Source organism: Micromys minutus (assembly GCF_963924665.1).
Source record: "Micromys minutus genome assembly, chromosome: 22".
NCBI lineage: Eukaryota > Metazoa > Chordata > Mammalia > Rodentia > Muridae > Micromys > Micromys minutus.
In genome coordinates, this window is record NC_137957.1 from 34,036,686 (window position 1) to 34,108,774 (window position 72,089).

Below are 72,089 nucleotides of genomic sequence, written 5' to 3' on the forward strand. Positions count from 1 at the left end.
TGATAAGTTGACCACTTGGCAGTGATAGACCATGCATCCAAGAATATTTGAGCAGCAAAAACTTGTTTTGAATGATGAAAAAAATACACATTGATATTTGGATAAAGAAGGGGTCATAGAGAATTGGCAGGGAATTTGTGGAAGGCAGGTGTGTTAAAATTATACAAAAAAACCTGCATGACTCTCAAAAAACTAATAAACTATATTTTAATTGCTGGGATACTGATTATTATGAAGGAAGAGATTGAAAGGATAAGGAAGGGATAGATTTAGTTCAAGAGAGGGAGGGATGACAAGAGAGAAGGAGACAGATGCAAGAATAATAAACATGTTTGACAAAGATATAAGTAAAGTTTTCTATGTACCTAAAATTACATACACAGAATCACACACACACACACACACACACACACACACACACACACACACACACACACTAACGCACATATCATGGTGTGCCACTACAAAAAGCTCTAGACCATAATTTTTGAGAGATGAGGAATCAGTCTTTCTCTAGGAATACTTCCTCACACTGGATTATCTAATACTAAGTGGCCAACCTTAAAAACATGAATATAAGTAACACTAAATGGACTCAGTAGGGTGTGTGTGTGTGTGTGTGTGTGTGTGTGTGTGTGTGTGTGTGTGTGTGTGTTCAGATGTATGTACTTAATCAAAAAGAAGCCACGCATATTTTTTAGGAAAATCTGGAAAGATACACAGGTATACTAAAAATTAGTGAGGTATGTGGTATCTCATCTATGAACTATTAAGTCATTTTCTATCATGAAGACAAGCTTAATTTTCTGATAAGCAAAAAGAAATTGTTTTTGTTCCTTGTAAGACAAGGGTGTTGGCTTTGAATTTGTAATACTGTTATGTTCATGTTCTCACTCATTATCACCTTTAGAAAATGCTATTAATCATGCAAAAAATCCTCAGAAGTTTTCAAAAAATTAAGAAAGTAGAGAGTAGTAATCACACCTGACAAATGTGTGTTTTCCACAGGAACTCATGAGAAACCACTAGATGCAGCAACTATGGAAGAATGTCTTTTTTGTTGACTCACTGGCTCATCCTCAGCAAAGTTTGTTATGCAATCCACACCCTCCTACCTAGAAGTGGTGCTGTCTTAAATAAGTTGGATTCTCCCATATCAATTATAAATCTGAAGACTGTCACAGACATAATTTTAGGCTAGTCAGATCTGGGCAGTTTCTCAGTTGTGACTATCTCAGATGACGGTAGGTAGTTGAAAGCTAACACTCACTAGGGCAATACTTCCCAAGGATGAGGCACATTAGAACAATCCTCTATAATTTTTTGTATTTCATTTTTATGTATTGCTCATTTTATTGTTTATATCTCAAATGTTATTCCCTTTCTCCCGCTGCCTTCTAAGTGCTTATTTTTATGCCTACAGACTGGTGTAGCTCTTTGCCCTCATTAGAGAAACTTCTTTTTGCAACAGGGATTAATACAGACCCACGCCTAGTAGAAATGAGCAGAAATGATGGTGAGGGGTTTAGCCCTAAGCTTGGCATCTACATATGTATCACACTCCAACCCACTCCCAAAGCTGAAGTGAGTCACCTATTTCTATCAAATTATCTATAGAGGTACTCTCAAGCTTAAGAAGTTATTGATTCTCAAACATTGGGCATTTTGATAGTTTGGGTGAAAATGTAATATCCGCATAGCCATGGAATGGAATGGCTTCAGAATGCCAGGAGCTGTACACACGTGGAAATGTCCCCAAGGAAGGTTTAGAAATTATATAAGCAAGGTTCGGTATGCTTAGTATCGTTTGCACTTAAACATAAATATTCATGTATATACATATCAAATGGTTTAATGCACACACACACACACACACACACACACACACACACACACATATATATATATATATATATATATATATATATATATATATAACACATTAGTCAGACATATATTTCTATGAAAGGAGGAATTGGTTTTACTTTTGATTCTGAGGGAAATTTTAACACAGTTGGTAAATCAGTGTTTTGAACTTGAGGTCTTACGTCCGAAAGTACAACTTTCACATTCTGTCAGCTTTTAACCATTTACTTACATTTATTCAGTTTTCAAAAGATTTCAAAAGACACATTATTTTTGAAATTTTATTTTTGCTCTCTCTAGTGTTGTTATCACAGCACTTTTAATATGTTCCATATCCCATATTTCATTTTTTTAAATGTGGAGGAATGCAGGTAGCTGCCAGCCAATCAAGGCTGTAAAATGAGTTAATGGTCTGTTTTATCTTTTTTCTTTTTTCAGTTTTACTTGGTTATTTTATTTATTGACATTTCAAATATCATCTCCCTTCCCAGTTTCCCGCCCCTCCCCCGCCTCTATGAGAGTGTCCCCCCACCTGTCCACCCACTCCTGCTTCAGTGTCCTAGCATTCCCCTACCCTGGGTCATTGAGCCTCCACAGGACCAACGCTCCCCTCCTAATGATGCCCGATCCTCTGCTACATATGCAGCTAGAGCCATGGGTCTATCCATGTGTACTCTTTGGTTGGTGGTTTAGTCCCTGGGAGCTCTGGCGGTCTGATTGGTTGAGGTTGTTCTTCCTGTGGGGTGGCAAACACTTTCAGCTCCCTCCGTCCTTGCGCTAACTTCTCCATTGGCATCCCCACACTCAGTCAGATGTTTGGCTGCGTGCATCCACATCTGTATTAGTCAGGCTCTGGCAGAGGCTCTCAGCGGACAGCGATTCTAGGCTCTTGTCAGCAAGCAGTTCTTTGCATTAGCAATAGAATCTAGGTTTGGTGTTTGCAGATGACATGGATCCCTAGGTGGGGCAGTCTCTGGATGGCTTTTCCCTCAGGCTCTGAAGCACTCTTTGTCCCTGCATTTCCTTTCCACAGGAGAATTTCTGGAGTAACATTTCTGATTTGGGTGGGTGGGCCTATCTCTCAACTGAAGGCCATGTCAATCCACTGGATATGGTCTCTATAGGTTCTCTCTCTCCTTTGTTGGTATCTTGCCTAATGTCCTCCCTTTTGGGCCCTGGGAACCTCTTGGGTCCCTGGAATCTGGAACTTTCTAGTGGCTACCCTAGTTCTCCATCCCCCACTGACACTCTCTTCCTTTCAAATTTCTGACCTTCTGTACTTCTCCCCCATCTCTTCCCAAACCTTATCCTCCCTCCTTTTTAAAATCCCCCTCCATCTCTTCTTCCAAGATCCCTCCCTCCCTCTACTTCCCATGACTATTTTGTTCCCCCTTCTAAGTAGGACTGAAGCATCCACACCTTGGTCTTCCTTCTTCTTCAGTTTCATGTGATCTGTGAGTTGTTTCTTGGGTATCCTGAGATTTTTACTTAATATCCACTTATCAGTGAGTACACACCATGTGTGTTTTTTTGTGACTGTGTTACCCAAATCAGTATAGTATTTTCCAAAATATATAAAGACCTCAAGAAGGACTCCAGAGAACCAAATAACCCAGATGTTCCTCAGTAAAGGAAAGGATATAGAAAATGTGGTACGTCTACAATGGAATACTACCCAGCTTTTAAAAACAATGACTTCATGGAATTCATGGGCAAATGGATGGAACTTGAAAATATCATCCTGAGTTGATTGTCTTAACAATGATAGATGCCGTTAAAAAACTGAAGAAACGTGTATTGCTATTGTATACAGTTATTTGCAAATGATGATTATAAGAAATATTTTTCACAAGACCAGATATTTTCAAACATATTTAATACTTTTTTGTGCTCTTAAATGAATCAGGTGGGAACCATACACCAGTAAAAATAAAGACTAGTGAAGTTTAATTGTCTACTTCTTAGCAACATATCTAAAGTATTCATTTCAAATGTTTTATTTCTGACATATTTAACTTGACATGAACACCTACACTTTTTGAATTGCATGAGATTTGACAACTACTTCAAATACATAGTTATTTAGTTTACTGTCTATATACTTTGTTAACTTATACCTAATCACACTAACTTAAATTATTGAACTCTCATTTTATCTTCATACCCTTAGTTATTTTTATATAATCATGCCACATTTTTAATACATCTGAAATATACTGAGTTTGTTTCTGAAGTGAGATAGGCTTTACTTGGCTATAGAAAGCATCCCAATTCTGATGTTTGCCTAACATTCTGACATTAGATAAAACTTCCAATGGGCAAACGAGGTAGACACATGTACGCTTGAGGAGTTTTGCTGAGGTTGATAGGGTTTCCATCCAGTCGAATATCCTCTAATGCCTTACGAACATAAGTTAAATTTTTAACATTACAGAAGGTGTCCTCATGCATCTCCAGAATGTCATTGTTCTAAAAAAGAAAAAAAGTAGAAAGAAAAATATAATACCCTGAAGGTGTTGAGTACATAGTACAGTTTGAGTCACATCTTTTATTTCTTTTATTTATTCCACCAGTCAAAACTGGTGATTCTATCATTATAATATACCAGGCACTGTTTGTGGCATAAGTATATAATTAAATAACAAAGCAGACATGTTTTTTTTTTTTATCAGTATGTGGAACATAATGGGATATATGTTAATGAAATATAAGCAGGTGAGGAGGATTATTGGAAGAAAGAAGTGTTTCTAAGAATGATGAATACTTTGATGACAATATCATACAAGAATGCATGGGCATAGAGAGAGTCAAGGGAAAAGCATCCTGGGAAGAAATCAAGCAACTCCAAAGTCCATAGCATCTCTGTGATGCTGCTTCTGTATATTTAGAATTCAAGTCAACTTTGCTGAAGTTAACTGAACAAGAGAGGAAGCAGATTTTTCTTTTCCTAGTACTGGGTAGTTACTGACTTACCTCTGTGTCCATTATATTCTCCATTCTGAGTTCACATATGTGAAATTACTAAATGTTATTTTTTAAGGAAGTGTGTGTTTCTAAAATAAATTGACTACTGGAGGAGAGAGGAGGTGACCATTGAAAATTGGCTTAAATGGTAGTAGTGAGGGTTGGTCACTTAGTATCGTGTGTTAAAAGTTATATGGGCTATAGTATGATGTTTTCTTCTTTTCTATTATCTCTGAATATTTCATTAAATGTTTATATTCTTTCTTATCCACTCATTTGTTAATGCAAGAGTGAATCGTTACCCAATACAACAATGGCTTTATGGCTCTTGTGAAAACTAGTTTAATAAATATTTGTGTGCAAGTTTTATGTGGAGAAAAATAATTTTTTATTTTATGCATATATGTATATACCAAATTGGTGAAGTATAACTCTCTCTTTTGAATTTAGAGGAATTCTTGAAGTATTCTCAAAAGCAGTTACAACATTTTATACTCCGAATAACAGAAAACACATTTTCAGAAAACCTGAAACATAGTTGTGGATGTATTAGTTCATTGTATGTTTGTTCATTGCCAGTTTGCAGAGGTACAGTTGATATCGAACTATTATAATGTATTGTAGATTATGGATTCCAAGATATTATAGAATAGCACAGAGATATGTTGGTCTTATAGCCTAGCCTGCTACACTGTTGAACTCCAATACTATGCTAAGGGCTTAGTTACTTCCTTACAATTTGCTACATGCAAAACTTGCAGATGAATTTAAGAAGCATGTGCATCTCAATATACAGTTTTCCAATCCATAGTATTAAGTTATTTTTACATTTTCTAGACATTAGTACTATTTACATCTGTGTTGCATCCTTGATTGTACAATGTTTACTTATCTTTTGTTAAATTATTTTTTGTATTTAAAAATAGGTGTCATTTTTTAAAAGAGAAAGGATTTGCTTGTATGTGATAGTGTGCATTAAATTTTCCAGCCTGAGTAGGCAAAGAATAGAGTCTCTCTAACATGTTTCAGATTGTATCTCTGATATGTAGGGAATTCCAAGGTAGCTACAGCTACATACAAAGACTCTGTTCAAAAGTCTAGATAGATAGATAGACAGACAGATGGATAGATAGATAGATAGATAGATAGATAGATAGATAGATAGATAGATAGATAGATAGATACATAGACAGATATTAATTTGATGAATGACAAACAGATGATAGATAAAATATTTTCTCAATATAGTTCTCAGATTGATTTTTTGTAATCAATCAAGTATAATTCACATTTTTAAATGATCTTGCAGCTTGTCACATTGCTTAATTCCATCATAAGTTCATACATCTTTTAATGGATTCTTTCATATTTTCTGTGTATAAGATGTCATCTAAAAAGTAGAAAACCTACTTCCTTTACCATGTATGTGTAATTATTGATTTCATTGTAATAAGGTACTAATATTAAAGAATCTCCTTTATTTTGCTTGTGAGCTTAGAAATAATGTAGTAGAGTATGTTTGTGTGGGTTTGGAATGATTGGGTTGATGAATGTCCTTCTATTCCTGTTTTTTTTTTTCTTTAGAGAATTTGTAAGAAAGGGGTATTGAATTTTGTTAAATGCATGATTTTTTGTATCTATTTAGACAATAAAGCATATTTATTTTATATTTTGTTACTATGGCATATTTATGTCATTTCACTGATAATGGTTAAATTACTCTTTTATTTTTGAAATAACAACTTCTTGCTAATGGTATATCACTATTTTTACATGTCAGTGGATTTGGAATGTTGTTTGCCATCTTGGATTATGCTTATGAATGCATTTATCTGTAGCTTTCTTTTCTGTTGATAGATTTGTCTGTGTCTAGTTCTGTTACTGAGATAATATTAACTTTTGTCATGAAATAATACGCTTCCTTTCCATTATTTAGAATTATTTAGAATTCTTTGTATAGGATTAAAATGTATGAAAGAAATAATACTGGCTAGAGAAATTCAGGAGACAAGTGTGCCATATTTCAGATATATACAGAAATACAACACAAGTATACAAATATAAACATTAGTAGGAATAAGAAAAATGGAGATGTAAATAGTAATATAATGTTCAGAGAAAAATCATTGAAACCAGAAATTACTTCTTGCTTGTACTTTAGCAAATAATGGTTTTTTTTATATTAATATTTTTCACCAAATATTAGAATATACCAGAGAAGGCTGATCATAACTATAAAACAAGTTACAGCCATGTGGGTCTGAAGTAAATTATCTAACATTGTTTCAATAACTAAAATTGTTTCACAGAGCACAGTGTAACCCTATAGATGGCAATAAAATTTACTGAGAAATTCTTAAGTCAAAACATTTGTGAAAATGTGTTTTTCTTCATTCACCCCCAAAATAAGATTCTGCTTAATGGAAGTAGAAATAGCTTTCAAGTATTTTTTGTTGTTTTGTTTTTGATTTTCATAAGAAGAAGATAAAAGGGAAAAAAACTGAATGCTCTGTTACTGAACAAATGGAGACTTGTCATTTCGTTAGGACATGTGCCTACCTTTGGACTGAACTTACTTCATTATAAAACATGATATCAAAAAATGAGCCTGAAAAGAATTTTTTTTTTTCCTGGAAACTATAAAGCAAGCTAGATTTTTGCCTTCCTTTTATGGATCTCTGTATTTCTTCACTGGATGAGACTTTCAACTTAAAGAAAAGTATTTGTTAGCTAAATGTTATTTCTAAAAGAATAAAAGTAACAACCGAAGCCACCATGAATTTAATAGAATACATAGGACTGTGAAGACGCAAACACTTTATTAGAATGACTGGCAAAGAAATTAAAGCAGGGAAATCAGTGCCCATGTCAATAGGTCATGATGGATGAATCCTCACGTTTTTGGGTTCAGTTTACCATGAGACACCTACCTGGAGGTGCAGAGCCTGCAGACCTTCCGGGAGAGGTAGAGGGATGTGGTCCAAACTGTTATCCGCGATATAGAGATGATGGAGATCATACATATCCTGAAAATAACCATATAGAAAACTGACTTTCTTCTCTATGCAGTGAATTTAAGCTAGTATGGCACCTGTCAGGACCTTGGGTTTTAAATTGCTAGACTCTTCAGTCAATTTTGAAATAAAATTTGGCTGTAAGCGTTTTAATGGGAATGAAAATTATAGCTTAATTGTATAAAAAGTGTTATGTTCAATATAATTTCTCAGCTTACAAGAGGCAGCTGTTTTCTATTGAATATGTTTTGAAATTAGATATCAAAGGAGGTGTGTGTGGGGGGGGGTGGGTGTGTGTGGGGGTGTGTGAGTGTGTGAGTGTGTGTGTGTGTCTGTACGCATTCTTTTATAGGTTTGGAAAAATGAAAATTTCATTTAGCTAATGACTAAATGCTTAGTAAAGAAAATTGTAGTATGGCAAGACAGAAAACTTTTAGACAATAGCTGGTATATGCCTGCCAAGCACCCCAGTGAAGTAGCAACACATCTCCACTCATGCCATCTCATTTCAACCCTTGCCAGTGTGGAGGATAAGATTCCCTAAATTCAGCTACCATTGACTTCAGAACTCTTCAGAAGATCACACTTTTCACCATCAGCTCCCTGAGTACAATAATATTCCCTTCAAAGACCATGTAAATCTTACCATTCAATTTATATCTACAGGAGAAATTCAAATAGAGTGAGAGATGCTTAAGAAAAATGAATGAAGGAGCTGAAAGCACTTGCAACCCAATAAGAACAACAACAATATCAACCAACCAGATACCCCAGACCTCTCAGGGACTAAGCCACCTCCCAAAGATTACACATGGAGAGACCCAAGGCTCCAGCCACATATATAGCAGAGGATGGCCTTGTTGGACGTCAAGGAGAGATAGGGCGTGGGCTTTGTCCTGTGAAGGCTCAATGCCCCAGTGTAGGGGAATGCCAGGGTGGGGAGGTGGAAGACAGTAGGTGGGACGGTGGGGGAACACTCTCATAAAGTCAGGGGAGGCAAGAGGGGATAGGAAAATTCCGGGGGGAAACCAGGAAAGGGGATAATAATTGATATGTAAGTAAATACAATATCTAATGAAAAAAGAAAAAAGAAATCTAGGTAGCTGTTATTTTTGAAATACATCTGTTGTTCTAAGCAGAGCTTAAAAATCCAAACTTGTTTTCCTCACTTAGAAAAAAAAAATTCCAAAGGATATCTCAATCTAAACTCTTCTGTCCTAATACCTCATTCCTCCCTTCCCAATTACCCAACAACCCGATATCTATCTTCCCTTGAGTGGATCTTTAAGGAAAGTACGATTTTCTCTTTTTTCTTGCCAGAGCTTTTCTCAAACATGTGTCTAAGTGCCACTAGCTTCTAATTCCTGCTTTCCATTCATGGGGCTTGACAACTCTCAGAATGAATCAGAATATACCATACTTTCAATTTCCATAGAGAATGCAGAGAACTTTAGAAGGTAGAGTTGCCATTCCATGAAATAGTTTTGCAGATGAGCAAAGGCTAGACCATGACGGACGAGAAAGTGAAAAATGAAAGGTACTATATTCATGTAGCATCAAAAACTTACTTTAAATGCTTCTTGCTTAATACCTTTCCTTCCTAGTCTATTGTTACTGATATCAATAAATGTCAAAGTGTTTGGCAATTCTGGTAGCTGCTTTATGTTATTGTCACGCAGAACCAGTTCTTGGAGGCGAGGCAGCTTTCGGAATGCATCTTCATCAATCTCTGATATTAAATTTGATGTCAGATCAATTCTTTTTAGATCACCTAGAAGAAAAAAATAGTAATAGCTAAATATTCTTGAATATGGTTGACTCAGAAAATGAGTAAATATATATCACAAAAAATATGAATATTAATTTGTATTATATCAGTAATAAAATAATTATTTTATGAAAGTACTTTTTAAATTAAATCTGAGTTCATATTCCTAGAAGAAATTCTCATTTTACTAAATTAATGGTCATATTATATTTTCAATAGTTATTATTCCCTTTACATTTTTTGATAATGTTTGTCTGGATTTTTCTCTTTAAAGTGTTTTTCTCAGAAAAAAAATTTGCTACCTTTTTTTTCTGATAGTCCATGGTACAGACATTTAAAAATATTTATATTGTTAAAGTGCTTTATCAAGAACACCACTAAAATTCTTCTAAGAAAGCAACTATTCTAAATTAGAATTTCAGTTCATATTCTTTAATCCTAAATCAATTATGCTTCAAATGGAAGCTTATCAAAGAAGCCCAGACACTTGCTAGTTTAATACCATTGCAGTACACACAAAATTGCAATGTGAAAATTAGTTGTAGCTTATGAAATATGCTATTTATCATTATACTTAGTTAAAATAGCTTGAAAATAACAGTTATGTGATTTTATTCATTTTTGACTATGTGTTCTTCCATCTTACCATTATTAAAACATAATTTCCAGTATTTAAGCAAAAAAGTAACTAATTTTAGAGCTTTATAAAATCAAAACTTCATTCTAAATATCAACATTTTATATGATAAAAATTTAGGGATATCTACAAGGAAAGATAAATATGTATATTCGTACTTAAGCTTGCAAAGTCATTTTTGTTGATCTTTTTAATTCTGTTAAAGCGTGAATAGAAATATGTAGTCTTCTTGGGCAGTGGAGGAATCGCATCAAGTTCATGGTCATCACAGTAGACAGTGGTACTTATACAAGTACACAGAAGGCAAGTTGGAAAGTCTGAAACACATAAATAAATACTTATATGTCATTAAAAATTTCTAAGAAGAACATGGTTATGATTGCTCAATGTACAAGATTAAAATATCTCTCAGGCCTTCCTGATGTATTTCACACACTTTCTTTTTTTCAATTTTATTGGATATTCTCTGTATTTACATTTCAAATGTTATACCCACCCACCCACACTCCTCTCCCTCCTTCCCCTCAACTTGCTTCCATGAAGGTGCTTCCTCTCCCAAAGACCCTCTCCACTTCATTGCCTTGGCTGTTTGAAGATGTTGTTCTTCCCATGAGGCTGCAAACCTTTCAGTTTTTTCAGTCCTTTCTCTGGCTCTTTCACTGGGGTCCCTGTGTTCATTCTAATGTTTATCTGCAAGCATCTTCTTCTGTATCTATATGACTCTGGGAGAGTCTCTGAGAAGACATTCATATCTGGTTGCTGCCAGTAAATACATTTTGGCATCAGCAATAGTACTTGAGTTTGGTGGCTGCATATGGCATGGTTCTCCAGGAGAGGCAGTCTCTGTAAATCTTTTCTTTAATTCCAGCTTCTCTATTTGACCTTGTATTTTTTCCCCTGTTTTGTTCTTTCTTACAAGAAGGACTGAGGCATCCACATTCTGGCATTCCTTCTTTTTGAGCTTTATAAATTCTGTGGATGGTTTCTTGGGTATTCCAAGCTCTTTTGGGGGGGGGGTAGTATTGACTTATAATTACATACCATGAGTACTCTTATGTGACTGGGTTACATCACTCTGGATGATAGCTTTATGTTTCATCCATTTGCCTAGCAATTTCATGAAGTTTTTGTTTTTAGTAGTTGAATAGTACTCCATTGTGTATATGTACCACAATTTCTGTATCCATTCATCTACTTACTGAAGGACATCTGGGTTCTGTCTAGCTTCTGGCTATTACAAATAAGGCTGCTATGAACATTGTTGAGCATGTGTCTTTGTTAGATGTTGCAGCTACTTTTTGGTATATCCCCAGTGGTGGTATAGCTGGGTTCTCAGGTAGTACTATGTCCAATTTTCTGAGGAATCGCCAGACTGATTTCCAGAGAGGTTGTACCAGATTACAATCCCACCAACAATGGAGGAGTATTCCTTTTTCTCCACATCCTCTTCTGCATCTGCTGTCACCTGAGCTTTTGCTCTTAGCCATTATGAATGGTGTGAGGTAGAATCTCAGTGTTGTTTTGATTTGCATTTTCCTGATTACTAGGGTTGTTGAGAACTTCTTCAGTTGTTTCTCAGCCATCTAATATTCCTCAGTTGAGAAGTCCCTGTGTAGCTCTGTACCTCATTTATTTGATACTCTAAAGTCATGGTAACAAGGGGAAGGTGAAGGAGAGGTGGGAGTTGGAGAAAGGAGGATAACATTTGAAATGTAAATACAGAGAATATCAATTTAAAAAAGAACTCTGTGGTAGTTTGCCTGTGGTAATGGTGTGAGCAACCACTAAACAGAGTCTTTACTTCACTATATGCTTAGGATTTACCTAGAAAATAATAAGCTTTAATAGAAACAGAGAAACAATGATCTGGAAAAAAGTATTAAAACAACAGGGCATTCATCGAGCCATATTGTGGACACCAAATGGAGGAAGAGTCTAAATGGAAAGGACAATTAATAGCTTCATTTGTTAAATAAATAAGACTTAAAAAGCTTCTTGAATTTTGTATTGCAGGTGTATTCAGACTTTGTAAAGTCTGTAGACTGGTAGTAATAGATGAAAAATTATAGTCTGTGGCAGCCAAACTAAAGCAAAAGAAAAGAAGAAAATTGTATAGAGGTTGTTTTTGAAAGAAAAGGTGAAAAAAGATGGTCTTAAATAAGATGTACTTGTGTGTCTTGGGAGAGGTTGTGCTCTAATTCAATTTCTGCAGCTATGATAAAACAAACTGACAATGAAGGATTTAAGGAATCAAAGGAGCAGGAGTATTTACAATTCTAGATTACAGTCTGTCACTACAGGGAAGTCACAGTAGCAGGAACTTGGATCAGCTTGTCACGTTGCATCTGCAGGCAAGAGCAAAAAGGCATAAATTCATGTTTGGTGCTTACTTTGCCTTCTGTACTCCTATCCAGGTCAAGATCCCAAACTGGGCAGCATTGATGTCAGTCATTTTCATACTTTATCTTCTACAGTTATTTAAGGTAATCAAAACAAATCTCCACAGAAACACTCATGGGCCAATCCTGATCTAGAGAATCCCTCACTGAGACTCTTCCTAATCACAGTGGTGCAAGTTGGAATAAGATACACCTCAGTCCAGATAAGGAAAGGCCAGATGGTGAAGCGAAGGTAGAAGTAATTGAACCTGGTTGCACAGTAAAAAGTACCAATTCCTCACAAGTGGGAAGACATGCAGTCTCTCAGTTATACTAGCAATATTTGAGTGGAATTAATGATTGTTACTATAGGTGAGTTGTGAATCTCCTATAGCTGGGTGACTGTGTTTCTCTGTAAAGTAAGAGATTGGATGATGAAGTTCTTGGGTAATAAAAGAGATGTGGATGAAAACAGTGAGGTGCGAGGTGAATAGAGGACATGAAGTAGCTTCAGTGTAGATTTAGATTAAGGAGATACATGATCGGACAGTGGAGAGGTAGGCGGGGAAAAGGTAGGAAAACGGAAAAGGGCAGGGACTGTGGAGGAGATCAAGATAGAGCTAAAGCAGACAGATCCTGGTGGCTGTAATCTGACAGAGGTAGCTATGAGTATTTTAAGGTTCCTACAATTTTGAGTCCCCTCTTTCAAGATCCTTTCTGAGAACCTGGGTGTAGTGAGCAGCGGTGTAAATGTCCCATCTATGGCTGAGCACTCACAGGTACTTATGATCATCATGCTGTGCAAAAATGAGTCTGTGTTGCCATGACCCACTCTAATAAGACACATCTCTGGCAAAAATTGGGAATCGCAACAACCTATGAATAAAACCTGATGGGCAACATGTCTACTACTTAGCAGTACAATACCCGTAAGTTCTCCCTTAGGACTCATGACCTCTTTTGTCATTTGGGATGCAGACTCCTCGGGGAATGAGTTAAAACTTGATAGTTTTGAGAGATGGAAAAGCGTATTTGGTTATATGTCACTATTAACTTATCTGACCTTCGTTGGTGTGTGGACCCAGAAGTCCTGGGAATTCTGGCTCCTGTGGGGAAGAGCCGTCGATCAGCCTGGGAGTAGATTCTTCATCCTTGTCCTCATCCTGGTTGTCCTCTAGCTGTGGGCTTGGGGTGAGGAGCTCTCTGATCCCAGAAAGTCTCTCTGTCACTTTCTCAGCCTGGAAACAAACAATTTCACAGTAACCTCAATCACCCTCTGTGCCCATGGTACAAATGTAAAATGTGTCAGGCTGTGCCACAAGATGTCAGTACTGTTCTTACAATCAACACAGGCTGCCTCGCCCACCAATGCTTCTCAGAAACAATTATTGTTTTCAAAAGTTTGTTTCTCAATCTTAGAAACTGGTTTCAGTGCCCCCGACCACTTTTGTGGCTATGTCTTTGAGCCTCATACATTTTATTTTTTTCATTTGAAAGGTTTAAAATTATCCTAACAGGGCAAAAATTTTTAAAGACTCAATAAAAACACAATGAAATGATTAAAATATCTCACTTATTTTTAATGATGCAGACTTATACAAACATAGTTCTTAGATTCACTTTAATCAAAAGTATACAAAACAACATTCAAAAGTCTCCCCTTCAGTCCTGAGCCCAGTTCACTCTCATCATCCCTTGAAGATAAGGATTGAGATACTGACAAGTATTTTATTTTCCCCCTTCTTAATTGGTTAGATTATTTATTTACATCTCAAATGTTATTCCCTTTTCCATTTTCCCCTCTGGAAACCCTCTATTACATCCCCCATCCCCCTGCTTCTGTAAGAGTGCTCCCTTACCCATTCACCCACTTCTGCCTCACCACTGTAGCATTCTCCTACACTGGGCCATGGAACCTTCACAGGACCAAGGGCCTTCCTTCCCATTGATGCTAAACAATGCCATCCTCTGCTATATGTGCGCTGGGGCCATGGTTCCCTCCATGTGTCCTCTTTGGTTGGAGGTTTAGTCCTTGGGAGCTCTGGTGGTCTGATTGGTTGAAATTGCTGTTTTTCCTATGAGGTTGCTAACACTTTTCTTCCTTCAGATTTTTATTTCTGAAAATCAAATCTCTTCCCCACAATTATTTTGTGGCCTTTTATTGAAAATTAATCTTCCTACCGAGGTAAAGCCTACAGTAGCATAAAACATTGCAGTTTGATTATAGATACCATTTAGTGTAGATATTTCCAAGTGGATACAAAATACTGCTACAACATCTGAGTATATTAAAGTTGACATTTTTTTGAGACCTTTGGCAATAGGGGACACTTAAAAATGGTAAAAAAAATTTCGTACTTTTCAAAATAGGTTTTCAAATTTTACTTTCTGTTTGCCCTACATCTTTTGTGGTATAAGTTACTGCTTTTAAAATATTTAGAAATCCACCATTTCCAGTTCCATTCCCTTATGCTAGCGAGTATTCCTCTCTATTTCTCAAGAAGTGTGTTCTTCTCCATGACCCTGTAAGCCTCAGACAGAGATCTGTTGAAAACATTTGGAGCAGCAACACGCTGACTCCACTCCTCTCCTGTGCTGCTCTCCTGAGATCACCAGCAATCCCACATGCCTGACTGATCATAACAGTGTGCAAACACATGCATTTATTTGCACCCATTGAAAAAGCAAAAGACACACCAATTTCAAAATCAGCAAATTAGTAAATTGTCTTATAATAACCATGTGATTTTTTAAGATGAACATATTTTCACACTTTTGATGCATTTGAGTATGTTTCATTGCTAATGAAAACAGTATTAATTTAAGGAATGTTTTCCTATCTTGGCAGCTGTCTACTGTACATGCGCGCCCATTGGTTTATCCCATACTCAGGCTTATTTGATAGTAAACACTGAATTATTCCTCTGCCATTGTGCTTGTAGGCAGAAGCATAATAAGCAACTGGTACAATCTATGGAGTATATTCTTTAAAAATCCTTGTCTAAGATGCATTTAATTCAAATATGCTCATAACCCTAAGGATTTTGTGCAAAGACTGTGAATGTGTGGATGCCTGCTTTCAAACGAAAATTCTAAGAGTAGATGGCTTGATATTGCAGAAGACATTCAGAGATGCTAAAAAAAAAAAAAAAAAAAAAAAAAAAAAAAACCCTGGCAGAAATCTCCAGCTGAGAAGCTGGGGTGCATCTACAGAAAGACACATGGTTTCCATCGGTGTGGTCACAGTGAGGCAGCTGCAGTGGAATGGCTTTGCAGAGACAAAAAGTGGGCTCCATCGAGAGAGGAAATTGAGACAGATGTTTCATGGAATGGAGGGGCCTCCTAAAGGGAGGAACACATTCCAGACACATTGCCTTGAATTTTTAACTCTGTAGGAAAATGCTTGTCCATCTCCCCCAACCCCCAGATAATTGTTTTTCCACTGATCTGATGTAAACTGTAAGGTCTCATTTGTCATTCAATGTAATGAGGCCAAACAGCTTTTGCTGCTTTATTCCTGCTTGCTTGCAAATACAAAGAGCAACCTCTAAAGCAAGGAGAGGCAGGGCATTTTCATTTCAGCAAAATTGCAGAACCCTAACCCCATTACACTGTGCCTGGAGAGTCTTTTGCAGGGTAGACACATTTATTCTGATAATTAAATAAAAGTTTTTGAACTCCCATCTTTTCCCCTTTTCTAGTAATCTTCAAGCTTCAATGTGAACTTTGAAGCAATTCATTTTCAAAAGAATTGTGAACGTCTGTCTGTCAGAATGATGGACTTATTTCTTTATGCTTCCGAAACCTAAATGTGGATATAAGCATAACTCTTCCCCTACCAAATACTCTTTAGCTATATTGGTTTCACTCTAAGGAAAGTACAATCGAGTATTTCATGTGAATATCCACTGATTATTTCATACCCATTCCTTATTACTTTTGCATTATCTCTTAATTCAGATTTGCTGTCTGTGACTTCATAACATGTGCATTATGACTTTCCAGCCTTTACAGATATCCCACAGCATAATCCCTGCACTTAAGATAATAACCTAGGGACAGGTAGCAACACAAACTCTATCAGATTTTTTTGTTGTTGTTGCTTTAATTTTGGCTTTGCAGTAACTTGTATATCTCTGGTACCTTGATTCCTAACCTTGAACTACAATATGTGTCATGGTAGACTGTGTTTAGGGGTATAGTTAATTTCTACAAAAGAATAGACACCGGAAATGACAGCTCGGATACAGCATCATGGGTTTGGGAGAACTCAGCAGCTGTTGCCATGGGAGACGGGAGGAAAGTTCCAAATAAGTAAGGATATCCTCAGGGTTCTTCACTGCCATTGCTTTGCACAGCTGGGACCCCAGATGTTCATCTTAGGGTACAGAGCTGTCACAGGCCAATGGACAATGAGACAGGAATATGAGTCTCTAAGTGTCTGCTCCCTGAAGGAAACTTCTTAAAAAAAGAAAAGCTAAATGCAATTCCATATTTTTATGTCACAGAGTACTGGGGTTTGTACAAAATCTTCATATTGATATAAATAATCTTAGAAAATATTTAAGGTTTGCAAGTCTGGTCATGGGTACTACCGTTTCTATACAGAAAAATTTCCTCATAAAAGTTATGTTGTGCTACTTTAAGTGACAATCTTTTGTTTAAAGTATTTTGACCAAGTATAGGTTTACCTTGAGAAACCCCACCTCACTGATCCATGTAATTATATTAGTATTTGTAAAACTGTGTGATGTAATTTGGCTTAGTTACGGGGAGATAATATGAAAAATGAATGTGCTTTGAAACAGAAGCCACATTTCTTCTAGATTGTTTTCCTGGATAGAATCCCTCCAATATGGACGGCTTTCTTTTAAAACACCACAAAAAATAAAGGAAAAGTAAACATACAACTTCCATATGGGTGGGGTGCTGGAAGGATGGAGGGAGGGGAGACTGGAACAGCGATGTAATACATGAGAGAGTTACAAGAGAAAACAGAATAAAAAGTAAAAGAATAAACCTGAAAAGATGTAATGAATAAATAGAAGAAAGTCTTGCCCTGCACCCCTACTACATATTACTGAGAAAAATGAAGAGACGGGAGGACATGAAAATATCAAAAGGATGGTACAGGACAAAGCCCTAAGGAAGTGTCATACAGCAGAAACCAATATAAATATATTTCAGGGACAGTATATTACCTGTGATATGAAAGAAAAAATGCCATGAAACTAGGGCTTAAAGAATTTAGTGGTAGGAAGGTAAGGTATTAGTAGATGGGTTAATGCAAACCAAGGATGTAAGAAAAGCCTTATGAAAAAAATTGGACATAGTACTACCTGAAGACCCAGCTCTACCATTCCTGGGCATATATCCAAAAGATGCTCAAACATATATCAAGGACACATGCTCCACCATGTTCATAGTAGCCTTATTTATAATAGCCAGAAGCTAGAAAGAAACAAGATGTCTTTAAACAGAGGAATGGATACAGAAATTGTTGTATATTTACACAGTGGAGTACTACTCATTTATTAAAAACAATGACTTCATGAAATTTGTAGGCAAATGGATGGAACTTGAAGCAATCATCCTGAGTGAGGTAAATCAGTCACAAAAGAACACATATGGTATACACTGACTGATAAGCAGATACTAGCCCTAAAAGCTCGGAATACCCATGAAATAATTCACAGACCTTATGAAGCTCAAAAAAAAGAAATGCTAGAATGTGGTTGCCCCAGTCCTTCTTAGAAGGGAGAACAAAACACTCTTTGGATGTAATAAAGTGACAAATAGGGGAGCAGGGGTTGGAGAAAAGATCATCCAGAGACTGTCTCTCCTGTAGATCTATCCCATATGCAACAACAAAACCCAAGCAGTATTGTTGATGCTAAGAAGTACTTACTGATTGGAGCCAGATATGGATGCCTCCTCAGAGGCTCTGCCAGAGCCATACAGATACAGATGAAATTGCTTGCAGCTAACCATTGGACTGAACATGGGACCCCAGTGAAGGAGCTAGAGAAAGGACTGAAAGAGCTGAAAGGGTTTGCAAACCCATGAGAAGGACAACATTATAAGTGAACCAAACTCTCCAGAACTCCTAGGGATTAAACACCAACCAATGAGTACACATAGAGAGACCCATGGCTCCAGTTGCATATGTAACCGAGGATGGTGTTGTCTGGCATCAAGGGAAAAGAGGCCTTTGCTCCATTGAAAGTGCGTTTTTCCAGTGTAGGGGAATGCCAAAGGACTGAGGTGTGAGTGGTTGAGAGAGGAAGCACCTTCATGGAAGCAAGCAGACCAGATGGGAAGGGTGGGGGGGGGAGGAGATAATATTTGAAATGTAAACAAAGTGAATATCTAATAAAAATAAAAAAGGAAAATCCATTAGTTAGTAAATTTATTTCAGAATATGTTTTAAAAAGAAGTGTTTGAATGGAGGTGTCCTAGTGGACACAGCACTTCCAGAAGACATGGGTTATGAGATCAAAATCACAGTGCAAAGCATAGCCTTTGCCCAAGAAAAAACCCAGATGTCTGCAAAACAAGAGAAGTTATTGTTCTTATTCTCAGTTTCTCACCAAAGCTACAGGGGAAGACCTGCTCGCTGACTTGCTGAGGAAAAACACATTTTCTCAGTATCTGTCAAACCAATTTGAAAATCATTCTCCTGGCTACTTTTCATTGTACAGAAAGCTATATATAAAGGCTCCTGAGGGGGAAAAATAGACTGTTGTGGTTTCACCTTGTCCTGGATCCAGCAAGCCACACCACCATCTGCATAAGTGTGCCCTTTGGTGCAGTAGTGACAGGCCTATTATGAGGTAAGCAACTGTATTTTTGTAGAAGAATGTTCCACAAGAAGTCTCATATTTGGGATTTTAATATTGTTTGAAGCCTGTGCCAAGCTGGTCATAGAGCTTAGAGTAGAACTCTTAGAGCTTAGTAGAATAGAGCTATTTTCTTGTTAACCTAAATGTGCATGCTGTCAAATTACCTTCTAAATGTTTACATTTGTAACAACAGGCATAGGATCCTATTGAAGTTCATCAGAAGGGCTTCCTTCACAGTGGGTCGCAGTTAATGGAATGATGCTTATGTGGTCCAAGTACTTAGAACAGGAGACAGAGTGTTCAGTTATAAATGGCTCTTGTTTATCACCACTCCTCAGTTAAGGCTCAAGAGACATTGTGGAAGAGTGGGTGGGAAGATCTGGAGGATGGATGGATGGATGGATGGATGGATGGATGGATGGATGGATGGATTAGGTGGATGGATAGATTGGATTGGATAGATGGATTGGTTGATGGATTGGATTGGATGGGGAAGAATGTTGGAATATGCTGTCTTCTGGACATGATATGGCTGCCACCTTTCAGACCTTCCCCACGTTTTGTTCTCCAGCGCAGCTCATTGATCTCAGGCCTTTACCCCTTACTAGGAAGTTGTGAGCAGTTGCTAGCTGCAGGGAGAAGGGAGTCGGTTTTCTTTGAGGGTGTGGCTACAGATATGGCTATCAGAGATAAGGTATAGTGTATTATCCAAATTACAAATGCAGACATGAAGAAGAGGAAGATGTGTTTGGGGGAAGGAAAGAGGTGGAGCCTGAAGGAGGAAAATAAGGAGTGGATACAATTATAGTATATTTACGTTTTCAAAGGAGAAAATGATTGTGTATGAAAATAATTTAAAAATAGGAAGTAAGTGGCTTTGAAAAAAAAAATAATAATAAAAGTACCTCAACATGTAACCTAAATTTATTTGTCAACACATGCATTTCAGTGTTGTGAGTGTGTTTTTTACACTGGGCAATTTTAAAGCTGTAAAAGTAATTCATGCCTGATCAAATGACACTTACTGCACAAGTGGGTTACCTGAGTTTGAACTTCAAAAGCCCATAAAAAAAATAAGGAGCATCTCTAATCTTGGACCTTATACTGGGAAATGTCTATGTACCAACTTAGGCCATATGTGCAGAAAAAGAAAAAAAAACCAAAAAACAAACAAACAAACAAACAAACAAAAAACCAAAAAACCAAAAAACAACAATAACAAAAAAAAAAAAAAAAAAAAAAAAAAAAAAAACCACCCCAAAAACCCTGGAAAAAAAAAAAAAAAAAAAGAAAAAGAACCTGTTTTAACCGAAGGATAAAGTTAGAGTTGATATTTGGGTTAGTCTTCTGACCTCTTAATGTTTACCCATATTCACACACACACACACACACACACACACACACACACACACACACACACACACACATACACACACACGGGGGGGGTGGAGGGAGGGAGAGAGGGAGGGAGGCAGAGACAGAGACAGACAGAGAGACACATAGAGAGGATTCAAATGTTTAACTAAGCCAGAGAATCAGAGAATTCCTAAACCAGGGAAGTATTCTCTTTCATGGAACAGGATATAGCAGCAGACAGGAAGTGAAATCAGTCCTGGACAGTTGCAAAGCTCAGGAAGAGAGTTTGGTTTTCACTACTCAGCAAAACCCTTATGAAATAACTACAGCAGCATCCAATGAAGAATATTCTGAGGTTGGTTCCTCAACTAAAACTAGAATAAGTGTGAATCACTGTCAAATTCTCCCAGAAGCCACACTGCATAAATTTTATGGAAGGATGCAAGTGGAGAAAGAACTAGCATGTTTCTCAAGACTATTCATCCTTGAGAGCCTATTAGAAAAATCCTTCATGTCATCTAAGAGTGTCTCATTTGATAGAACTCACACTTGATGCAACATCAAGTATAATAAATACAGGGCTGGGGGAAAATGGGAATGTCAATTTCGTGAATCTGCAGAAAGTAAAATGGACTTCAAACAATTGCTGGTACTTGAGATTGCCACTCAGTGTGCCAGAAGGCAGGGACAGAGGTGCAATTACTTTGGTTGGCATGAGTTTCCCCAAAATTCATCACAGTGACCTTAAATAAGGTTACTAGAAACTTCGCCAGTTTCAGATTCCTTGGACTCACACAGGTTTTCCAATCTTGTTTCAGTGTGTGTCTTGGTGTGGATCTTTTTATATGAGTTCTAATGTCTGTGGAGACCAGACACATCTTATTCCTCTGAAGCTTGAGTTACATACAGGTTGTTGTGAGGCCCTTGAAGTAGGTTCTGGGAACTGAACTCAACCCTACTTCAAGAAGAGTAGATAGACTCTCTTAAGCTGCTGAGCTGTCTGTCTTTTGTTACATTTATTTATGTAAATGACTTGAGATCCTGATCAGATTCATGATGATATTTAATTCATGAAGGAATTTATTGTCCTGTGCATTTTCTAAATAGAACCGTATAAATTTACATTTCACTACTTCAATGGACCCTTATAATTTCCTTTCCTCTGGTATATTAAATTGTGTATTTATAAGACTACTTTTCTATATGTCTTGAAAAACAGAAAGAGGTGGCCTAATCAGTACCTGCTCAGATATAAATCTAAGCACAGTGAAGTTTAGTACTCAGTGTTACTCAGGCCTCATGCTTTCTATGAGGAATCTGTCATAACCGTTATTCTTAGATGTTTCAGTAGATTTCCTTTGAATGAACCCACTATAAAACTAACTGCATTTATTAATGTTCTTTATGCCCAAGCCTCTACCTTAAACAATTAACATGTTTATTTGACCCAATCATCAAAAGATATACTAGGAGCAGAGGTAAAGTCATGCCTAAGGTCATAAAGTTGGTATGAAAACATGCACCCGATTTCTAGGCAATGTGACTCCCATTATTGCGAACTCCAGAGTTATTTATTTTGCCTTCCAACTTTGTCACACAATTCCTAACTGTAAGCCTTTGTCTTCAGCAGATCTTATTTACTTCATATATTTCCCTTCTGCTCATTCTTAGAAAAAGTGTTTGGAAAGAAATGTCATTTGGAGATTTATTTAATCACTGAGATCATATTGATAGAAATGAACCCATGGATTCACCTGTCTCCCCAAATATACCTCATAGTTGAACAAATAATTTTTGGCACTACTCAATAACCGTTATGTCAACAACTGAATTCCTCAGTGCTAAAGGGCACCAAGCTTTCAGCCTGTGGTGCTAATAATGCATTTAGATAAATTTGACATGCCAGCATCAGATATGCTTGGCACTGTGGAATTCTACTTTAAACCTGAGCATGGTGCTCAAATATATTGAAGTAATCTATATTAATTAATTAAAAGTAGTCATTCTGAACACCTGACAGTAAAAACTGTGATTCCCTCTATGTGCTTTGAAACTGAGGAAGAGAGAAGTGTGTGGCAAGCCCTCTCTCGCATTTCCATGAGCTGAATCTAGGTCGGAAAGATTCATTTTCTTCTCTGTTGAGCTTTTAACAACATTGACAGCTAAGACTCACATTGTGATACTGTGCCAATTATAATCACCTGAGAGCTATTATTTTTCTTATGACTTCATTTCATAGAATATAAAGCACTGTTTGGACAGAGTTGAAAGGACTCAAGTTTGGAGATCAAGCTGAAAAGTAACAGAGGTGGTTAGTGCCAATGCCTTCTTGCCTTGGCAAGAAAAGAATTCAGCTTAAATGTCACTCTGAAATGTCCTAGGTAAATAGTTTTGAGCAAAACTCTAGTCTTTAGTTACTTCTTTTATGTGGGCACAATAATATCTCCTGTTCATGAGTAGTCTGAATTAATTTACATATATATCCTCATAAAAATGTAAGACAAACAAACAGAAATTATTGACAATGTTTATCAATATATTTTCCCATTGAGACAGAAGGATTCTGACATTTATTGACATATCATTTCTAAAGTTTTAATACATCTTAAAATAAGTATTAGATTGTTCAAAATTCCCTGAAAAACAAATTTGCATAGTATTGATTAAATTAACCCACTGGAAACTCATCAGGGAAACTTTTCTCTGTAACTTCAACTAGAGGCACTTCAGAGAGGAGGCAGTTTCACTTCATCTATTTAACATTTGAAATAACTTTTGTAAGAACAAAAATCATCCAGATACATACTTTTCGTTTGTGCATTGCTTGCTTGTGTTTTAATGGGTTTTCTGAGATGCTTAATGATGCTATTAACTGCGCTTTTAATATAATGAAAGAAGTGAACATTTGAAAGAGCCACCTAACTTCAAAAATAAGTGGTTTTCAAAAAGACAATGCATGGCAGAATCAAACCATGTACAAGTAAGTCATTCATCCAAACTGTAAGACAGATAATGATTCTCATAATATAACATCAGAGATTTCACTGATGAAGCTTTAGATTCTACAACACAACATCTGTGGTGAGACAAACGCTGCAGCTCTAGACTAGCAACAAGTAATATTTGTAGCTCTTTTTAAAAACTACTAAAATAATTCTTCCCTTTGTACTACATCTCCATGTCAAGGTGGATTTCATCAGAATCCAACCAAAGTAGCCTAACACACTAAAGACCAAAGCAGATAAGGAGAAAAGCTGTGTTCTATTAGGCCAAACACTGAAGAGATTTAAAAATCAGCAGAACAGTGTCATTGTTACTATGTGATGAGTTTTGTCTTGAAAAGTCACTGCCTTTTCGTTAAAAAATAGTAATAATATCTAATTTCTCTTTAAGCCTACTAGGTGGACTGATCATATTAAATGCATATGTTAAATAAACATGAAATGTTCATTAAAGAAAACATACACTTCAAATTCATAATAAGAAGGATTGCCCTCAGCACTGAAGGGAAAAAACAAAGAAATCATTACTATGAAGAAAATTTTGCCTACATTTCTTTTGTTGTTGTTGTTTTTGTTTTTGTTGTTATTGTCTGTCCCTGGTATTTGCTTATGATTAAATATGCCATCCCATTTCAGAAAGCAATTTTAATGCAATGCACAATGATGCTTTAAAGGATCTACACAAAGGTTTAAGGCAACCAGAAAATAAAAACAGAGGAAGTTAAAAGAAACTAAGGTAGAAGAATAAAAACTAGTTTCAGATTTAAGAGCAAGCAAAACAGACTAACAAAAACACTTGGTTGCACGGTATATAGATTGGCAAAGAACCAAAGAAGCACCAAACAGAATTGCTGAGATAAAAAACTCAGGTGATATCACTTGTTGGCAAGGATGAAAGAAAAGCTTTCCTCCATTGCTGGTGGGATTGCAAACTGCTATAACCACTCTAGTGATCAATCTGAAGGTTCCTCAGAAAATTGAAAATAGATCTACCTGAAGACCCAGCTATATCACTCTTGGGTGTATACCCAAAAGATGCTCCATTATACCACAGGTGAATGTGCTGTAGTTGTTTATAAGGGCCTCATTTGTGAGAGCCAGGAGCTGGAAACAACAAAGATGTCCCATTAGAGTAGAATAGATGCAGAAAATAGTGCATTTACACAATGGAATGCTATTCATCCATTAAAAATGAGGATATTATGAGTTTTCTAGGCAAATGGATGGAATTAGAAAATATCATCCTGAGTGACATAACTCAAACCTAAAAGAACATGCATGTTATATACTCACTAATAAGTGGATATCAGCCAAAAAAGAACGGAATACCCAAGATACAATCCATAGAACTCACGAAGGTTAACAAACAGATAGAACCAACTGAGGATGCTTCAATCCCACTTGGGAATCAGAAGAAAAGCAATCACAGGAGGGAGAGGGAAAGGGTGACCCAAGTAAGAGAGAGAAGTGGGAAAAGGGGAACAAGATCACTTATTTGGGCAGCCAGGGTTAGGGGAGACACTAGAGAAGCCCCGAGGGCCATAAAGATGAATGAAACATGCAACCTAGAGGGTGGAAGGTGGGAGACACCCTCTAGAATGTAACAGAAACCTGAGAGGTAAGAGACTTTCAAGATTCAAAGGAAGGAGGGACCTTAGGTGAAATTCTTATGGAGATGGAATGGGGAGATGGAACTTCAAGAGATTATCTTCAAAGACGAAGCACCATATGGAGAGATGGGGCTGTTATCCCTGCTATCCCACAGTCAAAAACACTGACCTAGAATTGTTCCTGTCTAAGAGTACTGCAGGCACAAAAATGGAGATGAGCCTGAGGGAAAGGAGATCCAGTGTCTGGCCCAACTTGGATCTATATCAAGGTGAGGCTCCAAGGCCTGACATTATTACTGATGCTATGGTATGCTTAGACAGGAATGTCACATGGCTGCCTCTGAGAGTCCCAACAAGCAGGTGACTGAGTCAGACACAGATACTTGCATCCAACCATTGAACAGAAGTCTGAGAACCCTGTGGTTGAATTATGAAAAAGCTGGAAGAGGCTGAGAAAGAGGGTAAACCATAGGAGGACGCCCCAGTCACAACTAATCTGATCCTCTAAGATCTCTCAGATCCTGATCCACAAACCGAGCAGCATACATTAGCTGCCAAGAGACCCCTGACATATGTAGAGAAGATAACTACTTTGTCTGGCCTCAGTGAGAGAAGATGCACCTAATCCTCAAGAGACTTGAAGCTCCAGGGTGTGGAGAGATATGGTGGGGTGGGGACATGTTCTTGAAGACAGAGGGAAAGGAGGAATGTGATGTGGAACTGTGTGGAGGGCAGACTGGGAAGGGTGTAAGGACTGGACAGTAAATAATTAAAAATAATAAATAAAAAAGGAAAAATAAAACTTTCAATGCCTATGATTCAGGAAAGACGGTCCTCCTATGGAGAACCCAGGAGGATGTATATCTTCAAAAAAAAAAAATCATGTGTCATCACTGAATTCTCCACCCTGCTTCACAGCGACTATAGTAACAACCCCTCTTGTGTTCTCTAGTACAATGCATCTGCTTATTGAAGATCTGGGGTTCATGCAGGTCAAATAAAGAAAAGGCAAATACATAGGACTAAGTAATCTAGTTGGGTGAAGCCTTATAGATTGCAGCGGAAGAATGGAAATGCCACCAGCACCACATTTGGCATGAAATATATGCCTAAAAAAAGATAAGACACATAGGTGGTCCAGCGGTCTTTTTAAGAAAGTTTGGAATTCCTTTCCCCAGAAGAGAGATGAACTACCTATAACCTAAAAATTAATCCCTGAAAACAGGAAAATTCTAATAACCATGGTTATCAGAAATAGTTAAACCTCATAAATTCTACCATCTTCAAATGCTATGCTCTTTGATGAATCATCCAGGCAAGTACAAACATGCTTTGTCCTAAGAACTAAATACAGGAGATATATGTTACCTATGTGACATATGCACAATATAATGTCACATGTGTGTTGAGGCCGACATCAAGGAATAAACATACATTGTAGAATGTCTACGCCCAGACACTTCTTATAGTCCTCAGACACTGTTTTGCAGAAAAATTATTGATAGCCAATGCTATCTACAAAGTTTCTTTCTACTTCATATTTACACCAACATAGGTGGATCCTTGTCATGTACTTTCAGGCATGCTGGAACATTTGTAATCCAGTTTAACTAAAACCAATTCCAAGTTAAACAGATACTGTGGAAAAGTGTAGGAACAAGGAGAGGAATATACAAATTCTTAGTACTCGGATGGGACTTGTGGCTGTTGTTTTAAGACAATATTGTTTGTAGATATAACCTTGCCATTAATCTTAGCCAAGTTATTTAAAAGCGATGGTCTTTAAAGTTGCATCTGTTCAATGGAAATAGTAATAGCTTTTCAAAATTTATTCAAGGAATAATGTGAGCATGAGCTTTGCTTTAAAATAAAATTCTATCCCAAATGAGGGATATTAGCATGAGGCAAAGGCTGAGGCATTTACTACATGGTAGACACATGGGCGTTTGTTCATTGAGAGAAGATTGTATGCAAATCATCTTTATACAGACATTCTTAAACTACTCGACAGCAGGAGGTTCTCTGCTCACTTCCAAGAATATCTGGGGGTGTTGAGAAAATGTGCAGGATCCTGACAGAGATGACTAGTTTTAAATTTTATATAGAGGATGCTATCTCCAAAAAAATAATAATAATTCACAGTCTTCCCTGAAAGACTCAGAACTAAATGAAGTTTCTTGCACTGTGTGTTGAGTTCTCCTGAAGGAAATGAACACAGCACTCCCCCCACTTCTCAGAGAGATTCAAACGGAATTCTTTGCTGATAATTGTTAAATGTTTAGTCCCTGGCTTCTTTTTTACTCTATTTTAAAATGTGGAATAAATCAAATATATCTGAGCTAAAGTGTTTATCTTGGCAGATAGCTGCTGAGAGACCAAAACTTTATTAAAAACAGAAGAAAACTGAGATAAAATACGGGGAGAGAGTCATGCTGAGATGGAAGGAGAGAAGTGTGAATATTTTGTTTGGAGTTCTAATTCTTATTTCGGGGAGCAACATGAATTGTATCAAATATTTTGGAATCTTAAATTTTATACAAGTTAAATGTATTATACTGTCTAGATAGTGTTTTAGTCAAGGCCACAAAAAGTAGCAATTGAAAAGTTTACACTTAAAACAGTTCAAAATTTACATTGATCCTTCAAGGCTAATCTGATTTTCTCCCTTAATTATTCACATCTACATTTTTGCCAGTGCTGCATATTAATCATGCTTCAAGGTCTGTTTGCTTTCTGACTCATGAGAATTAGCCTGTATCCTTTAGTTATGTGAAAGTGTAAGTAAGCCCAGCATTTAATTAAAAACATGTCATATTAGATTTATGTAACAGTCTGTAAACTTGCCAATGCCTCTTTTACTGTTGGGGAGAGAAAATAACCATTCAGAAATGCAATGCACATTCCCTTCTTGCTGCCCAGCATAGTTCTAAACAAGAATGCTTTTTTTTTCTTGCCTGCTTTTGTTATTCTTGTCTGTTTGAACCTCATATATTTTCTTTATATTTTCCTTGCATTCCTGATTACATTTTAAAATGTACCAGTGGTAATTAATAGAAATTGTTGTTGGTTTATTGAGATGACTAAACATAGGAAGGTCCTCCGTTACCTGAGTTTTTTCATCAAACACCACATAGACAACCAAATATGTCAAATTTTCCTTTTACTCCCACATGTGTCCTTGTACATTCACAGTGAACAAAATTGCACATGCTGTGTCCAAATATTTATAGAAAATTGAGATTCAACCTTTGTTTATAAGTAAGCAGAATCTATGACCAGAAAGTAAGTGATTAACTAAATAAGTTTAAAAATAAAACCCATAATATTTGACAGCACATAAAAAAAATCAACAAACCTCTTATCAATCATCATTCAATCAATGCATTTAATAGCCTCATGTATGAGATATCATTACCTCTACTTGGTTGTCAGGTATGTGTTCATAGTTATAATAGGTCCCCGAGTCCTCCAAGATCGCATCATACACTTCTGAGTCATAGTTAAAGAGCTCTGTAGTTGGTGCGGCCAATAGAGCATCAACGATGATAAGTACCAGGACTATTCTTGCTAGTATTTTCATCTTTCAAGATTTCTTAAACAGAAAATGTAAAATACAAAACTTGGTAATAACTTAGAAATAGTTTGTGCTAAATAGAAATGATTGATCAATGTCAGCATCAAGAAACTCAAGCTAGTATCTTTATAGCATAATTTAAAAACAACACATGCAAATTGGTAATTTCAAAGAGCCAAATGTTCCTTTCACACACATCTTCATTTTTTTCATAATGCAAACTACAGTTTTAAAAAAAAAAGTGTCTTATGCTATTCATGAAGAGGAAAGTGTTAGGATGTGAAATGTTTGTAATGTATTGATTCACAAAGCCTTTTGTTAGCTGATAAATACAAGCCTCAGAGCTCCTTGTACCACTTAAGAAGCCCTAGAATTCTCAGTGACTTTGGGATGCAGGTGTGTGATGAGGATGATGATGAAGTTGGAGATGATGATCTTGCTATTGTATAAAGGAGGAGACTAACAGGTCATCACCAATACTATTGAAAATCATTACTCTTCCTGTGCACCCAAGTTTAAGGCTTTTCCTCTTCAAAACAAATTAAGGACGGCTATCTCTCCTTTTGGTGTTTTGTTGACCTGGAAATCTGAATGCATATACAATGTGATATATTTCAAAATTAATATTTTATGTAGTGATTACTTAAGTTTTAGCAGAGTATGAACTGTCACTTTAATTCCTTTGTATTTTGTTTTTTTAATTATTTATAACTGAGATGTAGACTCAGAAAGTAACAATGATACATGTCAGAAAGGCAATATTTGCCCAGAGGTTTGCACATACATAGAAATGGCTTGGTATTTCCTGTGTAATTGCTTAGCAAGCATAATTTGTTTCCCATTATAAGGCTTTGGATTCGCCCCAATACAATCTTAGCATAATTGTTTTGAATATTTGAGTTCTATGTGCACATATTGCTTCAACTATAGTTTAGTTTAAGAATAAAAAGTAACTCCTCATGCTGAGTTTTGAGTGTTCACATTGGTAATATCAAGAATATTCACAAATAATCAATTGTTCACCATGCAAAGCAATATAGTTTCTTGCTTAATGTGTAATATGTAAAGATTTTATGTTCTGGGAATCATTTTCTAGTTTATTGACAGTATCTGTGATGTTAGTGCATCTAAACACTTGTAGAAGGAGATTTATTGCTTTGAGACTTAAATGCACCTTCAGTTACTTAGACAAATTTATGAAGCTCACACAGGCAGAAGGAGCTTTGATTCTTCTGAGAACAAGATCAGGACAGAGTTCCTAACTCACTTCTCCCACGTTTTTTCCAAATATGTTGTGAAATTCACACTGAACAAACTTGGCTCGGTTTCAGTTGTCTTTGGACATAGCATTACAAGGTTGAGGATTTGCCATTCAAATGAGCAATAACCAAAGGTCTTGCTTAGTAGGAGCACACAATTCCCAAATCCCCCAAGAGCCAGCTGCTCACACTCCGATGTAAAGTATCAGCATTGTTATCCCTGAAAAGAATGTTTCCCTGTACATTTTTATCAAATTCCGTCATTTAAAGAAAACTTGCACTTATTAGTACTGTTTCTCCCTTAATATTTTCTCTGTAATTTTGCTGTCTGCATATGAGGGTTTAATAGCTTTTAGCCTTTCCAGAAAAGCTATCAGGACAAGAACAAGCAGCATGTGTGAAGTAAAATTGTTAAGAATATCTATGAATATTTTGTTACAAATAAATATCCTGAATTAATATTTATATTAAATATAGTTGTTTTTTTAGTTTTTTCTTCACTTTACATCATATTTTAAAAGTCTGGAAACATCAACTTAATTAAAAGTTTACAATATTTATCACAAAAGGACATTCAAAAATGTAAAGGGTCGTATAATGATCAGTACAGTTTAAACACCTGAAATACCACCATATTTTCTTCAGTGAGATATTTCAATCATTATCACTCAATAGTGTCTTTCTGTTGCCGTAGGCTATGGTCAGAGCAAGGGATATTGATTTACAAGGCATATATTTGGAAACCGCTATAATTTTATTCACATCTGTTAAAACTTAAAATTAACTATTTTGCTTAATGTTATTAATTCCTAAGCTAATCCACAGTTTTTGATTTTCCAAGAATAATATCAATCTACAGTCAGCAGCCAAATTTAAACAAACCCACTGTATCGATCAAAGCCAACAGGAGACCTTAAAGCATTTTGAATTATTTTTTAAAGGTTGTTATACTACGAGGAGAAAGAAGAAAGCATGTGTAAAAGCTTACCTTTGGCTCCGACCTGATGAAGTAGCACAGAGTGACTTAGCATGCAGAGTCCTTGGTGTTTGCCCCCGACCAATGGATATGAATTCTGGTCTGTGGAGGGTGTAATTTAGAACACTCAACTTTCTGTTTGAAAAACCTAACCTGGAGAATGCTTCTCTGTCTTCAAAAACCACGTATTATTTTATAGTCACACAAGCTAGACTGCATAATCCAAATTACACAGTACACAAAGCTTGCAAGGATGCGAATCAGTTATATTTGCCAACATGTTATCTTAAAATATTTAAGTAGAAAAGAGCTAGTTTTCCTATGTCTCTTCTGTAACAAATTCACCAGTTATGAAAGGAAGGGAATGAACATGAGGCTATTGTAGGTAAGGGTTCCTTAAGTAAACAGTCTAATAAGAAATAATTCCCCTTACTTTGCATGTCTTGGGTTACGTTCTTCACTTTTCACTAATGTTAACTGCAATCTCAAATGTTACAAAAGACTTACCTGTTTCACTTTGTGTAAGAGAAGATAGGCAAAATTATTCTGATTGCCTGGAATGCTTTGATAACAATGGACAATGAGCCTTTTGCATGAACAATTTAAAAGGAGTATTTCTAAAAATAATATATTAATATGATCTGAGTGTTCTATAAAGGCTCATTTTTCTCTTTTATCTAGCAGAGCCCAACGAATCAAATTACATAAGAACAAGATATCCCCCAACCCCCCTAAATGTTTTAAACAATTCTTACAGTAAGTGGTTTTACTGTAAAATATAAAATTTATTTTCATTACAGACGGAGAGAAAAAAATGTGTGTTAATTTTCTATTCCTTAGTTTAAGAACTATAAAAGTCTTAGAGAAAATAAAAGTAGCATGCTTTATTCTATTCTATCTTATAGACTTCTAGAAGCCTGACTCTTATGCATCAAGAATCTTTCCTATATCACCAATGCAAATAGATATATGTAGAATATGAAGGTCTCTTCTCAGGACATCCCCCATCTCTTTATAACACTTCCCCAAACTCCTTTGCTCTTATAATGTCTTTCTTCACCTACACTGTTATTAGTGTCCTATTTTAATCACAGCTTAGAAGTCAAGACTAGATGAAAATGTTGGTAAAGTGCTTAACTAATATGAAAAACTCTGGGTTCAAACATCAACATCTGCCAATCTGCAGTCAATGATGCATGCCTACCATGTCAGCGGTTGCAGAGTCAGGAAGAAGAATCAGAAGTGTCAGGCCATCTTGTGATTCATGGGTTTGAAGCCAGAATGGGATACATGAGCTTCTGTTTTGATAGATAGATAGATAGATAGATAGATAGATAGATAGATAGATAGATAGATAGATAGATAGATGGATGGATAGATGTACTTTTCTTAGTATAAAATTAAAGCAAAAATTATAATTCCTCAAACATATATTTTTCAAATTAGTAAAACTTCTATTTTTTCTTATAAAATGAATAATATTTTGAATCATTCCCATTGTTTTTCCTTGGGTTTCTTAAAATTTTCAAATTTTATTTCGAACTGTTGCTTCTCAAGTTTATAACAAGCCCCTGAGGACACAGTCACCATGTAGAAGTGAGAAAGAATTAATTACCAGTTCCAGTCTGCTTTATTCTTAGTAAACATCTTTTGGTCTCCTGATAATTTTCTTAATAGAGGCTAAACTTGTTTATCAGAAAACTCAGGGGATCAGTTATTATGACAAGTTGCATTAGTTCATAACTGGGTTTTATGGAGACTTTTCTCCTCTTCCAAAACATTTCACAAAATCATTTGACTACAACTCTTTACAGAATTAAAAACCAGGGTGATTGCTTTAACAGCATTAGTGTGAAAAAATAGTCTTCTCTAATGATTGTTTCTATTATGTAGCAATAATGTTGGAAAAACAGCAGTAACTCTGAAGAAAATCTTTATTAGCTTTCCTTTGGATTCTAAAGGATCCAGCTGGTACAAAGTGGGACACATATATTCCACCCACTGATGTTAATCGATGAAAATATTGCTTACAATGGTCAGTTGTCTTCCTATAATGACCTATATTCCATGAATCCCCACTGCCCTGCAGGTGATCTATACACTAGTAGGGGTGCAGAACCCTAGTTGTACCATTTCCCACAGACACTGTGCTGTTGGCATCCACAATCCTATGAAGATTTTTCCTAGGCTCTTACAAGATTGCCCTTCCATCTATAAACACGTGTGTTTTTAGTGTTGATGAATATTTTCATTCCTTTACTTTATTGTGAAACTGTAACTCCTGACAAAGGTTATCTTTTACACCCATTCACTCACGTAGCTGAAGGATGGGAGAACTCATTCCCAACATTTTATCTCCCAAGAGATTTTGTCTTCTTGCTCGGGGAACAGATTTATCTATTCTGGACCTCACCTCTTCTGGTTTTTAATTCTTCAAACTCTCCCCTTGAACTCCTGGTCCAGATTTTGGACTCAACTTTGTTCTGACTCTCTCTGTTCTTCCGACATACCCATGTTATCATTCCCAGTGCCATGATCCTCCATACACGTGCTTCATTTGTCTTGGTGACATGTTACTGTGTGGTCTCCTCACGTAATAGAAAAGCCACTACATTGCTACCCACTTACCAACTGTCACCTTCCAACTGTCATCCATAGTCCCTTCGTCAACTCACTGAGGTAATCCTGAATGTACTTCTCTCAGGTTTTGTTATTGTTCTTTGTTTGTTTTGTGTTTTGTTTTTTTCTGAGACCTGAGCTCGGTTGGCTTTTCTCTACCTCCCCTTTCTTCTTACATGCATGTCAGATAAACAATTTCCACAATCCTTTAGAGCTGAACACATCTTTTTCCTTCTCCTTCCATCTATCATGAGAAGTTACAACTATTGCTACTACAAATTACACAAAAACAATCATTAACAATTTTAAATCCACAAAGATAAGCTACAGTGCTGACTTAGAGATGGTAGTTTTAGAATGATTATATTAAGAGGGTTGTGTTACAAGAGGCATTTTATCACAAAAATTTCTATATCACTGGTTCTCAACCTGTAGGTTGCTATTACTTTGGAAGTTCAAATGATCCTTTCACAGGGTCACCTAAAATCATTGGAAAACAGAGACATTTACATTATGATTCTTTGCAGTAGCAAAAATTAAATAGTTTTAATTAACATTAATATTACTTTTATGGCTAAGGGTCACCAGAACAAAAAGAACTGTTATAAAGGATCACAGTGTTAGGAAGGTTGTGAACACTGTCCTATACACTTTGTCTCATTACCAAAAAGGGCTAAACATTAAGGGTTTAGCTTTCTGCCCTCAGATCCACCAACCTTAGAAATCATTGCCTTTCCTTCTGTGTCTGTGCAAAGGTCTGTACATCTCTTCTCCACCTAATGCCTAGAATTCCATTCATTCCTTTTCATGTTCTCACAGGCCATATTTGTTTATTTGTCTCTTCTCAGAATCCTCTCCCATCAGTTTTAATATTCTGCATAAGCATGTATGTAAGTAGTGGTGCAAGCAAGCTTTCATGACTTCTTCACATGCCGATAGACTTGTTTTTTCTTTCCTGCTCTATACTACTGCTTTCTTCATTTTCTATAATATTATATTTCTGTAGTTCATGCGGGCTTCATATGAGATTCTTCTGCCCATTCTCCTTCCTGATTCCTTTTGTCCTTCACATTATAGGTATTTTAATAATATAAAGCCTATAAACTTCATAACATAAACTTGACTAGTCAGAGTCACAGTGACATTTTCAGTTCTAAGAGAGCCCTCAGTCCACAGTCTATGTTCAGTGTTCATTTATATCTTTATGTGTAAATGTATAATATGTTCATGATCATATATGTGTGTGTGTGTTTGTGTGTGTGTGTTTGTGTGTATATGTATGTATCCATAGAGATGCATATATCATATGTCTTCCTCTATTGCTCACTACCTTAATTTTTGAGAAAGAACATCTCTTTGAAATTAAAGCTCATTGATTAGGTTAATCTCATTGCCTAACTAATATCAGACTACTCTGTCTGTTTCACCAGAGTTGGGATAACAGACACATGCTACCATCTTCAGCTTTTTATATTGGTTCCAGGGCTCACTTGAACAGGTCTTTACATTTGAGTAACAGATATTTTAGCATTGAGCTATCCTCCTAGATGATCCACCCTTCATTATTCTTTTAATTAAATACATTAATTAAATAATCATTTATAACTGTCAAGATTTTTGAGTTATTCTAACAGGTGCAGTACTGTTTGTACTGATGGCAATATCTAGTTCTTCACTAAGCTCACAAATCAATTATAGTTTCTATGCTGTTTTAATTAGTTTCTTTTTTTTTGCTAATTTTGTTAAGCCTAATCAAAATGTCATCTCAATATGCTTTCCAGTCTGTTGCCTATGGTTTTCTTGAAGTAGGCTTTCCTTTTCTTTGCTGATAACTCTGTTTACTGTTATTACTGAATGATGAGGCATGGACTCATGTTAAAACACTTGAGTTCCGCTGCCATTTAGTTATCCTCCTGGTTAAAAGTTTAGAAGACAAGACATCAGACTGGCCCAGGATAGGATGGGGTTCACAGTACTAACTGAGAAAGGGTGTTACTCTTCCTAAGACTCTTCATTAAGCCTGGAAGTGAAGGAGATGCTAATGCTGCGTCCATACCTTTTGGTGTTAAGTCATTAAAGACATAGAGATATTATCAAAATATTTTCTTAATTACTAGTTACTATAAAACTACCAATACCTGTCACTTAAAAAGTTTTGAAAAGTGTTTTTATTTATTTTTTTTGAGAGAGAAAATTTTATGTTGTAATTTTGAGCTACTCATTTCATTCCAAGCTATGTTCTAGTGAAACCTCAGTTCCTCAGTCTGTCCATTCTACTTAAATTAAGAAATGTTTTCAATTATGCAAATTATTCATTATTATGTAAATTATTAGTTAATATCGTCCCTTTTATGAAAATCTATTTACATAAAGCATTATTTAATTGATGTCCTCTGGTTGGTATATTTCCAGTGAATAAGAGACAATAAACATTTGATTAATACCCAAATTATTAACCAGTAAACTAATAACCTAAGTTAGATTTTGGTCTAAAATCCTTCCCTTAAATCTCTGGTGGCCTGAATGAAAAATAAAAATGATTATCATTAGGAACTCATAAAAGAAGGAAAATATATTGAATAAGAGAAGTAATTGAATCTCTGCAGAGACATATTCTGAAAGCCTTTTTGGCTAATTTTAAGCTTCTTTCTCTAAAGTTTTGATTCTTATCTGTCTTCTAAGTGAACTGGATGCAAGATGCCAAGTGTAATGGGCAGTGTGCCATGCTTAAAAAGTTCTGCTTTGTGTTTAGCTTATGACACATTGCATTTTTTATATAACTATTCAAGTTTCTCATGATCATTTAATCATTAAAACAAAACAATCAGATGGGCTGTCACACATCTTTAATCCTAGTCCGTTGGAAGGTTGTGGCAGACAGATCAGAAATTTGAGGATAGCCTGGGCTACAAGGGGAGCATAAGTTAATTTAGTAAAACCTTGTCTCATAATAAAAATTAAAAAGTCTGGATAAATGGCTCAGCAGCACAGTGCTTGTACAGTGCATATAAAGTCTGGACTCAATTCTTAGCTTGGCAAATAAGTAGATAGATGGATAGATATATAAGTAGATAGATAGATAGATAGATAGTAGATAAATAATTTGATACATAGATACATAGATAAATACATATAAAAAGATGCAGCTACTGTCTTCAGACACTATTAATGCTCACTAAATTATTGAAATTTGGTTCAAAGTGTTCTTCTTCATACCTTTCTTATGCTGTATCCCTTTAAAGGATTACTGAAGAGCCTGAGAATATTTGTTTCTTGCTTTTTAAAATCACCCTAATTTTGTCACCAGTACCTGTATTTTAGAGACAGCAAAGGTGTTGTGTAGTCTACAGAATGGGATGGCGGAATCTACAGCACTATTTATTAAAACCCATAGAATTATTTAACAAACCAGAAAATGTTAATAAAAGTTATCTATGAAGCTTAGCTACTGATGATGTATTAACACCGGTTTATTACTTTAATGAATGTTTCATAATAACACAGACACCACTGACAGGGAAATGTGTGATGGGTTGAATTGCCTGATCTCTGCACTACCAACTTAGGTTCTCGGTTAAAAGAAAAGCCTTCAATCTAAATTTCCAGTTCTGTTCTTTAATACCAATGACATGAAGTAATACTTGTCTTTATTTTCTTATTTGTCTGATTTTTTTAAAAAAATGGCTTATGCTTGGGGCCTGAACTCTTTAGAGATTCACATTGACGTTTGAGAATATTCTACCTGCAATGCTTGACTCAAGATAGACCATGACTTGAAGAGATGTGTCTTAGTAAGTTACTCCTGACAGACACTTGCATGAATGTCTTGCAGTGTGTACTGGATTCCTTCAGTCATCAGTGAAGTAACCACACACTGTGCACATTGTATATAAACTTAATAAATTTTGTCTTCTTTGGTAAACATATTTTACAGAGGACAGCATTTGAAATGAATAGATGCTTTTATGAGAGCAAGAAAACTATACACAGCACATTTATGGGATTCTTACTGAAGATCTTCTCTGCCTCATATGTAATAAGGTCTGTACAAGTCTGCTTTGTTGGCAGTCTTAATGTCTGGCTCCTGTATTTTTCACTGTGAGGTTTATCACTGTTCATAAGGAGTCTTCCTCTGGCTGAGGTTGCTTTATGCTTGTCTAACTTGTTTAACTTAGTTGGCCCAAATTAAAATAAATTAATTCATGGACTTATTTACAAAATGAAATACTTTGCACCTTGGATTTCATAGGTATTATATATGAATAGGCTTTTGATTTGTACCCCACAACATCCTCCAAAGTTCACTCTGTCTTTGCCTCGGTGATTAATGTTCTTCTACTTTTGGCAGCAGGAGGTGACATTCAACACAGCTTTAAAAGTTGCTACTGTTTGCTTTCTCCTTATTTTATGTTTCTGTAATTTTAGATATAATTTTTTAAAGACACAGTTTCTGCCATGATTATTAATGAAAAATGTATTTGGATAATATAAAGAAATTTCATAATTTCTATAAGGTACTTGATATAAATAATATGAGGTACTTAGAAATGAAATTTCAGAAATTTTACTAACTTTACTATCATTTTAAAAACTATTTCATGTATTATTTTATGTTTTATTTTGTCTATATACACTCAATGTAGAGGTTACCTTTTGACCCATTTTCTTCTTATCATGTGGACTACTTTGTGAATGCTGCATTATGTTTGCAATAATTAAGAAATCTAGTGTGGAATTTCAATTTTTTGCAAAATTGATTAGTTGGGAATATGGGATATATTTTGACTTTACTAATATGCTCTGATTTGATTTTTATTCTTCTTATGATAATAAGTATGTGCAGCTCAGCTTGCTGAGGTGGGTTGAAATTAGAGGGTTTAGGTAGCTCCTTCCCTCTTTTCCTTTCCTGATCTCTGCCTATCGCAACTTTCAACCCACGTTGATCCTTAAGGTCCTGTAATCTGGTATAGATATCACATTTGTGTCTGTGCTTGCAACAAACTCTTATTCTCTGCAGTTTGATACATTGTGAACTTCAGAGTTAATTACTGTCTACTATACAAAAAAATTTCTGATAAGGTCTGAGAGTTGCACTAATAAATTGTTATCAAAATATAAATTTAGAAATTTGCTTTTTACTGTCTCCATTTAACAAAATATTAACAGTAAATTCGTTCACCGAAACGGCCTGGAAAATTCCAACCTTAGGTTGTGAGCCTTGTGTGTATGTGTGTGTGTGTGTGTGTGTGTGTGTGTATGTACATAATAAAATTCTTCAAAATAGCATTGTTATTTAGTTTTTAAGTATACATGGGAAATATTGATATTTTTATTTATTAGCCATTTCTAAAAGTTGTACAATTTAGGGTTTTTTTAACTTTATATTTATAGGGTTCTATATGCATGTGCATACACATAATAATTATTTTGCAGAAAATAATTATGGAGAAATATTTGATGTAGTAAACAATGATGTTTTCATTATATATACTATCAAATTATGGTAAAAATGATTGAATTTTAAGTTATAATATATGTTATTTAAATAAACCCATTTTTAATTTTTCTCATGATAAATATAGACACTATTCCACATTCTTTTGTATAATTTATTTGGAGGTAACAAGGAGAATGGGAATCCACTCTATAAAACAATACAAGGAATATTAAGTAGGAAAGAAAAATAAATTTTCCAAAGAGTTTCAATTTACTGTTTAGAAGAAAGATGCTTGTAGTTGTGGGCTCCCATAGAAAACATAAACAACAAAAAAATACCTATAAGGAGGTAACACAATACTGAGACTAAAATTAACTATGGCAACAGTTATGAATGGGCAGGTGAGGAGATCTTTTGTTATGTGTGATATAATTTTACAAAAGCAAGATGGAGAAAGACGTTTGAGTGAACAATCATATAGAAGACATCAGCTGTGAATTTCTCCACGTAGCTATTCCTCACAGGGCTATGTTCTACCTGTCAGTTTCTGAGCTCAATATTTTTGGAGAAGTAGAAGCTAATAAAATTCTCACACATGCCAGCTTAGTTCATAAAAACGTTTCCCACCAGCTTGGAATATAACACTGGCTTATTCTCTTGGAAAACTTTTCCTCAAAAATTAAGCTTTTGTACAAACATTAGATTTCAAAGTAGAGCCAAGCCAAAGCCAACTACAGTATCAAGTAATTCTGAGTTTCCCATGAAAATCTAAACCTCCTATTCTATCTCCTGGTATAAACACATCAATGATATCTCATATTTAAAAGGTACAAAAGTTAGAAATAGAAACCTTAAATACATATTTTGTTATCTTTTTGTTGGAGGCATGAAAGAAAAAAAACAGTCAACAAATCAATCAACAAATAAAACCTGAAAAATATAGTAACACCATTTTCCCTTAAAAAATGCACACCAGAAATTCCGTTAAGTTAGAAGATGAAACAAATGTAAAAAGATGAGAGATTCCATCAAAACTAAGAAATATTTTCTTAAATAGCACACAAATCAACAAAAATATTGGAATAAAATAGAAAACCATTTTTATTCAAATCACTAGCAATACATTTCCAAGTACATTAAATGAAAACTTAGTCATAGAGGTAAATTAGTAGAATGAATATTTAATCTGTAGACATGATAAATTAATTATGATTTAAAATCCAATTTAAAGCATCTAAAAATAAGAAAGAACAATGAAAAATAATGAAGTTATAAAATTAAATTTAGTATAGTGAAATAGAAAATAAAAATGAACTTTATCAAGAAAATTAAATTCAGTATTAGAAAAAGGCGAGGAAGATATCTCAGCAGCTAATGGATTGAGCTGTCAAATCATTCAATTGGTCCTACAAACCTGGAACTGAAATGATGGAAGGTTGTAGTTTACTCCTGCAGCTTTTTCTCTGATCTACTATGCACCAACCCACACACAAACACTCACACACACAATGCAGGTAACATATACACGCATTCACAATATTACACACAGCTGCACACATGCACAGACATAAACAGGTGCACACACAAACCTAATAAATGTAAAGTAAAATTGAATTAAATTCATAAAACATTTTTTAAAAAACTTACAAAGGTGGTAAAACAGTTATGACTGGCCAATAAATAAAGCTGCCAATATTTCTCATGGACAGTTAAAAACTAAATAATGCTATTTTGGAGAAATGTATGCAAATGAATTCCAGCCACATTATTAAGCATTCACTGAGTTCAATAATCAGTGGATATTTATATTCCTATGAAAATATTTTAAAGATGAATGAAGCACTGACTCTAAAAATGTGATAATAATTAATATTTGCTTAATCATGATTTTATTTTTAAAAATTTTTCCTAAATTTTGATTGATGTGATAGTTCACCTTTGCTGTCAACATGATAAAATCGATTGACACCACAGAACTAAGAGGGAAGAGCCACTCTGGATGCAGGTAGTTCTGTCCTGCATCAGAGACCTAAGCAGACTGCTGACAAACTAGAAAGAAAAGATGTAATAGTAATCCTTGACTGGGTGTATGCTTTTGTTTCTGCTACTGTCAGGCAAGAAGATTTCAACCTCTTCAGCCATTGAATATGGATTCATAGGTATCTCTCCATGGAACATTTAAGCCCTGGCCCTTAGTCTGAGAATCATCATTGCCCCCAGATATTCTGAGGCTTCCATCCTTTTGGACAGAGCATATAATTTAGTTTCCAGTGTTTGAACAGGTTTTTATGGAACTTCAGAGTTTCTGGTCCTAAAAGACAGTCTATTAAACTTGATCATATTGCTGTAAGAACACCCTATGGTATCTGTTTATTGAGATAAATCTGACTAATACAGTTGCTACAAGTACAATTTGACTCACTGTAAGGAAAGCAGGCTTGTTATTCACGCTTGAAAAAAAAGGACAACTCAAACACTTACAGAATTTAAATATTTGAAAATGAGTATTTTACTTCTACTTGAGACACACAGTTGTTCATGGAAGAGCAAGGCAAACAAATTTAATGTGATTTGTCAAGAGCTTATTAAACATGAAAACACCCAAATATAGATACTCTATTGAATATGCACTGCATTCAACTGAAAGAAGATCCGTAATCAAAAGAAGGCACAGAGAGGAGTGGATGATTTGAGAATTAACATGTTCCTTGGGAATGAATTGTCAGCGAAATTGGAGGAGTTAAGAATTTTTTATTACTTATAAAAACATGTATCTCCCTGAAAAACTTTATAAACAACAACAACAACAAATATCTCCACCTTGAAATTTTTATTTTATGAGTAAAAAGAATGTGAGAACAACCAAACAATGGATTCAATGTCTCCATCAATACATCAAAAGATATTCTGGAAACTTCTGTGGTCCTTCACTTATGTCAGACTGTGCTAACTTGTCATTGAAGATACCATAGCTGAACTGCAAGCCAGAAAATGTAGTTTTGTGTGTCTGCAGTATGGGAACAACTATGGTATTTTCATAACAGATATTCCTCAAGATGAGGACATTATACCAGACCCTCCTGATTTTGTTAGTGCTGAAGAACAGTGTGTAAACATAAACATAAGCTAATGTTTGAAATTAGTCACATGATGTCACATGTTATTAACCTGTTCAAAGGTATCTGTAGATATGGTAAGATCAAGAGCCAAAGTATAGTTCTGACACTGTACAAAAAGAAAATCATTATGAATTCAATTCTAAAGAAAAGAATAGTTAGAATCAGCAGAGAGCGATCTATAAACAGTACACCGTTTTGTGGCTGTGCTCACATTCATTTTGCTTCTCATTTTTGAAAGTTTTAAATTAAACTTTGCTATAAATTATCAAAAAGACCTTTTCTGTTTCTAAATATGAACGTGAATCAATATAAAGGTATTTGTTAGATAGACCGACTGTCATTGGAAGTTATTTTTCTTAAATTGTAAAATAAGGGAAAAGAGATTAACAAGATACAGTGAGGATAATAATTAAGTAAAAACTTGCCATCCTAGGTGTGACCTTTGAGACTACTAGGACAGTAGAGGTACCTTTGAGCTGAAGCCAGGCAGTCATGCAACATTTATTTTCACTTCTCCTTTGTGGAAGGGGTGATTATTAAGCTGACAGAATTTCCAAGCCTTCAATTTAAGGGGCCATTTGGTAGAAATGCTACTACCATTGAATATGAAGGCTGTTGAATAGTACAAATTTAAAGGCACCAAGGTTAATGTTTATCCAACTATTTGATACATTGGCTGCTATTGTTACATGATTTGAGTACTATGAAGCAGCTCAGACATGTGTACTAAGAATTGGAAGTGGAATCCTTTATGAATTGCAGGAAAGACTGTTTGTACAAGTGCTTATAATAGGTAAATCCATCTGTCATACCTCATACAGAGAGGAATTTGTGAAGAATCCAACTTGAGGAAATACAATTTCCTTTTAGATTGATATGAAACATTTAGGATTACTAAATATTAAGTTTAGCATTCTCATCACAAAGATAACTCTGTCAAAAATTAGACATAGATTGGAAAAGAACATCTTACTTGGGAAATTTTGTTTGTCCTGACTTGATATCTAATTATGCCTACTTCACTCATACTGTAAATATTTGTAGACACACAGTTAATTTTATGAGTTAGCATTATATTTTCTAATAGAAACAGATAATTAAGTATTTTGCTAGTTCAAATTAATTGATATATGTATTATTCTGCTTTGTTATGCAAATCAATATGTTCAAAATACTGCATTTAATAGATGTTAATTGTTTGACTCAAATATTAGCAATTTTTCCCTTTTTTTTCTCTTAAAAATTTATTTTTAAAAAAGCAGAATACATATACAAATTTTTAAAGGCATTTTGGCATAACACTATATGAATATTTTTGGCAGTACTTAATTCTTTTATAGGTTTGGTAGCATGCCTTGAAATCCCATTAGTTACCATAAGCATAAAGGACATGTAGGACAGAATGTAACATGGAAACAGTTTTCTTGGTGAGTATAGATTAAGAACCCAGCATCAGATAGAGGCCTAATGTCCAAGGTGTACAAGGAACTCAAAAAGCTAGACACCAGAGAATCAAATAACCCTATTAAAAATGGGGTACAGAGCTAAACAAATCATTTTCAGTTGAGAAATATCGAATGGCAGAGAAACATCTGAGGAAGTGCTCGACATCCTTAGCCATCAGGGAAATGCAAATCAAAACAACCCTAAGATTCCACCTCACACCAGTCAGATTGGCCAAGATCCAAAACTCAGATGACAGCAGATGCTGGCGAGGCTGCGGAGAAAGAGGAACACTTCTCCACTGTTGGTGGGGTTGCAAGCTAATACAACCGCTCTGGAAATCTGTCTGGCGATACCTCAGAAAATTGGATATAGTACTACCTGAAGACCCAGCTATTCCACTTCTGGGCATATACCCCAGAGACACTTTAATACACAACAAAGATATATGCACCACAATGTTCATGGCGGCTCTATTTATAATAGCCAGAAGCTGGAAGGAACCCAGATGTCCTTCAGAAGACGAATGGATACAAAAATTGTGGTACATATACACAATGGAATACTACTCAGCCACCAGAAACAATGACTTAACCAAATTTTTAAGAAAATGGCTGCATCTAGAGAAGATCATCCTGAGTGAGATAACCCAGTCACAAAAGAACAGACATAATATGCAGTCACTGATAGTGGGATGCTAACCCCAGAGGCTTGCACTCCCCCAGAAACAACTCACAGACTGTATGAAGTCCAAGAAATAAAGAAAACAAAAAATATACATATATTCACAAAACAAAAAGACTTTGACTATTTCCATGTTGCGTTTTGTTTTGCATGTACTTTACGCTTATTGCAACTAGTACGTTTTCAATGCATACTGTCAAGCCCTTGAAAAAAATCAAGTACTGACTAAAAAACATATTCACATGGTTTTATGTGAAATTTATTTTAATGTCTGAAAAAAACAGTACTGACAAAAATGTATAATTTTAAGCAAAAAATGTTTAAAATCTTTACATTTATCTTTGTTTTGCAAAATAAAGTCGTTTTAAAAAAAAAAAAGAACCCAGATGTTCTTCAGTAGATGAATGGATACAAAAATTGTGGTACATTTACGCAATGGAGTACTACTCAGCTATCAGAAACAATGACCTTATTAAATTCTTAAGAAAATTGATGTGTCTAGAGAATATCATCCTGAGTGAGATAACCCAGTCACAAAAGAACAGACATAATATGCAGTCACTGATAATGGGATACTAACCCCAGAAACCTCTGAACACCCCAGAAACAACTCACAGACTTTGTGAGGTTCAAGAAAAATAAAAGAAAAGAAAAGAAAAGAAAAGAAAAGAAAAGAAAAGAAAAGAAAACATTATGCTAAACCCTTACACATCAAGAAAACTTTGACTAATTCTGGGTTACATCCTGTTTTACATGTACTTTATTCTCATTGTAACTAGTAAGACCTTAATGCACACTATCAAACATTTGGGAAATAAAAGCTAAGCACTGAAAAAATGTATTCGTATACTTTTATGCAAAAATGCTTAAAATTTGTTCATTTATATTTGTTTTTTAAAATAAAGTTGTTGACAAAAATGATCTTTAAATACCAAAAAAAGCCACAAGGCAATATCCTTAGCTCTTGGATTATTAGGTCCAGGTGTCCCACACTCTGAGAGTGTACAATACACTTATTTTTTCCTTAAGAAGGACTGAGGCTTTCATTCTTTTTTTTTTTTTTTTTTTTTGGCCTTTGTTTTTTTTTTTTTTTTTTTTTTTTTTTTGAGCTTCATATGGCCTGTGAGTCTGTGAGTTGTTTCTGGAGTGTTCAGAGCTTTGAGGCATAAAGTATAAATTTCTAACTCCATTCCTATTTAGATAGTGGTTAGTAATAGAGACAAAGGTTTCAGTAATAGCTTATCAATCAAAAAATATTACTGTAGAATCCTTTTATTGTATGCAAGTAAATATGGTCATATCACAGACTGAAACAATGGACCTTTATCTACCAGAAGGCCAATCTTCTCTTGATGTCACTTTTATTAATTCTTTGACAATTTCAAACAGTGTGAGCACATTCACATGCCCCTTTCACCACATCCCAACTCTCTTTCTTCATGCAACTTATGTCAACTTTTTCTTTCTATTTCCAAAACCAGAGTGTTTGTACTTCCCATATACTTGTGGTTATGTGGCCTACCCCTAGTGAATGGTCTACCTAGCAAAAGCTCGATCATTAATGTAAATTAACACCTGGACCCAGCATCAATCCATTCCTAGTAAGCCGAGATGGAAATTTGTATTCTCCTACACTATCCCTGTTGAGATTTTGACTGGCTTGAACATGTGCAGATCATGTGCATACTGTCATGTCATGAATTGGAACAGGCACGTTTCTAGCTACATCTGGAAAACACTGGTTCCTTGCAGTCATCGAACACCTCTGGCAGTTACAAACTTTCTTCCACAATATTTCCTGAGCTTTCTGGGAGGTGGTTTGGTGTAGATATTCCATTTAAGAATGAGCAATAATAACTCTCTTATTCTTCATGCCTTGACAAGTTATGTGTCTTTGTGTCAAATGACAAATACCACAGAAAGAAGCTTCTCTGATTAGGGTTGAGGGATTCACTTCTTTTTCCATATAATAAGTCACTAGGACTGATTCTATGGCCATTTAGAAGAGTAATGGTAGTGCTTTCCCACAGAAACTATGACCACAGGTACTTGGCTCAAATAACTGTGTCAGGTATGCATTTCATTATGTAGAGTGAGACTTACATGCGGTCAGACAATGAAATGACACCCCATAATATTTGTTTCACTCTTGTGATAATGAACATGTATTTCCAGTCTGGACATAATCACAACTCGCAGAGTTCACAAAATTTTTCCATATGAAATCTAGCCTATAGCGATGAAGCTTCCAAGTGGGTAGCAACTTGATTTCTGTATGATCTATGCCAAAGGCATATGGTGCCTTCAGCAATAGGAGCTAACTACCAACTTCTAAAGGGTAACAAAGAGCAACGGCAATATTCAGTGATGCTTGGTAAGATCTATTGGACCACATTATCACACAACTCCAAAAGGTAACCCTTCCTAGCGCTAAGATTTTAATTTGAGCAGTTTACTCCCACTATACTGTAATCCCATTTAAGCCCTTTGTATATGCATATGGGCATATACAAACTTAAGAAATTATATTTCTTTCTCATTATATATTTATTATTTTAAAATTAAATTTAAATAAACTCCGATTATATTCTTCCTCTCTTTCAAGCCCTTTCATATACTTTCCTGTCCCTACACCCTAACTTTAATTTCTTTCTCAAAAAACAAAACCAATACAACTTCAACAACAACAAAACCCCAAGCGAAGACAAAAAAATAAAACAACACCAAAAAGGAAAAAATAAGACAATACCAAAGAAACAAATACAATGAAATCTACTAGGTGACAGGTTTTCATGAGTTTTTTTAACACTCAGCCAAAAGACTAATTGTAGCTTCAAATTACTCTTTTGATTTAATTAAATATTTTGCCTTAACAAGAATATTGCCATAATTACAAAATGACCCTTTATTATTCTATTGTTCATTCTATTAAAATTAAGATATTACCATTTTAGATAGAAATTGAGAAAACTGTGATAAACTTTTGATAACTAAACACTAGCTTTCTTCACTGGAATTGATATTTAAATAGATGTGACTGATTATTACAGAAAGAAATTTCATAAGAGCTTCACTGCCGTGGTTATCATCTATAGATCTTTGTTCCAATGAACATCTTCTCATAATTGTCAATTTCAAAAGTGCAACTAAAGGCTGCATCTGAAGGCAGATGTAAGATGCTCCATGCAAAATGTCCTGGACCACAGCAGAACTATTCTTTCAGTCTCTACTGGAAATTAGAAAATAGAATTGGTTTCTTTTCTTTTTATCCTAAAGTAGTAAGACTTTCCACAGTTTTGCTGAAACAGAATAACTATGAATAACTTGACGGTGCTCAGTAAAGTTTGGCTACTGTCCTTCCTTCCATTGCATAGGCTGAATATTGTTGCAGAGACATGACATAAAGTGTCACATCTGCTTAAATCAGACTTCTCTGCGGATATTGTCTCAAGGTCTAGGTAGGGTAGAAATATTTATTCTTTCCACCTAGACTTCTAATGTGAAATGTGAGTGGAAGACTATCAGGTTAAATCTGATTCATGACACAGAGAAACAAAGACAGACAGACAGACAGACAGAGAGAGAGACAGAGACAGGGGCACAGAGACACAGAAAGAGAACAGAGGAAAGGGAAGGGGAGAGTGGGGAAAAGAGAGAAATTAACATGGAGAGGAATTCAGAGCTCTCACTGTCCCCTCTCAGATTTTGCTCAGAATGAATGAGGCTCTGTCATTTCATTAAAGCTTCAAAATTCAAACCCCAAAGCATCTCTGAAATGCCTCCTTCAGGACTCCCTTGGCCTGCATGTTAGTACTTGGCTTCAAACTGATTTCGTGGTGTCTATCTTTTTTAGCTTCTTTTTTTTAGAGGCTTGCTTGTATTGTGCATGGAGAGGAAATGGGAGAGAGAAAACTGTGATCAACATATATTGTGTGAAAAAAATCTATTTTTAAGAAAAAGATAAAAGAATATAGAATGTATCTTTACTCAACAATAAAGAATGCATTGTAAATGGAAAGGTATATCAAGTAGAGCATTTTTAGGGAAGGGATTTAGACTACTAAAAGAAAACACAAGTATCTGTGTGGAAAAATGATTTATTGTGTCACCAAAGACTGATAGCCTAACCAGATGTACTCCAGATCTTTTCTTTTTTTTTTTTCTCCTTCCTAAGTTAACTTCCTAAGTTAAAATGGAGATTTCTCTCTCCAAAGCCTCTTTATCTTCTGCTTCCACGATTAACATCTGCCATCAATTTTAGAATAGTTTGGGAAGCAGTTTTTATCATGAGGGTTATGAGAGGATATGGTTTGTCTTAGATTGAATTTTTATTGCTTACACATGGTGGCATTCTTTTCCATTTTCTTCCTCTTCACAATTCATAACTAAAGCACTGACAAACTTCTTTCCAAGTGTTGAGAAAATACCGCGGGTACTATATACACTATGGTGATTTGTCATCTTTTTCTTCTTACCTAAACAGATACTTTAATCTCTTCTGTGGGGAGATTTTCTTCAGCCTATCTTCTTCAGGCATATCTTTGTCATTCATTTTACGTATGGTTTTATAACATTGTTTTCTCTTTAATGAAAAAGGTTAACGTGCCGTAAATGAAGTTTTAGGTTCTGATGAAGAAGGGAGAATGAACAAATTTATTGTAGCACAAAATACACTTAATTAAGGACCCACAGAGCTCAAAATAAGGGACTTTAATTAAGTCCCCAAAGAGCTCAGAATTGGGAAAAAGACATACTTTTAATGATTAAAATCTATTATTTTGCTGATGGCAAATATCAGGTTTGCTCTCATGTAACAGGGTCAGGATGTCATAATATCTACACAAATTCTGTTCTCTGCTTTGCAGTTCTTTGAGTAAGCACACATGGTAATGCATGATGCATTACTGACCCATATCTTAATCTATTTTTCAGTGTTGCAAATGCCTTGCCAAACCAGCATCATCGTGTTGGATGCTCCACCACTGAGATGTTTCCACGGCCCAGTACATGTGTTAACAAGATTATTTTTCAAACTTTATGAAAAAAATCAGTTGCTTTGCATCCAGGCATATCTAGCTATCCATTTTATAGAGAAGGGGAAAAGAGGATCATTCAGAGTGGCAAGAGATTTGAATATGAAAGATGGTTTTCTTATCTAAAATGGAAATTTCATATTGGGTGCCGTGTAGTCTCTCACAGTCCAGGAATGGTCTCATCCCCATAAATCTGCTATCTTTTATGGGCTTTTGTACCTCAATTCCTTACTAGTGTAACTTCTAAGAAACCTTCCCTCCCAAATGCTTGTCTCAAAACTCTTGTGTGGATAGTTGAAATAGCAACAAAATGGGGACTGGAGAGTGTCTTTCTGTCAGTCTTTTAGGATGTAGATTATTATAGGAAGTTATATATTTATGCTTTAGAATGTATTTTTACCTTGACTCTTTAGAATGATAAAACATAATCTAGAGATGGCTAGGAATTATACATAAAGTCGGTTGAGTGGCTGCCATCTAACTTTTCAGCAATCACCATGATCGATACCACAGTGCTTCTGCCTGGATTAAGCTAGAAAGAGGAACTGTGTTGAATGCTCCCTTGACTTCTTCTGAAGTCTTTGCCTCTGCATCCCAGACTGAAAATGATGCATCTGTTGTTTGGGTTATTATCATTTTTCCAGGTTGCATGTATACAGTAAGTTCTATTCAGTTACCTCATTATTCACCCTCAGTGATTAAAGGCAGATGTCATTATGCTTTTTAACCGCATTTTTCTTCTTGGTCTTTCCTACAATCTTAAAAAACTAGAATATCCTCTTGCTTAGAAGTTTTTAAACAGAACTGCTATCTAGGTTCAGATTTTTTATTCTAGAAGTTACCCTGTATAATACAAATAAAGAATAAAAATTGACATCTCTCTCTATTCCAAAATATACCAATTATGTTCAGTGCTGTCTTTACCATGATGCTTATAATTTATAGAGTGATATTTCATATTCTTCCACACTTCACTAGAGTAATTACATAGCCCAATAAATGCTTGCTTAAGCACTGTGAGAGGGGCTCACTTCTCACTTAGAAAAGGAGGTTGGCTATCTCTGAATCTTTATTGCTTTCCAAGAATACTGCTAGATGTTATTCTAGAAACTATCATCACCCTAAATAAAAGAAAGAATGGAGAGAGTAAAATAGGAATGCCAGAGCCATTTTGCTTTTGTTTTGCCAAAGAGATGTGCTTGGAGTTATATAACTTTTGATAGATGATATTATTTAATATATTCCATCTGGAATCAAAATGCTTGACGTTTAGTAAGGCAGAGGAGAAGATACATTTGGACATCTTTACAGTATTGTTGTAGAATAAGCAATTTTAGGATTGTAACAAATGATACATAGAAAGAAGTTGCCAACTTTTCCTTGCATGCATGCATGAAATATGAGAAATTAAATGTAAAGTAATTTTTCTTGCAAACTTTTCCTTTGCGTTTGCCAATAAAGAGATGACATAATTCTTTCCAGATTTGCACTGCCTTTATGACTGTGTGTGTATGTGTGTGTGTGTGTGTGTGTGTGTGTGTGTGTGTGTGTTTTTATATGTGTATAAAGGAAGACATGCTAAGTGGAACAAGATTTTAAAATAATCATTTTCATTTACCACTCTGCACAATTTAAACTTAGCCGAGCTGTAGCATAGTTTTGGCATGGAGTCAAAGAACTAATTATGTAGCATTTAATTACAAAGCTCATTGGCACATATTTTCATGGCATCTGTAAAGGTCATTTTAGATGGATATGAGCTTATTATATTTTGTGAGCATTCTCAATTTCATAACTTCATTTTAGAATAGCTGAGTATTAATTTATTGCCCTCAGTAAACTTAGCCACAGCTGCATTTTACAGATGCCAGAGCTTTCATGTGACAGCTCTGGTTTTCTTCTGATGAGATCTTTTAGCAAACACTTCATAGAATCAAATGATTCTGTCAAATAGCTTAGAGATTGTTGATCTTTGTTATTTAGTTTTTCAGAGAATTGAGATGATCACTCATTTTTTAATCACATTTGCTAAGATCCTCCCCCATCAACATGCCATCTTGTGAGCAATAAAGAAATAGAAACAACACTTCACTCATTAATTTCATTTTTAGCTGAAATTATATTTGCTTAAGCTTTGGGTATTTTTAAGTCTAATGACTGATGGCTGAAATTTACAAAAGGTATACGTTTCTTTTTGTCTAAAATGTCTTGTTTCCAAACCCTTTTTAAAAACCAGTAGAATTAGTCTTAAAGTTATAACAATCAATTTCATCAAAGTATGGCAAAAATATGAAATCCTATACTTCCAGAATAAGTGAGTATCAATACTTGGTGGACAAATGGTTGGATTGCCCAACAGGAAAGGAAACATACATGCAGCCTACGAGTGTATACATTTATTTAACAGTAAATGCTGTAAGAAAATGAGACAATTGCATCTTCATATTTTTTTGCATCTCTTAACAAAATATTTAAGACTGAGTAATTGATTAAACAAAATATTTTTTAATGTGGCTCTAAGTCAGTGTTGAGGTGCTAGCTAACAAGGTCTATACACTTTGCATCTAATCACATTTGTTTCTGTGTTATTCATAGGGTGAAACTCAAAATGGTTGAATATCTCCAACATAATATGGATAATACTGTATGTAGCCTCTTTTATATCTATACTGTACCATTACTACAAAATAATTTCATAGATCCCTGTAGAGGGATATAAAACCACTAATGTGGTTGCTCTGACAAGAAAGCACACTAAAATGTTTGAATCTGCCAGAATGCACACATGCCCTGGATTACAATAAGATCTAGCTAAACTACAGACATGCACTTAGCACACACCTGTAGTCCTTAAAAATGAAGGTAAGATTAGTTTATAAAGTAAGCTGCTATGTTCAAGATGGCTTCCAGTTGAGTGGCAGACAAAGTAATGAATCAGAGAAAGATTCAACAGATTGGTTAGGAGTCAAAGCTAAGATATGCCCAACTCACAGGAGAACAGTAGAGGAAGAGAGGCTACTTAAGAGCAGCTAGAGAAAAAAAGGGTGGCTCATGTGCACATGCATATCATGTGTGTGTGTGTGTGTGTATGTGTGTGTGTGTGTGTGTGTGTGTGTGTCAGTTTTTATGGGACAGTTGTACAGAGACAAGTGAAAGAAAGAACAAGCTAGAGACAGGTAAAGACAGAACAAGCCATAAAATGAAAAACAGCCATGGGAAATATTAGGACATACTGCCAACGTTAATATGAGGCCAAACAGAGCAAGATAGTCAAAAGCTGAAAAAAGCCAGATTGAATCAATCAGCTAGGAAGACTACATTGTATAGAGGTTAGAAATTTCCAGTCTATGCCTAGATATAGTTAGAACAAAAAAGGAAGTGCTCTGGGCTCTGTCCAAGCCACTCATCCCTAAAGATCTCATCTGAGAAAATAAAAGCAACATCCAGAGTTTCCTTATTTCTTACTGGCCTGACCTAAGAATATGACCTTCCTGTTACATTTTAACACACTTTAACTTTGGAAAGCATATATCCCAACTATAGCACACAAATTTGCAGATAAACTATGCATGCCTGGAATTCCCAAATACCTCTAATCATTCCTGTGAAAACCAGAAGTTTGTAAAGGGTGATTATGTTACAATTAGATGCTTAAGGTAGAACTTAAGAAAACCCAATGGCAATCTTTATAAGGAGGTGGCTGTTTGGTTGTTGGTAAACATAAGATATTAGACTACAAAAGAGGCATAGAAAGTTAGCTGTTAATCAGTAAAAGACGTTTTAAAGGAACCCAGTTGTTCTAGAATCACTGAACTCCTGAACTGAGAAGTTCTGTTATATCTGTTATCCAAGCTACCCAATTGAACATATTTCTTATGCCAGCCCTCAATTTTCCATATGTATAATAACCAATGAAATTTATAGGTTTTACTATCTTGAGAAAGATACATTATTTGGAAGATTAGTGATGAGTATAAGTCCTTTGAAGTGGAATAACTGACAGCCTCAGAGGTAACATCCTGACTTATGCAGGTATGAAGAGGATATTTCAACTTCTCAGAATCGTGAGGATGCAGAAACATGAAGAGAATAGATTTTAACACATAACTTAAGGGCAAAGCTGTATTGTTACAAGGAAAAGAGTCTTCCCTCTTGGATACCTAGGGAATATAAGGAGAGTTGGCTGTGGTATTAGAGTATGACTATCAGCAGTAAACCTATGAGTGTTGTAGCTAAAACAAACCAAGCAAAATATTATAATTCTACAGATTGAACCTCAGATACTATATATTGTCATTCTTGTTAGACACCAAAATACTCCTTCAAATTCTTTTTAAATGTTTTTCCATGTTCATTTTGACATTTCTAAGTGAAGGTACTACAAATGCTTAAAGTTACACACACACACACACACACACACACACACACACTACATTTGTGGAAGTATGTTATTTCTGGTTTAATATAACATTTTTATTGATATTTTAAAAATTTCTTACAATGTATTATATGATCATATTTTGCCCTCATACCTCCAACAAATTCACCCTAAATTCACTTCCCACCTCTTCAAATCATCCCATTAAATACTCACATTTAACAAATGGCTTTCAGAAAATGTGTAGGTAAGAGTTAATTCTTTGAGATAGTATAAATTTCTACATTTATGAACATAAAGACAAATGTGTGTCTGATAGACAGTGGCAAGGTTGAGGGTACGTTTAGAATAGTCATTAGCTTATCTCAGTTTTACTTTAAAAATGCAATGTATACCTGTTCAAATTAGATCTACAAGCATAAGGATTTAATTACTCAAAGTTTATTAAGTAAAAATGTAATTGTTATTACAATACAATAAAATGGTAATGTACATATTGTATATAATATGTATTATACTATATAACATATATTACGTATTAAATGTATGCTATTATTCCATAACAGAATTTAAGTGAATCCATTACAATATCTAAATTAAGATAAAAAATTAATTATAGCATTTTGCTAAATATAGAGAGAAAATAAAGAAACATAAAACAAGTAATTATGTAAAGTAAATATTTAAAGCTCTTTTTAGATTCTCAGAGTGGGATAGAACTGAAAAATGAAACTGTTGTTGTCTCCAAAAGGAGATTCTCCTGCATGTTTGGATTTTACTAAGCATATATATTATTTACAGAAAGCAAAATTGCAAATGTCACAACATTATGTGCCCCTCGGCGATTTGAATTTTAGTTATTTATTACATTGAACAGCTACATTAGATATAAATAAATTATTTATAATAGGCTGTTATGCTGCAATTGCAGTGCTAAATATGTCACCAACCAGCCAAACTTTTATATGTTCATCATTGTATCAGCCATGCCCTGTCTCTCCTTTCATAGAGCCAAACTGATGTGAGGGCAGCTCCATTGAAGGGTACATCCTGATACAACAGGATCCCTTCCTACCAACAGCTGCAAACCCATGGCTTGGAATTGGTATCTGGTGATTCCACCCCTTTCTCCACAGCCACAATCTCACTTAGATTTTCTTTAAGATTTCTGGATGAACATGTTAACTTTTTTATATACTTCTGAAACAGAGGATAATGGTCATTTCTGTAAAAATCAGAAATCTGCATTTAAACCTCTGGGTTGTTACATTTCTGTCGGAAGCTGCACACTGAGGTTTTCCTGACCTCACTCTCCATCTTCCATTTAAAGTAAGTCAAATTAATTTTTATGATTTTTTCCAGACTAATTTAAAGAGTGGGTATATGATGAGAATTTTCAGAAGTGGTAGACATCTGTTGCCTGGTCTTTGCCCGTTGGCACCTGCACCTGCAGAGATGAACAACTTTTAATTGTTAGTTTGAATACAAACAAAGGGCCTGAAAACACGGCATAAGGCATTATTTCTGTCATTGGAAACAAACTCTGACACCCTGTTGCAGATAGTCTATAACTTTATTGATGGCTTTTTAAAAAGCAAAAAATAAAAATAACAGTAATAATAATTTTTATACACATTTTACTGTTCTGATCTTCCTCCAGGAAATTTTCAACTTGTCTTTGGAAACCTTTATAAGCTCAAAGAATTACTTTCTATACTTAGATTTTGCTTGCTCAGCCAGATGTCACTAAGAAAGTATATCTTAAAGTTAAGACAATAAACAAAAATTTAAACAAAACCACTACAGCTTTATAATACTCTATTAAGCTTGTGCGTGTTTGTGTCGGTATGTGTGTGTGTTTGTGTGTCTGTGTGTGTGTGTGTGTGTGTGTGTGTCTGTGTGTGTGTGTGTGTGTTATAGAGTCTCACTATGTAGACTTGGATAGCTTCAAATTCATTGTGATGGCCTCCTTAGTTTGTCAACTTGTCTACATCTGGAATGAACTAAAACCCAAAAGTAGAGGGCACTCCTGTGAAAGACTTTTGCTTGATTTGAAGTAGGAAAATCACTTTTCATCTGGATCTTAAAATGGAAGGCAGGCCTTTAATTCAGATTATAAGACCTATGAAAAGATTCTTTAATGTTGATGTTGAGAAGACACACCTATAATCAATACCATCTGAGCTTGGAAAACCCACATCTAATCTGGGCCATACTTTCTTCTGGAATCCAATATGAGAACAGCAAAGAAGAAAGCCTTTTCCTACTTGCCCCAACCTTGCTAGCAAGGACACTCCTTCACTGACATTATAACCTGTTTATTCAGGATTCTAGAGTGCACCAAAGATTGACTGAGATATCCAGTCTTGTGAACTGAAAAATTACTAGATTCTCAGGTTTTCCATTGGCTTAGCTAGACTTCAGGCTATAAATCATTCCAACAAATTTCCTTTCTTTTTATACAGAGAGATGCATTTTTTATATTCTGTTAATCTAGAGAATCCTAACTAATGCAGTTAGAAATTAATTGGCCTCAAGAATACTGAAATAAAAGTCAAGTGACACATCCAGAATTTTAGTGTTATTAATTTATTATTTTTACTTTATCAAAATAGGATTATTGTTACCAATATATTATACTTTCTATGATGCATAAAGAATATATTATTAAAGAGATTTTGATAAATAAAACTAATCGCTATTTTAGTAAATCGCAAATTACTTCCAATACATGCAATGATTCATATATTTTACAAAAAAATGATTAAAAGTATTTATTAGTTGGATAATTTTAGATTAGGAAGATTCACATAAATTATTTTCACATGATTTAACTCCAATAGATTGTGCTGGCTTCATTTTTCTTTAATCTAACGCCCTCAAATTAAATGCTAGTGTAATTAGCATAAGGCATTAGTCACAAGCTTGTAGAACTTTTAAATATATTTTTATTTATCCTTTGAAAATTTCATACAATTCATTTTGACTATCTTCCTTTCTGACTGCTTCTTTAGTCACTCTTAGATCCACACACTCTCCTAACCTTGTCTTTTCATGGTTTAAATAAATCAAGCAGTCTATTCTGTGCTACTCACACCCATGCATGATAGACCAACCACTGAGGCATGGTTGGACTAGTAGGAACCACACTGATAAAAGAAATTTGATTCTCCCTCTCACAGAAGTTATCAGCTGCCAATAGCTCTTAGGATAAGGGTAAGGCTCATGGGCCCCTGCTCTTGTTCAGGTCCTGAAAGGACAACCACAGCTGCTATAAGTGTATGAGTTCAACAGTCCTGTCATGTTAGAAGATACTCTTCTACTCTAGTCTTCTGGACCTCCAGCTCCTACAATATGTTTGCTTTCTCCTTAAAGATGGTCCTTGAGCCTGGAGAAGGTTAAGGTAATACATTTGTTTCATTTGTGGCTGATTACACCTTAGACACTTAATCTGTACACTGACCAGTTCTGAGTTTCTGTATTTGATGGTTTAATGTGGTTGGTCCAGGGAGTGGTGTTGTTTAGGTGGGGCCTTGTTGGAGTAGGTGTGGCTTTGTTGGAGGACATGTTCCACTGGGGCAGTGAGCTTAGAGGCCCTCCTCCTAGCTGCCTGGAAGACAGCAGTTTTCTCCTTGACTCCTTTGCAAGAAGATGTAGAACTCTCAGATCTTCTTGTGCCATGCCTTCCTAGATCTTGCTGTGCCCCTGCCTTGGTGATAATGGACTGAACCTCTAAACCTGTAAACCAGTCCAAATTAAATGTTGTCTCAATAAAAGAGTTGCCTTCGTCATAGTGTCATCTCACAGCAGTGAAAACTCCAACTAAGACATGGTATAAACTACTGTTTACTTTATAACAAAATGTTTCTGATGAAGTCTCAGAGAGGTACTAATCTATGAGTGTAGATATAGGGATTTAGAGGACAGTTTGACAATGCGCCAAGTTAGGATACTAACAGTAGTAGTCAATCCTAAGTTCTAGGAGTATGCCAACAATAGATTTGACATTCATAAATCCAACCAGGATGTTATAAGTTGCCACTGTAACAACTGTAGCACTATTGTATTCATAGCCATGTCTTTCCAACCTGGTCATTATCATAGATCACTGGGCTTCAGCTGGGTAAGAATGTTGATGACTGTTTTTTCTTCCAGAAAGGTACATAACACATACGGGTATTATGAAAGATCCCAGATCAGTACCAACTTGATTTCTCACAGTCATACTGTTTTATTCAGTATCTATTGTGGTGAAGAAACACCATGAAAATGGCAACTTGTATAAAATAAAGCATTTTAATTGAGTACAAATTCAGAGATTTAGTCCATTCTTATCATGGCAGGAAGCATGATGGCACACAGGCAGACTTGGTGATGGAGAAGCTCTACATCTGGATCCACAAGTAGTTAGAAAGAAGGAGCCACTTAGCCTGGCTTGGACTCTTGAGACTCAAAGCCTATCCTCCAACAAGGCCATACCTCTTAATCCTTTTAAATAGTGCCAGTTATTCAATATATAGTGACCACATATTCAAATCTACCAGCCTAGGGGAGTTTTCTTATTCAAATCACTACATTTATGAATGAATGAACTTTTAGTGAGTTGAGAAATAAATTATTTCCTATGAGATTTAGCAGGCAACCAAAACCACTAACAATATCTTGTATTGTTATGGGGATCAATGAACACCCTGAAAAATGACTATAGGGAAGGTCAACACAGTTGTCATTGAGCTTTCATTTGGCTACCAGGCAGATTCTAGAAAAAAGTTATGTCTTGTGTTTTGTTTTTTTAATGGATAGTATTATTATATTCAAAGATATAGGAAGTTTAGTTTCTTTGCTGTTCTTTTTATTGTTTAGCCTTAACACTTGGTAAATTATAATATCTAAGGCTCAAATAACTTCTTTTTAACCTGCAGGAACCACATGCCCTTCATCCGGTATTTATTCCACTCTTCTCTCCATCTTATTCTTTCAACCAATCTGTTCTCTGTTAAACAAATTTATTTCACGAATCAACCTAACATTGTCCTTGAGCTCTACATTGTCACCCTTGTCTTCCCTTCCTCAAGATGTCAAACCTTTAACTACAATCAGTTTAATCATTTATTTTCCATTTCTTGCTTTGTACATTGGTCTTCTTTGGAAAGAAAAAAAAGTCCTTAGAATTTCATATTGGACTGCCAGCTAGTAATAAAATTCTAACTTACCCTTTACTGGGTTCTTTACACACACCAGGTGATAACTGATCAACATCTGTTCTCTCAGTCATGAAGATGGAGTGCACAGTGGTCTGTTTTATAGATGAGAACCCAGTGCCTAGAATCAGGGAGGTACTTGACAAAGAAGAGAGCAGTGGTAGACAGCACTGGCTGATTAGAAATACAATCTTTTTTCTCCAAAGCAGTTTGTACTACTGTGCCACGTGCCTAATGGGTTTCTGATGCATTGCTAAGGTTTTTTTTTTTTTTTTTTTTTTTTTTTTTTTTTTTTTTTTTTTTTTTTTGTCCTGTGCTTCCTGTGCGTCCATAAATTTCTCTGATCTTAAATTTTTTTTCTTTGCATTAGTTTGGCAAATGTGCAATCTCTATGCTATAAATAACTTGGGAAAAAATTAAACATGTTCACAAGTTGATCTGCTTTCTATTCCCAGATACACTGGATCTCTTAAAGATTTTAAAGTTAAAGTATGGCCCTATGTATGTATCTGTCAATCAAATATGTATATTTGACAGAAATGTCTATGTTGACCCCTGCCTTTAGTCTCTGGCCTTTGTAGATTAATACCCTAGGATAAACTTTTGGTCTTATAGTTGATCTTTTATTCTGGTTACTGTCATAGGTTTTAAATCTCTTACAATTTTCTTAATAAAAATCATATCGTACTTCTTTCTAAATAGATAGTTTTAGTGGCTTTGACATTGGGGCTGGTTGATAAGCAGACCAGTCTTGTGATTAAAATGTTGATTCCTTTTTTTGATTCTCTTGTTCTTACTGTGATTATAGACATGTACCAACACACCTGTCTTTGAAGTCTATATTCTTTAACATCATCATTATCATATTAACCTCCTTTCTACTATTATATCTTTCTTTTTGTTTTTGTTAGTGCTTTTTACTTCTTGCATACGTGTGCTAAGCTCATGTTACATGAGGAAGACAGTAGAGCATGGTAACTTATTTTATTTTGTGTTTTAAATTATAAAATAAATAAATATTTTGTCATGGTTTGAAGATGCATGCTCCAGGAAATGACATTATTAAGAGGTATGGCCTTGTTGGAGTAGATGTGGCCTTGATGGAGAAAGTGTATCATTGTGGGATGGGCTTTGAAACACACTCCTAGTTGCCTGGGAGCCAGTTTCCTGACTGCCTGGAAACAAACTGTAGAGCTCTCGGCTCCTCAAGCATCATGCTGGCCTGGAAGCTGCCATGTTTCCAGCCTTGATGATAATGGACTGAACCTCTGAATCTATAAGCCAACTTCAATTAAATTTTCTTCTTGCAAATAGTTGCCTTGGTCATGGTGTCTCTTCACAGCAATGGAAACCATAATTAATACATGTTTTAAAGATTTTTTTCATATCAAAATTTTTAAGGTGATTTCTTAGCTAATTCTCTTTAATTTTTTTCTATTGGAATCATATGTGTGACATCAGAAATATGACCACCATATGGTCTGATGGCATATGTGAATATGGATACTTTTACTCATATTACTGGAAGTAAAATTACTTAACCTACCATGGATCTGTTTGCCATTACTTGGAATAACATTTGTGTGTGTTCAGCATTTGGCCTCAACCAGTAACACTCTATAAATATTCCAATGAAGAGTGGCTCCCAAAATCATTGGATATATCAACAAAAATCTAGAAAGAATTATTAGATATATTAACAAAAATCTATAACATGTCAACACCTATCTACCAATCCAGATTGCTTCTTACATTTAAATATATATTCTAGCTGGCTAAAATAAATGATCTTCTTTTTTTAAAATTAAATTTCTTATTTATTTTACAACCCCACATCAGCCCTTTTTCTCCTCCCAGTACCATTCACACAAGTCCTCCCTTCACTTCACCTTCCCCCTCTCTTTTAGAGGAAGCCCCACTTTGTGTGTTACCCCCACACCTTTCCCACTCCTCACTCATCAAGTCTCTATTGAACTTGGTTCATACTCTCCCACTGAAGCCAGGCAAGGCAGTCTATATAGAAGTGAGGATCCACAGGCAGGCAGGCAGGCAGGCAACATGTTCAGGGACATCTCCTGCTCTAGTTGTTGAAGAACCCACATGAAGACCAAGCTATTCATCTGCTACATATGTGCAGGGGTTTAGGTCTAGCCTTGCTTTCTCTCTGGTTGGTGATTAGGTCTCTGGGAGACCCCAAGGGTCTATTTTGCTTGACTCAGTTGGTATTTCTGTGGAGACTTTGTCTTGTAGGGTCTCTCAGTCCTTCTCCCAAGTCTTCTGTAAGACTCACTGAGCTCCACCTAATGTTTGTCTCCAAAATATGTCCTTCCTCCAAAATATACAAGGGCAAAGTAGATCTTTAAATGTTTCCCTCTGCGTAAATGTGTTGTCATGATCCTTATTACTTGAAAGAAAAATGTTAACATCCTCCTTGACCTATGTTCCCTCTACATAAGCCAAATCCTAACAATTTTGCCTCCAACTCTTTTCAAATTTGTAAGATGCTATTTTCAACATCACACTATCAGTCTCCTATATTCCAAATCATGTTTGTTTTAATTCAAATAGGTACTGAATTAAAAAGGATTGAAATCCCAGCTAATTTTCTCATATGTGACCTTAGATTTCTCTCCAAGTCATTATGCCTGTTGCCCATAAGCAACATATGTGTGTACCCACAATAACAATAGTATTGACAAATACCATGCCATTTAGCATGCACCAGGGACTTGTGGAGACTCTACCAATGTTACACTCCCTTAATCCTCACCATAATCAGATGCTATTACTTGTTCCTATTATATAGGTGAAGAGAGACTGAAGAACAAAAAGTTCTGCCCAAAAGAAAATGAAAAAATTTGAGATTTTTAACTTTATCCTTTGTCTTCTTCACCACTAAAAGGTGCTACCACTTTGAACATAACTCTCTCCATATTAAATCTCTTCTCTAATTCCAAAATTCTTCCAAGGACCACACAGTCTTCTAATTGTACCTGGAATATTCTTCCCCACCTCATGTTATTATGTACTTTCATTCTTTCTTTGTTTCCTTATTCATTATTTTTGTAGAAACCTTCACATAAAATCAGTATTACTAATTATTATGCAGAATGCAAACATTTGTTAAGCAGAAATAAAATTCTCCATGTTTTTTGATATTACACCAATCTGTGTGTTATATAATATAACATAAACTGAAAGAAAACTTGATTTCTCCTATGTAATGCAGCCAAACACATGGGTATCTACAAACATGCACACACAGACACACACACACTACACAAGGATCAAACACAAGAAGATAATACCGGATGGGTGAGAGAACAGGGAGACACTGAAGGTGGAGGTAAGAAAGGGGAATAAGAATGAAAGGAAGTAAGGGAAGAAGGAAGCAAGGAAAGAAAGGAGAAAGTTTAAAATATCCAACAGGAGCATTTCTGCAGATTGGGAATGCTTTCTATTATCCTATCTCCATTTAAAGAGTACTAACTTCCTCAAGATATATCATTGAGTAGATCTGAATAGGTGAGTATTCACTTATTATTATCTGTGTAAGATGCATTTGAAGATACATAGTGGGAAGCTGAAACTGTTTACAGTAGTAAACTGTAAGTATGCTGTGTTCTCTCATCACCTGCATAACTGGGGCTGACTTGAATATAAGTTAACCTAAGAATGAGGTTCACTGCAATGACTAACAAAGAGGTAGAGTAATAATAGAAGTCTATAGACATATATTGGGATACTAGGAAAGTTATTTGAAAAGCATATAGAAATACATGTACAAACCTTAATCTTTGTATCACATACTTATTATATATTTATAATTATAGTATATGAAAATTTCATATACCTTGCTGACAAATGAAGTACTGAGTTTGTAAAACTGATTGCTAGCAGATGTGTTACATCATTTACTTAGAATATAATTTTTGTAATGCTTAAAGGAAGAAAAATAAGATAGGAGAACATATTTGTTTGAATTCATGCTAGCAAAATAATTGAGAATATAACACTTCCTTATTATAACATGCTCTGAGATGAAAGTTATAAATATTATTCTTGAAACAAACATCACACTTCAATTTTGTTAGAAAACATTGAGTCTTTTTATTTAGAAAATCCCCCAAATCATCATCAAAATAAGAGCTGAATAGTTTGTGCCACAATAACTGCAAACTTTGGGCCTTCAGTTTCTGGAGATAGTGTATAAGATCTAAGGAAGCATATGCAGGAAATGAGAGTGAACGACCGATGTCTTCTGGATTATCATTTGACTCTAAGGGAATCGAGCCTCTCTCTCCTGCTTTATTGCTTCATTCTAATAACTAAATATCTCTTTTTTATGAAGCATTTGACTAGTGAGTTCTTTATGATTATGGGAGAGGAATATTTCATTTATTCATATCCTTTAGAACTTCCTCCTGCTGCCTCATTATGATGCTTACAGGGTGTAGACACTACCAGCACACACAAATTTGGTCATACAAAAGTAAATTATTTTAAATGTATGCCAATGATAAAAAAAGAATATTAGTAGAAGTGAAGAGACAAAAATAGCTTTGAGTTGAGGAGCTTTCTCAACTCTGCGTCTGTTTTGTTAATCAGAGGAAAGCAAACTAATACATGTGACCTCTGTATGCCACCGACCAGAGCATCCTTGAACAGAAACAACAAGCTGCACATATGAAAACGGTGGTTAAGAATAATTGCAAGTGTGGTCTACCACTTAAACCTAAAAGTTACAATCAAATCTTGTACCACACACATCTACTCTTAAACCGGTTTGGGTGATCTAAAGTTGCTTTTATATTATGAAAGCCTGAAGAAGCTTGAAGCATGCCACTAAATCCATTGGGATTGGTGGCTTAATTTCATTCCCGTCCAGACGCAGGTAGCTCAGTTGAGGTCCGTGAATAAAGGCATCCTGTTCTGCGCGCAGTGCGGTGGGACAGACAATAGACATGTTCACATCTGTGGAAGCACAGATAGCATGAATGGTTAAATTAAAACACCAGAGAGTCAGGCCATCTATACCAACAATATTAGAGTGGTCCTAAGGGGCCAGGTGACATCATGTAATGGAGACTAGAGATACAAACCAGTGTGGCGTAGATTATTATGCTTCTCTCCTTCCTAAAAGAATCCTGGAAAGGTTCAAAATGAGAGATGCATTCAGAAGATTAAAGGCAGAGGAAGCACTTAGATCTGGCCCAAAAGAAATGGATTAATGGGTGGAAGAGGTCTTATAAGGGGAGTGAGCTTTAATAGTATCTTTAAAATCTTCAAAATAGTATATGGTATATATATACATATGCTTTAATAGAATTCTACATCTAATTCTTACAGCATGAATCTCTCCACATAAGTATATTTAGTTGGAAGGCATTTGCCGATAGTTGAATTATAAAGGATTGAGGCCAAGAAATATCCCATAAACCTTTATGCCCAGTATTGATGAGAGAACCATCTGCTTTAGACTAGCACTCACAATACCAAATGCCACATCGAGAGTGTTCTCCAGAATGAAGTGCCTTTATATCAGCCCCCTGAACTACAAACTTTGGAAAATATTGGAGGAGATGATCTCAAATATCAGCCCACATGTTCTGGGTTTTTTTTTTTTTTTTTATTTTAATCAAATATTTGAGCAAGAGTTTTGTTTTTTTTTTTTCAGCTAGACTCTCTTAACTTGAGAAAAGATTCTTCCCTTTGACCTTATTGGTGCAAGAAAACTCGCATAATAATATTTAATGGTTTTATACTTGAATCACGGCTATGTTGTCCAAACCTTATGTTGCCTCGTGAGTTAACGTGATATTAATAATGGCTTACATGTTAATCAGCATTGTGATTATCATACTTCACATATGTAGCCACTTTATCTACATTTTTTATTGGAAAATCTGAGTGCTCTTCTTACCCAAGGATTATAGAAAAAGGAGATCAAGATTAGCCCTTTACCAGGGATACTGTGCTTCATTCAATGCCTTGATTAATGTTCTTTTCCCTTTTTCCCCTTCTACACACTGCATAAAATAACTAGAATGTCAGAGTTCAGAGTTCTGAATTTAATTGTTTTCCATATATTAGGAATTTTCTCAAAAATGTGGAAAAGTGATTTATTAAAGTATATGCAGATTTTACAGAAAACGTTAAGTAACTTATCATGTTCAGAAAACCCTGTTTTATATATATATATATATATATATATATAAAGATATATATATATATATATATCTCCCTCCCACCCCACACACACACCAAAAAATAAATAAAATAAAAATAAAACATTTACGGGAAAATTTAATGGGCTCTTCATATAAAAGTTTTGTTTCTCAGAAACATATTTTTTAACAATTAGATTATGTGATGGCCTGTCTGCGGAACCTGTTCCCCTAACCCTATGGAGACTTGATGAGCCAGCAATCAGGGGAGAGCCTAGGTTGTCAGGGGCAGAGGGACTCTACTCTCTTAGAAGAGAAGAGGAGAGAGGGTGGGACGAGGGACTGTGGGGTAGAACAGAAACTGGGATGTAATGTGAAGAAAAAAATTGTTAACATTGAAAGAAGAAAGGAAGAAAGGAAGGAAGGAAGGAAGGAAGGAAGGAAGGAAGGAAGGAAGGAAAACATGAAGGGAAAGGCAAGGCAAGACAAGGAAAGGAAAGGAAAGAAAAGGAAAGGAAAGGAAAGGAAAGGAAAGGAAAGGAAAGGAAAGGAAAGGAAAGGAAAGGAAAGGAAAGGAAAGGAAAGGAAAGGAAAGGAAAGGAAAGGGAATCCTTACTCTGTATTTATTACTTTTGCTCTTGGCGCCCTGCAAAGATTACTTTGTCACTCTTTGAACATCTACTTTCACCCACTTGACTTTAGTTTCCTCTTTAAACTTCCAAACAATGTCACACAGATGCTTGGGAGGTTTTGTGTTCCTCTAAACATGAACAAGAAGCTAAGGCACTATTACAGCTCTGAATTTTTAGAACCCACTTCAGAGCCACAGGGCATAAATACTTGGGTTGGGGGAATCACTATAACCTTTCTCAAAATTGGGAAACATGCTCATATATAGTAATTATTAAATTATGGACTGTACGAACTCAGGCTTAGAAGATGCTTTGCAGAGTTATAGTGGAGGACACAGGGCTTTTCTTCTCCATCTTGCTATCTCTCTCTTTCTCTTTAAGATTAATTTATATATTAAATATAAGCATTTTTATGTATAAGTACATTGTAGTTGTTTTCAAACCCACCAGAAGAGGGCATCAGATCCCATTACAGATGGTTGGGAGCCACCATATGGTTGCTGGGGATTGAACTCAGGACCTCTGGAAGAGCAGTCAGTTCTCTTAACCCCTGAGCCATCTCCCTAGCCCTCCACCTTGCTTTCAAAGCCGCTACCTCACTCCTGAAAACTGGCTCTCAAGTTCCCAGGGTATGCGACTCACATACAAATATCTATGTAGAGACACTTGAAGCCAACTTTCTTTCCAGTTGTCTGTGGGCTTTTATTTGAAGATAAACTGTGCCTGCAGAGGCAGACACCTCTTCAGGGAAATCTTGCAAAATATCCTCCTCTAGCATAATGATGCTTGACTCAACTACTAAGCATGCTCATCTCACAACTTTTCTGAGCTGAATCTCTTCTTTCTGACTGGACTATTAAACAGTACGTTTTCTTACCAAAGAGATGAAAATAACTGCTGTGGTGACAGGTTGCCATTTAGTTCGAGGATTTTAGGCTCAAGTAAATAGCATCAAGGTAAACAAAAATCGATGGTAGCCAAGCGGTTCCCAGGGGAAATGTAGACTAATCCTGAAATGGCATGCTTATGTGACCATATGCTCAGTGAAACTTTAATGAGCGAGAACTAGAAAGCATAGGCCTGTGGCATTTGCCTGATTTACTTTCTTTAAAGCATTTTCATCAACTCTTGTTTCAAGACTGCATTAAAAAAACAAAAAACAAAAAAAAACAAAACAAAGAAAAAAAACCAAAAAACTTCCAAAAGGAAGTTATCCTCTGCTATTATTCTCTCAAAAGGCTTATGCCAAGACTGAAGATGAGTTCTAGGCTGTGCATTAGTAACCCTGTGGGTAGAACATAGATCTAATTAGTTCCACCACCAGGGACAGGCTGTCATAAGTTTGGATAAGTCAAGTTCATCTCAAATGTTGCCAAGAATGTACTTTGTACAACCAGTTCATCTCTCAATAATACCTTTGCTTCAAAAAATATCAATCCAATCCAATCTCCACTCCATATCTGAAGATCTTTTCGAGAAGGAGTAGCATTCCCTTCATTGAGGATGTATCACTAAGTCCCACTGATTGACAGCTCTCAGGGTACTGGGTTCCATTTTACATGAGCACAACCTTGAACAGTGATAACAGTTAACCATGTGTAATCCCCAGAGCATCAGGACCAGCAGGTCCTACCCAAGACCTTATGACTCAGGAACTCGGCAGGGGAGGTACCATATTGTACACTCTAACTGGAGATATTTGATTGGTGATCATTATTATGGAAATTCAGGTATCAACTATTCTTTAATCCCTTATATCCTGTTCTATGTATATGAGCTTGTTGGTGCCTTTCCCTCCCCAACAAAGTACCAGGCTTGATGGCATAAGCCTCTTGTATTCATGTTAACCCTGAAAAATATATCGAGACATAAATGATATCTATCTATAAAGGAAGAAATATCAGATTCCAACAAGAAAAAAAAAGTATGTCAGTTTATTTTCTCCCCTATATAGAAGCCTTATGTACATTACTAAGGCTCAGTTCTCAATCCCTTTCCTGAAGATTTTGGCATCTTGATTTTTTTAAAAGCTGTACCAACAAAGTTGTGTGATTAAAAACTGGAAATAATTTGTGAATTATATCAGCCCATTGGTTATTAGTAGAAAAAACATAAATTTCTGTGACTACAAGAGGCTGAGACTAGACATAATGATGGAAGTTTCTGTCACAGGCACATCCTTATATCTACTTACTTTTAATTTTGTTGTGATCGAGGTGAAGGTGCTGCAGGTTAGCATTGATTCGGGGAAAGTTTGTGAGCTGATTGTGAGACAGTTGAAGATCTAGAATGGAGGCCACATCAAAACCCCTCGATGGGAGACCTGCGTCTGATAGTTTGTTGTGGTTAAGCCTCAGGAAGGCCACTTTAGGAATCACATTGAAATAATTTTCAGGTATTCCTTCAATGGAGTTGTTGTCCAGAAAGAGTTGCATGGTGTTGGCTGGTAATCTTGGGGGCATGTTCCTTAGGGCATTCTTGGCCATATTTAGCTGCATGAGGTTCTTAAGCCCCTTGAAAGTATCTCTTTGAAAGGCATCATCTAACAGTTTGTTATGCTGCAGATCAAGTAAAGTCAGGTTTTCCAGATTACTGAAGGTCCCCTGAGGGATTCTGGATACTTTGTTTCTAGCCAATTGTAGTTGCTCCAAACTTCTTGGCAATGGAGAGGGTACCTCCTCTAGCTCATTGTCTTCTAGAAACAGGAAAAGAAGCTTCTTTAGCTGGCTTAGGGCCCCCTTCTCGATCCCATAGTTGGTTATTTTGTTCTTGTTCAAATTGATCCATCTCAGCTGGGTAGCATTCTCAAATGGCTTCTCTGGTATTGTTTCAATCATGTTGTTCTCCAGGTAGAGGTACCAGATCCTTGAAGGGATAGCAGGGATTTCTGTGAGACCTCTGTTCTCACAGTACAAGGCAGTAGGGAAACTAGGTGGACAGAAGCATTCTCTGGGACAATAGAAGTCATCGTGGACATCCCAGTCCTCTGGGCCCTGTACTTCATAGGCCTGTCTCACACTCTGTGTCCACACAGCATCTGCTATGAGTAACACCCAGAGTATCAAACAGTTTGGGGTTGCCATTACAGTGTCTGTGGAGTAAGCAACACGTGAGATAGTCTATTAGCCTTTAAGCATTGGCATGCATCCAATAGGTATGCAAGGGAGAGATGACAGTATCAACTTCTCATCCCTGCATTGCAACTAAGTCATATTTATTGAGTACCCATGAAAGGAAACGCACTTTACAGACATTGAAAGAAATTCACAGCCACTGAGCCATCCGGGCTGAACTGAGTCATGGTGAAAGGCAAGAAATGGAAAGCAAAGCTCAGCAACTTTAAGTGCTTTTCCATTTCAAGTTATTAATTCAAGAAACTTCCCTGAAACCAGTAGTGAGTATAAAAGAACAAAATGTGACCTAATAAACGAAGTGGTGACTCGGTGCTGTTTCTCAGAGATGGGCATCTACATGTGTTTTTAATTTTACCCTTAAATGAGCCAACATCTGAAGGATATTTTTCAGGTTCTTTGGCCCTTGGACCAAAGAAATGTAGAGATCAAAGGACAATTTAGATGTTTATGGTGAAAGAAGGGTCTAGGATCTGAAGAAAAGTTTGTGACTTATCTCTGGTTCTGAATTTTTCAGGTTAGTTTTCCTTTTTAGAAGACTTGTATAATTTTAAGTACAGTATCAGAATGGATATATGCAGCCAAGAAATGAAATTATGATTTCTCTCATATAACCACTATCTCCTATTTAATTCTTAAAACATCCTTCATACAGACAATTTCTATTTTGTACAAATGCATATATATGCTCATGCCTGAATATGACAGAAATTTTGTATAAAGCTAACATTTTTGTAATTTTGGTATATGTTTATTCAAATATTGCATAATTCATCAGAATAAAAAAATACAAATATTTAGAACATGGGCCAGGATTTCCCCTATGTTTATATGTTCAATACAGATAATAACAAAGATTAGTTTAATACATTCTGGTATAGGATACTTTTAGAAGAGAGAAACTTTCCCCATTGAACAGCATCAGATATAACAGTCACAAAGAACTTTTGTCAGAGAAAAATATATGTATAGTAAATATTTTAAACACATTTTTGTAAAATATATGTTACACATACATCTATACGATATGTAAGAGTTTCAGCTTCCTCAGTGTGCATTTAGCTCCACCAACTTCTAATAAGCACACATACATTTCACTGGTTCCTAAGGACATGAAGGTAAAATAAATCATTAATGTTGATATTTCATCCCTCCCATTAAAGGTCAGACCTCCTTCTGCAAGCTGACTTGCAGAATGCTTCTCTGGACTGCTTCCAACAAAGACAAGTTAATGTTTTTTTTCCAAAGAAGAGCAATGCATTTTTTGCATGATTATTGAAATGGTAACCTTGAATCTTTTGAATCATAATTCTGAATTCCAAACCAAAAGTTGTAAGAAGTACAAAATAGTTTACCTTGCTTTCCAGGAATATACCGTTGAGTCCTGTGGCTGGTCTTAAGTTAGCTAAAATAAGTTGATGGGGGATAAAAGAAAGAAAAAAAATGTTTTGACTTTATGCTATTAAACCTTCAATTTGAAAAAAAAATAATAAAACGTATGGTGACTGGTCCCCAAGAAGACCTTTTGATGTATTGTTTCCACTCTGACAGGCTTCAGGATGGCTTACCTCAGCCCTCTTGGATCTTCTCCTTCCTTTTCTATTGGTCACTGCTGCTCACAGTAATGGGTTGACCCAATCTTTGCTGTTGGATTTTTAAAGTTCTTTGTAAGTTGTGTGCACCGTTGGCTCCAACTTCAACCCTTCCAACAGCTGCAGCACCTTGTCGCTTACGAAGCTCAACTAAAAATTTTTTTTCTTTTAAGTCCAAAAATGGTTTTCAATACTGAAGGCAAGTTTTCCACTTACTTCACAGCTCCAGGGATGTTAAAAGATACTGTTGTACACAGCTGATCCACCAGCCAGCAACGGAGGAGAATTTTAATTATAACAAAAAAAAAAAAAAAAGAAAAGATTTATGAAATGTGTTTTTCCCCCCTCTGGATGATCTTTTAAAACAATTAAACACAAAACTAAAGGCCAATGTATTCTGTTCATGTGGACATATTTTATTCATCTCTGATACAAAACAGATGCTGGAATATTTTTATTAAGAGAAACATACATTTGCAAAGAATTAAAATTCTCTTTGAGTATCTATAGCTGATTTAAATACTGAATTTGGTAATCACCTTTGTTTCACAGAATCAATATTGCATATATTTTCCACACTCCTTAATAATAACTTTAAGTAACTGTTAAAACAGGAGGGATTTTGCTCTTATATTTTGGCACATGTTTTCCACTCTGTGACTTGAAAGGCATTATGGTACCTTGGTTTCATTTATTTAACATATGTTCTTCCATTTGTCACATTCAAGGGGGAGAAAACGGTGATTCTGTTGAAGGGGGACGCAAACAATATTCTGTTTTATGTCCGGCTGTATTCTGTTGACTGCCATCATGTTCTTTGAGAAATGCATGATACCAGGTGCTGAGATACACCAAAGAGAGCAGGCACTGTTGTAAAAGAACTTTCTCAACCACGTGTTTCTATACTCCTGGCCTTATGCAGGTAAATTAGAACTTGGTTGTATCATCTACACAATAACAACGTACTACTTGGGAAATTTCAATTAAAAAATAAGTAAATATATGACTATCCTTCACTTACTCCCTCTGGGCCAGCTTATCTGCAATCCTCCCATCTGGAGCCAGCTCTCCTGGTCTCCGGACCCCAGAACCAGCTCTCTGACCTGCCACAGGTGGGGATGGGTGAGAGTTCAGGAGCACGCCTCATTTACCCATGTCATACAGACTAAATAGTGTTCTCCCTAGTAATTTTTATTCTGTTAAGTCTCAGAAAGCAAACCTCCTGGTTAAAGTCTAGAGTTTCATATCACGTATTTTTAAATCCACTTTAAGAATTTTTATTCTCTGTTTCACTGATAGCCTTGGGAGGCCTGCTCTTTTCTGAAAGGAAATGTAGGAGTGGATCTGTAGAGGAAGGCGTATATTCGTCACCCGGGAAGTGGCACTATTTGAAGGTGTGGTCTTATT

General features: G+C 35.6%; 2 protein-coding genes across 2 annotated transcripts; both read right to left on the reverse strand.

Annotated features, from left to right (window-relative positions):
- Positions 1-4,164: 4,164 nt before the first annotated feature.
- Positions 4,165-29,017, reverse strand: EPYC (epiphycan; the record flags this gene model as incomplete). The annotated part of the gene is made up of 6 exons (XM_080935348.1): positions 4,165-4,335; positions 7,761-7,856; positions 9,413-9,615; positions 10,408-10,566; positions 13,691-13,865; positions 28,853-29,017. 6 exons carry the CDS (start codon positions 29,015-29,017, stop codon positions 4,165-4,167), a joined length of 969 nt encoding a protein of 322 aa, XP_080791474.1.
- A 34,950-nt stretch (positions 29,018-63,967) lies between these two features.
- KERA (keratocan) lies at positions 63,968-70,470 on the reverse strand (the record flags this gene model as incomplete). Its single annotated transcript, XM_080935201.1, has 3 exons — positions 70,446-70,470; positions 68,154-69,050; positions 63,968-64,134 (listed from the first exon to the last, which is right to left on the reverse strand). Exons 2-3 carry the CDS (start codon positions 69,040-69,042, stop codon positions 63,968-63,970), a joined length of 1,056 nt encoding a protein of 351 aa, XP_080791327.1. The 5' UTR covers positions 69,043-69,050; positions 70,446-70,470.
- Positions 70,471-72,089: the final 1,619 nt, after the last annotated feature.